Source organism: Citrus sinensis, chromosome 5 (genome assembly GCF_022201045.2).
Source record: "Citrus sinensis cultivar Valencia sweet orange chromosome 5, DVS_A1.0, whole genome shotgun sequence".
Lineage (NCBI taxonomy): Eukaryota > Viridiplantae > Streptophyta > Magnoliopsida > Sapindales > Rutaceae > Citrus > Citrus sinensis.
In genome coordinates this window covers 23,458,712-23,512,860 of record NC_068560.1, presented here as the reverse complement: position 1 = coordinate 23,512,860, position 54,149 = coordinate 23,458,712, and the positions used below count along the sequence as shown (strand labels likewise).

The window sequence follows — 54,149 nt, the reverse complement described above, 5'->3', positions numbered from 1 at the left end:
GCCACAACAAAAGCAAAAGTCTGGCAATCTCTCGTACACCACCGCCATCGGAATCTTCTTTTTTTCCTTCTGATTCAATAAATAAAATCTTCTTAAGAGGCTGCGTTATATTTATTGAAATTCTCAGCCGAGCAAATATCCCAATACATTCCCCATCTTCATCAGTTTCAACCTCCTCAACATCTCCAATTTTCTCTCCCAGCTTTTGGACTGCACCTTTATGCATACACATGATAGGCACATTATGGATTTGTACCCAAAAGGACGCATGCGTGAAGGTCTGATCGTTAACATCCCCAATACCTTTCGGTTCTGTCATCACTAATCAAAGCTCCAGCAAAATGCCAGGGACCGCCCATGAACACTCTTTTTCTTTTGCTCTTCAGAGTTGAACTTGAAGATGAATACATTGTTGCCAGCACATTCCACTTTAAATTCTTTAATAGATCTCCACACTTGTTGCATCGCAGCTCTTAGCTCTTCGATATTGACTCCTTTATTAAGCACAATTTTACCCACCAAGCAGTTTGCAGCAAGCTTCAATCCTTTCTCTTCTGTACTTTCTACAAAAGTGATCTTATCATTCTCTTCTTCTTGTAAGGTTGTGGCACTGCACTTCCGTATGAGCTCCTTTGTATCCATGACTTTTAACGACATAAATACGCTAGCAGTAATGACTCTCGTACCAACTCACAAGCATTCACTCCCTCTGAAATTCCTACCCACGTTTAATATCTCACCAACTCACGACTGTAACATATGTTTCAAAGGAATAAACAAAACACCCAACAAGTGAGTGACATATGGAGTCATGACGACTCATTTAACTTCCATTCATAGTACTTCTTTCAGAGCGAAAGAGAGTACTGTAGAAGGAAGACCATTCACAGCAACTAGCAATACAGTTTAATTAAAATCCTTTATTTTGTACTTGTAAAAAAAAAAATTAAAATTCCATAGGAAAAGTGTTAGAGTGCAATTTATGCACTAATTTTGCATTGTTTACATCCCTTAATATCGATGTTTTGCACTTAATAATAATGATTTACTTGTGTTTTACTTTTGTAGGTGCAATTCTATTGATTTGTGATAAAATTGAGCTATAAGATGATGTTTAAAGATGATTGTTCTCTTGGAGAAATTTAGAGCGTCAGAAGAACTTTATTGATAAGGCGTGGGCGCGTGCTGTCAACTGCGGACCTGTAGTTTTTAGTTTAACGTGTTTTGTATTTTTGGTTATTTTTGTAGTTACGAATTTAATATTTCAGATATTAGTATTTTATTTTAAATAGAACTCTAAAAGATAAGAGAGAGAGAGTATTTAAGGGAGGAATCTATTGTGAAAAAATGAGAATTGGAGAAAAAGAAAGAAACCCTAGATCTAAACTTTTCTCTTCTCTCTATGAAGAACTAAACCTATTTTTCTGGTTGAAGGTTAATGAAGCTTTGATTCATCACTACTGTGAGATCTTTCTTATGCTTTAATTGTTTTATTACTTTTTGGGTATTTGTTTATTCTCTGAATTATTTTCATGATTATGTTTGTTAATTAGGTAATTGGCCACTATTTAATTATCAACTTAATCTATTGTCAATTAAAGGATTCATCGTATGAAGATTTTAATGTTTGTGACAAATAACATAGCAGAGGGTTGTGTTGTGAGAATCAACAATCTAATTTAAATGAATTATCGTATGTGTTGATTAGGATTTGGGTCTCTCTGGTTTTTTCAGGTTGTCAATTGATTAAATCCTATGATCGTATTTAGGGTTGTCTATTGATTAGGGAAATAATCAACGGTCGTACCTTGGTTATCGACTATTTAAGGAGAGATTGGCTATTAGAGGGTCTCAGTAGCTATAACCGGTCTATTCATAAGTAATAATAATCTATATTTGAATCAATGATCAGTAGTCGAATCAAGCTGAGTTAATTCCTTCAACCAGAGCTTTCTCTAATTTGAATTACAACTTTAATTTGCATTCTTGTTATTTTAATTTGATTTTTATTATTGTCAACAATTCCCCCATTTTACGTTTTACGTTTCAAAAGGATTTAAATAATTACCGATCTCTATGGACACGACCCTGCTCAATCACTATACACAATTTATTTAGAGTAGGTATTTATTTTTGCTGGCTTCGACAACCATCAAATTTTGGCGCTGCTGCCAGGGATTGGTGTCGTTTATTTAATCCTTTTTACGTTTTACTTGGTGTATGGTTCGTTCTTCTCGTACAGGTACACTTTCGTTTGATCCTGAAATTGAGAAGACAGCTCGCCAGCTAAGACAGCAGACGAAGCGAGCTAAGCAACGATCCTCGTCGCCTTTGCTTTCTGAAATAGATACAGTACTTAATTTAGTTGAATCATCTAGTGATTCAGAAGAACAAGTGATGGATAGACCTGCACCTGTAGAAAGAACTCTTAGAGAGTTAGCAGAACCAGACTTGAATCAGCAACCACTCTGCATTCAATATGTAGATTTGGAGGTAAATTTTGAATTAAAGTATGGTCTTATTCATTTATTACCCAAGTTTCATGGTTTTGCAGGTGAAGATCCTCATAAACATCTTAAGGAGTTTCATGTTGTGTGTTCAAGTATGAGGCCACAAGGCGTGACTGAAGAGCAGATTAAGCTGTGTGCTTTTCCGTTCTCTTTAGATGGGTTAGCTAAAGATTGGTTGTACTACTTGCCTCCTGGATCGATTACAACGTGGAATGGTTTGAAGAAGCAGTTCCTCGAAAAGTATTTTCCTGCTTCAAGAGCTGCTAACATCAGAAAAGATATTTGTGGGATCAGACAACTTCCTGGGGAGACTTTGTATGAGTATTGGGAGCGATTCAAACAATTGTGTGCCAACTGTCCTCAGCATTAGATTTCTGATCAACTTCTTATTCAATATTTTTACGAAGGACTGTCATTGATGGATAGAAGTATGATAGATGCTGCTAGTGGAGGCGTGTTGGTGAACAAGACCCCTACTCAAGCAAGGGAGTTGATATCAAATATGGCTGCCAACGCACAACAATTTGACAGCAGGCAAGATCTCACTTCAAGGAAGGTGAATGAGGTAAATATTTCTTCTGTTGAACAACGTTTAGATAAACTTACTTCTCTTATGGAAAAGTTTGTTGTAGGTAATGTGCAACAAGTGAAGACTTGTGACATTTGTTACAATATGGGTCATTCAACTGATATGTGTCCTACACTCTAAGAAGAACCCGTTGAACAAGCCAATGCAGTTGGAGGATTTCCAGGTATGCCTCAGAGGAGGTATGATCCTTATGCACAAACATACAATCCAGGATAGAAGGATCATCCCAACTTCAGCTATGGAGTTAGGCCGTTAGGATTCCCACAACAGTATCCACCAAGACAACCAGCACCTCCACAATCAAACTCCAAGTCAGGTATATCTCTTGAAGAAATTGTTAAATCACTTACGACTAACGCTCAACAATTTCAGCATGCAACTACAACAAGCATTCAGAACTTGGAGAGCCAAGTGAGTCAATTGGCAACTACAATGAGCCGTCTAGAGTCTCAAGTATCAGGGAGATTGCCTTCACAATCTGAGGTAAATCCAAAGCAAAACGCTAGTGCCGTCATCCTTAGAAGTGGGAAGGAGTTGCAAGAGCCTAGTAAGAAAGTGACAGAGCATATAGAAGATGAGCTTGAAAAGAATGAATTGATGCCTAAATCTCAGGATGCGCAACCCACCAGAGCGAAACCCTTGCCTATTGTGATACCTCCTCCTTTTCCAAGCCGGTTTGCAAAATCCAAGAAGGAGGAACAAGAGAAAGACATCCTTGAGACATTTCGCAAGGTTAAGGTAAATATTCCCTTATTAGATGCTATAAAACAAATACCTCGATATGCTAAATTTCTTAAGGAACTGTGCACCTCCAAGAGAAAATTTAGAGGAGATGAAAGAGTTCATATGGGGGAGAATGTTTCAGCAGTTCTCCAAAAGAAACTACCTCCTAAATGCAAAGATCCAGGTATGTTTACTATCCCTTGCAAAATTGGTAGTGTTAGAGTTGAGAAGGCTATGTTAGATCTAGGAGCTTCTATTAATGTCATGCCTCGTTCTATTTATTCGTCTTTGAATGTTGGTGCATTAAAAGAAACTGGCGTGATAATTCAACTGGCTGATAGGTCTAATGCACATCTTGATGGGGTATTGGAGGATGTCTTAGTACAAGTTAATGAGTTGGTTTTTCCTGCTGATTTTTATGTACTTGATATGGAAGAGGATAACTCCTCTAATTTTGTCCCAATTTTTCTAGGAAGACCTTTTCTTAAGACTGCTAGAACTAAAATGGATGTACATAAAGGGACTCTTACTATGGAGTTTGATGGAGAGGTTATAGAGTTCAATATGTATGATGCCATGAAATATCCCAGTGAGGAACATTCGGTATTTTCTATGGATGTTATTAACCCTATAGTGCAGGAAGTTTTTTATTTGGATGTTGAAGATTCATTGGTAGCTGTTTTAAATAACAATTTGGGCCTCAAAGGATTGCAAAAGGATGAAAATGAGTTTGTTTTAAATTCTGTATTGCAAGAGACAATTTATGAATTAAATTCTTTGAGAACTTTAACTCATCATATGTCTAATAATGAATTACCTTCATCTCATGTAAAACTTCTTCCATCTATTTTGCAGGCACCGAAAATAGAGCTTAAACCATTGCCGAGTCATCTAAAGTACATGTTTCTAGGAGATGATGAGACACTTCCGGTGATCATCTCTTCAAAGCTTAGTACTTTAGAGGAAGAGAAACTTATTATAGTGCTGAAGGATAACAAAAAGGCTATTGGGTGGACAATTGCAGATATTAAAGGGATAAGTCCGTCCACGTGCATGCATAGAATACTGCTGGAGGAAGATGCCAAACCTTCAATTCAAGCTCAACGCCGTTTGAATCCACTCATGATGGAAGTAGTGAAGAAAGAAATTCTAAAACTTCTTAATGTAGGTATAATCTATCCAATTTCGGATAGCAAATAGGTAAGTCCGGTACAAGTGGTACCAAAGAAAACTGGTATAACAATTGTTGAGAATTCTTATGGTGAGTTAGTACCCACCCGAGTTCAGAATGGGTGGAGGGTTTGTATTAATTTTAGAAAGCTTAATTCCCTCACTAGAAAGGATCATTTTCCTATTCCTTTTATTGATCAGATGCTTGAAAGATTGGCAGGAAAATCTCACTTTTGTTGTCTTGATGGCTATTCAGGTTTTCATCAGATACCAGTTGCGCTTGAGGATCAGGAGAAAACTACCTTCACATGTCCTTTTGGAACCTTTGCGTACCAACGTATGCCATTTGGTCTTTGTAACGCTCCCGCCACTTTTCAGAGGTGCATGGTCAGTATTTTTTCAGACTATGTAGAAAACACTATAGAGGTGTTTATGGACGATTTTACGGTCTATGCTAATTCTTTCGATGATTGTCTCTATAATCTGAAGAAAGTGCTTGAAAGATGCATCGAAACAAACCTTGTCTTGAATTATGAAAAATGTCATTTTATGGTAGATCAAGGCATTATTTTGGGTCATGTAGTCTCTGCTAGAGGAATTGAGGTAGATAAAGCTAAAATAAATGTTATTAAATCATTACCTTATCCCACATATGTGTGGGAAGTTCGTTCTTTCCTTGGTCATGCAGGTTTCTATAGACGATTTATCAAGGATTTTTCGAAGATAGCTCAGCCTTTATGCAAGCTTCTTCAGAAAGATGTGACGTTTGATTTTAATGAAGCATGCAAGGTAGCATTTGATAAACTTAAGGAGTTATTGACTTCAGCTCCAATTATACAGCCACCAGACTGGAGCCTCCATTTTGAGATAATGTGCAACGCCAATAATTATGCTGTTGGTGCTGTTCTCGAACAAAGGGTTGGAAGAGCTGCTCATGTGATATATTACGCATCAAGAACACTTGATAGTGCTCAGTGCAATTACTCAACAACGGAAAAAGAACTTTTAGCTATTGTTTTTGCTTTAGAAAAATTATGTTCATATTTATTGGGTACTAAAGTGATTGTTTTTTCTGACCATGCAGCTCTCATATATTTGCTCGCCAATAAGGAAGTGAAACCGAGACTTATCTGCTGGATCCTACTGCTTCAAGAATTCAACTTGGAGATCCGTGACAAGAAAGGAACAGAAAACTTAGTTGCAGACCACCTTAGTAGATTGACCACGAGTGAAGAAGCAGCACCTTTGAAGGATGATTTTCCAGATGAGCATCTCTTTGTAACTCAAGGTATGGTTCCTTGGTACGCTGACATTGTCAATTACTTAGTTACAAGAACACTACCTAGTGATCTGACGAGGGCTCAAAAAGATAAAATTAAGAGCGATGCTAAATACTATGTTTGGGATGACCCTTACATGTGGAAACATTGCTATGACCAAGTCATCAGAAAGTGCGTATCTGAGTTTGAAATTCCTTCTATTCTTCAGTTTTGTCAGTCATATGCATGTGGTGGTCATTTTGGTCCCAAAAGGACAGCATCCAAGGTGTTAGAATGTGGTTTATTTTGGCCTACTTTATTTCGTGATTCATACATGTTTTGTAAGTCGTGTGAGAATTGTCAAAAGACTGGTAATTTAAGTCATAGAAATCAAATGCCACTTACCCCTATTCTTGTATGTGAAATATTCGATGTGTGGGGCATTGATTTTATGGGACCTTTTCCCTCATCTTTTGGCAATGCTTACATTCTTTTAGCAGTGGATTACGTTTCTAAGTGGGTAGAGGCTAAGGCCACTCGGACTGACAATGCTAAAGTTGTTGTAGATTTTGTCAAGTCTAATATTTTTGCCAGATTTGGTGTACCGAGAGCGATGATAAGTGATAGAGGCACTCATTTCTGTAATCGAGTGGTGGAAGCTTTGTTCAAAAGATATCATGTTATCCACCGAGTGTCTACCGCCTATCATCCACAGACAAGTGGACAAGCTGAGATATCAAATAGAGAAATCAAGTCTATTCTTGAAAAGACAGTTAGTCCAAATCGAAAGGATTGGAGTTTGCGATTAGATGATGCATTATGGGCGTATCGCACCGCTTACAAAACTCCCCTAGGTATGTCTCCTTATCCTTTAGTATTTGGTAAACCTTGTCATTTACCTGTAGAACTTGAGCACAGAGCATACTGGGCGGTTAAGCAATGCAATATGCGGATGGATGAAGCGAGAAAGCAGAGGAAGTTGCAGTTGCAAGAGTTGGAGGAGATTAGAAATGAATCCTATGAGAGTTCGCGATTTTACAAGGAAAAGACGAAGACATTTCATGACAGAATGATTTTGATAAAGGAGTTCTCTGTTGGTCAAAAAGTTCTTCTTTTTCATTCTAAACTTAAATTTTTTCCTGGTAAATTACGTTCTCGTTGGGTAGGACCTTTTATTGTTACTAATGTTTTTCCTCATGGTGCAGTTGAGATTCGCAGTCCAACCTCTGATAAAGTCTTTAAAGTTAATGGTCATCGTTTAAAACCTTTTTATGAAGGTTTTTCGGTGAATATTGTGGAGGAAATGGCTCCCGAGAGTCCTATTTATGGAGATTGATGCATAAATGTGTCTAGCCAAAGACATAAAACAAAGGCGCTTTTTGGGAGGCAACCCAAATGATTTATTTATTTTGGTTTTTGTTATGCCTTCTTTTAGTTTTGATTAAAAAAAAAATAATGTGTTTGCTTATTTTGGCCAGAAGAAAATTTTCGATAAGGCGTGCCCACGTCTTAACTAATAACTATTTCTGTGATTTTTAAAGTAAAATGGTTTTAAGGCGTGCACACGTGCTTATTAAAAAAGTACTTCTGAAATTTTTAGTGTCTCAAAGTGATTCATCACTAAAAAAAAAATTAAAAAAAATTAAAAAAAGAATTTTTATTTTATTTTATCTATTTATTTATTTAAAAAAACCAAAAAAAGATTTTCTTTTCTTCTTTCTTTTATATATTTATTTATTTATTAAAAAAATTTCAAAAATCACTGTTCAAAAAAATCCCTAATTCACAAAATCCCTAATTCTTTCCCGCATCAACCAGCAGCCGCAGCCGCGCAGCGTAACACAGCCAGCGCGAACCAGCCCCACCCGCAATGCAGCCCCAACGCATAGCAGACGAGCACGCCCCGCAACGCAGATCCTCAGCTCCAGCCCGCGCGCGCAGCGCAAATCAATCCAGCCATCACCATCGCGCAGCGCATCAGTCCCGCGCGCGCAACGAAGCCGAGTAGCAGCAGACGAGCACGCCCCGCAACGCAGCACCAGCCAGCGCGAACTAGCCCCACCCGTAACGCAACCCAGCAGCGCGCAATGTAGCACCAACCAGCGCGCGCAACGCAGACAGCATCCCGCACGCAACCAGTAGTGCACAACCAGCCCCAACCCGCGCAGCAAGCTCCAGTCGAGCAGCAACGCAACGCAACCAGCCTACGCCTTGTATTCCAGCCGGGTAAATCGAAATCCGTGAGTGCAATTATTGTAACAATGCCGAAGAGGAAAGCATCTACTTCCAAGTCATCTAAAAAGACACTCGTCGCAAAGAAATCTAAGATTGCCGCTCCCACTACGGTTCCATGGAACACAATTTCAGATTCACGCCAAGCCGTGAGACAAAGATCGAAACATGGAAAAGGCATGAGTGTTTTGCCACTTGCGGAATCCAATCTCGGAGGGTGCCTCGCATTCGCAACTCAACAAGAGAAAGAGAGGTACAAAGATATTTCCACGCGCAAAATACTTCCAGCTAAGTATATTCATTACCCGACTCTTGAAAAATTGAATGTTAAGGATAATTTTGATTCTTTGATAGATAAGATTGGGTTGCGTAAGTTTGTTGATGTTGATTGTTTGGGTTATGTTGAGTTGATTAGGGAGTTTTATGCTACTTTTCAATTTAATATGCCGAATGATTTTACTTTGCATATCCCGGATGTCATAAAGTTTAGGCTAATGGGACGAAATTTTTCACACTCTATCACAGATTTTAACCTAACTTTAGGATTCATTGATGATGATTATTCTTCTAGTTATGCATATTTAGGAACAACTTGTGACTTTAGCGAAAATTTTGAGCCTTATGGTCTTTGGCATAATTTATCTGTTGATCACAATGCCTATGACCCGAGTAAATCAAAGAGTTCTTTCTTACGTGATCCTATTTTGAAATGTGTGCATCGATTCTTAGCATATAATTTTTTAGGCAAGAAAGATCACTCATGAGTTTTCTCTAAAACTGAATTTTATTTTATCTGGTGCATGTTAAATGATGTGAGGCCTAATTTAGGTTTTTGGTTAGTGGATCAATTTCAAAGTGTGCTTAAACGGTATAGGACTTTATTTCTTGGTCCATACATTACTATGTTAGCTATAAACCTATGTGTGCTTGATCCTGACAATAATGATTTGCATCCTGCTTGCAAAAAGGAATTTTTGGATATGTCTGTGTTTGAAAGAACAGGTGTGGTCGAATTCAAGGAGGGGAGATTTCAGTTTACTGAACCAGGACCCACTCAACCTCCGAAGAAGCTTTATGCTATGAGTGGTGCTACCTCTGATGACGAGTTTGACGACGACACTGCTGCCCCGCCAACTATTCCTTCTACATCCGCACCACCTTTGAGCATTCAGTTAGAGAAAATGGAGCACAAGCTGAACAAGATGGAGCAGAATTTGGCCGCATACTTCGAGAGTGTGGGATTTATCCCACTATTTCCGCCAAGCCCATAAACATTATGTGGATCAAAGCTCACAATTCAGGGAAGTTTTTGCCTTTAATCTTTTATCCTTACGCTTTAATTTTTATGTGAGTTTTGATTATCTTACATTGGGGACAATGTAAGTTCTTGGTGTGGGGGAGAGATTTTTGCATTATTGATGTCTGGAAGAATTATTTTCACTCTACTCATCCTTAAATGATTTTGGAGTTAGTATGTTTCATATATTATTAATTTCCTTTTCCTTTCTCTCTTACTACTCTTTTCCCATCTATCTCAAATTATTTACATCTATTTTTTTTTCTATCATACTCTTTCATCACTCACATTTTATCTTTCATTTTTTTACTACATACATCTTTCTCGCTTATTATCTTTTTTTTTTTACCTTTCCTTTTATATCTCACTCATACCTTCTTCTCATTCTACACCACTATTGATGGTTGATTCATTTGAAGAGTGTACATGATTTGATGGCAAATTTACCAACTTTGTGAGGATTTGAGCCTATGAGCAACCACTTTGCTCTAATTATTTTTGTTATGTGAATATCAATCCTAGTTTGTTTATTCTAGAACTTGCTTTGTTATGCATGTTGAAGCCACATTACGGGATTTTATGCATTAAAATGATAAGGGCAAACCATTTACCATTTTTCTATTCTCGCATTTTCCTTTTTCTCTACCCGAAGACCTTTATTTGCTACCTTTGTTTGAGCCTTAACCATTACCCATCTAATTCTCTCCGTCTACTTAACCATTTTTCTTCTTTCTGAGCCTCAATTTAAGGAGATTTTTGGACTCATTGTGTGAATATATTTTGTTGCTTTTTCTACCTTATATTAAAGTTTCTCAATTAGATCAACAAGCATTATGCTTGAATTAAATTGTGCAAGGTTCGTTTCTTTTGTTTAATTCGAAAAAAAAAACAAAAAAAAAAAAGAAAAATCGAAAAAAAAAAGTTTACATTCTTGGTGACTTGAGTAGAAATAAGCATTTTGATATCATAAGTTCATTCAATGAGTTCATTCTTCTCATTTTGATCTCTTTTTCTTTCATAGACCTTTCTTTTTCATTTAACCTATTTAACCACATTACAACCCTTTTAAGACCCTTAGATTTTTGCATTTTATTCATGTTTTGTGGATTGAGATGTGATATATGAGCAAGCTTATGGTAATAGCATTCTTTGATTTGATTTGAGTGAATAAATGACACCCTAAACACTTTGAGTGCATGAAGTGAAGTCAATGAGAGGGCTATTAAATCTTGTTGCACTTGAATTTTGAATGGATCTTCTTGGTTGTTGAATGTTCTTATTCTATCTTATGAGATTCTATGCTTTAAAATCCTTGTCTCTCGAATGTTGATCGACTTAATTTCTTGAGGTATACTTGCTTAAAATTGTTTTTGGATGAGTTGAGATGAGAATTGAGTGGAGATTTGAGATTAGTCTTGAGTTATATGCTTTAGGACAAGCATCATCTTGGTGTGGGGGAATTTGTTAGAGTGTAATTTATGCACTAGTTTTGCATTGTTTACTTCCCTTAATATCGATGTTTTGCACTTAATAATAATGATTTACTTGTGTTTTACTTTTGTAGGTGCAATTCTATTGATTTGTGATAAAATTGAGCTATAAGATTATGTTTAAAGATGATTGTTCTCTTGGAGAAATTTAGAGCGTCAGAAGAACTTTATTGATAAGGCGTGGGCGCGTGCTGTCAACTGCGGACCTGCAGTTTTTAGTTTAACGTGTTTTGTATTTTTGGTTATTTTTGTAATTACGAATTTAATATTTCAGATATTAGTATTTTATTTTAAATAGAACTCTAAAAGAGAAGAGAGAGAGAGTATTTAAGGGAGGAATCTATTGTGAAAAAATGAGAATTGGAGAAAAAGAAAGAAACCCTAGATCTAAACTTTTCTCTTCTCTCTATGAAGAACTAAACCTATTTTTCTGGTTAAAGGTTAATGAAGCTTTGATTCATCACTACTGTGAGATCTTTCTTATGCTTTAATTGTTTTATTGCTTTTTGGGTATTTGTTTATTCTCTGAATTATTTTCATGATTATGTTTGTTAATTAGGTAATTGGCCACTATTTAATTATCAACTTAATCTATTGTCAATTAAAGGATTCATCGTATGAAGATTTAATGTTTGTGACAAATAACATAGCAGAGAGTTGTGTTGTGAGAATCAACAATCTAATTTAAATGAATTATCGTATGTGTTTATTAGGATTTGGGTCTCTCTGGTTTTTTCAGACTGTCAATTGATTAAATCCTATGATCGTATCTAGGGTTGTCTATTGATTAGGGAAATAACCAACGGTCGTACCTTGGTTATCGACTATTTAAGGAGAGATTGGCTATTAGAGGGTCTCAGTAGCTATAACCAGTCTATTCATAAGTAATAATAATCTATATTTGAATCAATGATCAGTAGTCGAATCAAGCTGAGTTAATTCCTTCAACCAGAGCTTTCTCTAATTTGAATTACAACTTTAATTTGCATTCTTGTTATTTTAATTATTATTGTCAACAATTCCCCCATTTTACGTTTTACGTTTCAAAAGGATTTAAATAATTACCGATCTCTGTGGACACGACCCTGCTCAATCACTATACACAATTTATTTAGAGTAGGTATTTATTTTTGCTGGCTGCGACAACCATCAAAAAGAGAATTTTATTTGATGATTATTGCTCACCTGTTCGAGTAATCTTTATTTTGTATAAGGATGTCATGATGTCTTGTAGCATTTGAAGAAGCTCATTTCAAAGTTTCAAGTTAATAGCGTCGTGTTAATGTCCATTAGAAATTTATTATTTGTCAATTTTTTTGACTTAATATTTGTTCAATCTTAAAACACAGTGACACAAGTCATCATGTGTGTAGTCAACCTCCGGCATTTGGCTTGTTTTAGAGTCTTAAGAATGTCCCTCCTTCTGTAAATATTTACGTTTTTAATTGATCAACAAAAATACATATAAAATACAAAAACCAAGAAGATAAAAAGAAAAACGTTGAGATTTAGTAATGATTTGTGCTCACTCTTTAGAAAGCTGTGATTGGTACTATATATTATTGTAAATACATGTATGCCTGTAAAAATATTAATAAAATATGACATGATTAACAGTACACTAGTATAATATATCTTTTCCTGTTATAAATGTTAATTGTATATTACTATAATATGTCATTTTCTGTCATTTTTTATTATTAGCCAATTATATAAATCCATTACTTAAAAAAAAAGAAAGTAATAAGTATATATCAATAGGAGGCTTGCACTTTGCATATAATTCAAGCTTCCTATGTCGAGAAATGGTTTTAAACAAGTCTGGTGGGGTTTCTTTATTTGGACACTATCTACATGTCATGAGCTAAGAAGAAAGTAGCTCCACATGCACCATTGTGAGGGGATAAGAAGACGATTCCGTATCAAAGAGAGCTCCTGTGTCGACCTCTCATTTTGACAGAATATGTAATATTCATAAGCTGAGGCTGCAGGTTTTGGATTGGAGATGGACGTTCATATACAAGGTCTAGAAAAAGAGATGCAATTATGGTGCTGATTGGAGACTATGTGAGTTGGCATTTGATCATGTCTATTCTTTCCATTTGTGCAATGCAAAAGTTTTATATAAATTGATTCAACACATGGTGCATGCAGAAACGATACATATATAAAATTCATGAAACCTGGAATTGAGAGGGAGAGCAAGCAGCAGAAGGAGACCGTATGGAGACCCAACAAGATCCCTGTAAGCTACCGAGAAATGGAAGGCGAGTGATTCTATTCCCCCTGCCTTTCCAAGGCCACATAAACCCAATGCTTCAGCTTGGAAGCATCCTTTATAGTGAAGGCTTTTCAATCACCATAATTCACACAACCCTCAACTCTCCAAACTCATGTAACTACCCTCATTTTGAATTCTGTTCATTTTCTGATGATGGCTTCTCGGAAACTTATCAACCCTCCAAAGTCGCAGATGACATCCCAGCTCTTCTTTTATCTCTCAATGCCAAGTGCATCGTGCCATTTCGAGATTGCTTGGCTAATAAGTTGATGTCAAACGCTCAGGAGAGTAAAGATTCTTTCGCCTGCTTAATTACAGATGCGGCCTGGTTTATTGCACTTTCTGTTGCTAATGACTTCAAGCTTCCGACAATCGTTTTACTGACTGACAGCATCGCTGCCTCTCTTTCTTATGCTGCCTTTCCAATTCTACGGGAAAAGGGTTACCTTCCTATACAAGGTGTGTGATTAATACAATTATTATTGTTTTGAGAAAATAATTAAAACCCAAGACAATGAATATTCTTTTGAGTACAAAGTACTCCCTGAAGTATCACCGGGCCTTGTAATCAAGTGAAAGAAGTTGAGGGTAGAAGTTGCGGTAAACAACTAAACATATCATTAAGTGGGAATAAAATTGTGGGCTATACCATAATAAAATTTATTTAAGTTAATTCATTAAATCTATGATCGTAAAAAATACAACTCAGATTGTAAACATATTTTATTAAAAAAGTATAAGTTTATTCTTTTTATTTCATTTCAATAAATCCCAAATTAATGCCATTGTAATTTTCATTTGTGTTCCCCTCAGATTTCCAATTAGAAGCACCTGTGATAGAGTTTCCACCACTGAGAGTCAAAGACATTCCACTTTTAAAAACACAAGATTCAAACAATGCTGATAAAGTATTATCACTTAGGGATAGTCAGATAATGGCCTCTTCAGGAATCATATGGAACTCCTTTGAAGATCTTGAACAAGTTGAACTTACCGCCGTACACCAACAGTACTATTTATCCATTCCAGTGTTCCCAATCGGCCCATTTCACAAGTGCTTCCCAGCTTCTTCGAGTAGCTTGCTATCACAAGATCAAAGCTCCATTTCCTGGTTAGACAAACAAGCACCTAGATCGGTAATTTATGTAAGCTTTGGTAGCGTTGCTGCTATTAACGAGATTGAATTTTTGGAGATAGCTTGGGGGCTAGCCAATAGCAGGGTGCCCTTTCTTTGGGTGGTTCCGACCAGGATTAGCCCGCGGAGCAGAATGGCTTGAACCATTACCAAAAGGGATCCTGGAAATGGTAGATGGGAGGGGATACATAGTGAAGTGGGCTCCTCAACAGCAGGTGCTAGCTCATCCTGCTGTTGGGTGCTTTTGGACACACAGTGGTTGGAACTCGACATTGGAGAGTATATGTGAAGGAATCCCTATGATTTGCCAGCCTTATTTTGGTGACCAAATGGTGAATTCAAGATATGTCAGTCATGCTTGGAGAGTTGGGTTGCAGTTAGAGGGGAAACTGGAGAGAAAAGAGATTGAAAGAGCAATCCTAAGAGTAATGGTGAAAGCCGACAGCCAGGAAATGAGAGAGAGGGCTACGTACTTGAATGAGAAAGTGGATATTTGTCTACAGCAAGGGGGTTCTTCATATCAATCTCTAGGAAGATTGACTGATCATATAATGTCCTTGTAGCCAGCTAGTTTCCGGATTCCTTTCTTCAACGTTTTGTAATAACTACAACGCGTCATGTACTCAACCGTGTGCGTTGATGTACTTGCAGTTTAGTATAATTATTTTCTTCTGCTTGGTAATTTTTCTTCAACCATTCTTTATCAAGTTTAATTTAATCATTAAGGACTAAAAAATATTCATAAAATATTTAGCTTTTATTGATAACATCAAGATTAGGGGTGGAATACTAAAATGATGTATAAAAATAATACCAATATGATTGTAGGGGGATTTGGACCTATATTAATACATAAGAAAAATTTCTCTTAATTTCTCTAAATAATAGAGGAATAATTCTTATTTTGCCCATAAAATAATTTAATATCGATAATTAGCGGGCTATTTATAAATTAGGAATATCAACTATCTTTGCTTTAGCCAGGGATCTTTAATGCAAATATGTTCGGACATTATTAGATAATGATTATGATGGACTACGAAGAAAAATGCTGTGGTTGTCGTACTTGGTAAATTATCTTCATGATTTTTACACGGGGGTTTTCTTGTAAAATAATAACACAATAACATATAATACTTACGGTTTCAAATCCTTATCCTATTAGCATACGGAAGTTTTAATCGCACGTGTAATTAATGCTAAATCCTTATATATATGAGACGCATGATAAATAGACAGAAGAAAGAAATTATTCAAAGAGGTCGTCAATCACAGGCTCACAGCCCTTGGTTTGATTTTGCAATATATGGCTATTACTAGAGGCCAGGCGAAGAAGAGGAAGATCTGGATTGAAAAGAATTCATCATCATCATCATCAAGTTCATCATGCTCATGGTCGAATCTACCAGATGATATAGTATGCATGATAATGAATCGTCTCCCCTACGCAGATCAATTATATTTCCGGGCAGCATGCAAGAGTTGGCGAGAGGCAAAGATTCATCAAGCAGGGCCACTTAAATATAAATAGCCGATGAATTGCCATGGATGATGGCCATCGACGATTCACAAAGTTCATGCCATCTCGTAGACCCTTTTCACAAACGTAAATACACCATTCACAACGAAACCACCATGCAACTTTTTGGTGAAGGGACAAGTGTTCTTGCTTCAAGACATGGTTGGTTACTTGTCGCCAAAGAAAAATATCCTCATCCATATGATTCGCTCTTCTTATACTCTCCTTTCACTAGTAAAACCATTCAACTTCCGGATTTGCCAGGGGAAATCACTCAACTTCCTTGTCGAACAAGGGACATGCGTCACTCTCTAGCAATAACATTTACTGCGTCTCCAGATTCAAAAGATTGCGAGGTCGTCGTGGTGAGATTATTAAATACGACTTGCAAACAAGTGCTCATCAGGATGTATAGACCTGGAGACGCAACATGGAATACACCCGTGCGGTTTGATATCAGTGATCATTTATACCCTGACAAAAAAATCCCATCAGATTTTAACTTCGATACCGCATATGTGAATGGAGTTGTTTACTGTTTATTTGGTGTTTCTTCCGTGGGGGCTTTCATTGTTGCAACAAAACAGTGGAAGGTGTTTCCATATCCTCCCATACATGAAACCCACTGCCGGCTTAGTTTTGCTCACATTTCGGAATGGCATGGGAACTATTTGTTACTATCACACTATGTACATGATCTTCCAGAGGGGTTTGTCTTCTACAGGCTTCAATTTGATCCATCGAAATCAAGATTAATGGAGGAGGATGGGGAGAAGGACTACTGGGTTGAAGTTAAGAGTTTAAATAATCGATCATTATTCTTGGGTGATAATGATACATCGATACTGTTTCCTGTGGGAGAGGCCACTGGATTAGCCAATACAGTGCATCATTGGAAATGCTACGACAATGGCTTGTTCTACCATGCCAATGCCATTCGTTATGATGATCCTACTCCATGCCCACAGATTTCGCAAATTTATGATTGGGATGTCTTGGAGCACCGAGTATTATGGATTCAACCTCCTGATCAGCCGAATTTTTAATTCCTTTCTTTAGTTCTTTATTCATTATTGTCGAATGATTCGCAAACTTGATCCACCCATATAGGATGAATCCGCAGAAGAGAAGGATTACGAAATGTCGCCGAAAAGAAACGTAAAGCACAATTGCATTGAAATTACTTGATCTGTTGTTCAATTCATTGGATGAAATTTCCACTAGAAGGGAGGCAATAGCCAATAGGCTACTCATTAACTCTCCAAAGCTAAATTTTAAACAATGTCTTGAACTATAATTTCAATCAATGACTGACCTTCCTCATATTCAATTCAAAATTGTTCGAGTACCCACACAAAATATTCTGCGAAATTTACCATTAATACTCGTATCAGAAACCATTAGTGTCCATTATAAATACCAGCATTATGTAGAAGGGTAAGACATGGTACAAAAGGTAGTTAAAATTTGAGAAGAAATCATTGCACCACCAGTGAATTTTAATAAAAGACAATGAACACATGAATGCATCAATATGATTAAACATGGCATTTCAATTGCGAACTTGAATTTCTACCTGATTAAAAAAATTAAAAATAATCTAACTCTTTTATTTGTAATGTACTACAATCATAATATTATATTTTAATATTTTAAAAATAATCTCCATAGCCAAAACTCGCTAGTGAAAGAAACAAATAACAAGCTACTTATTATTATAATTATTCTTGAGGTAAAGGAAATTTAAGTTTTGAACTTAAATTACAAACATATTATTTTGATTTATTATATATATATATATATATATATAGGTTCTTCTTGTACAAGGTCTAAGTTCAGTCATATATATATTGTGTATTTTTATTTAGAAATTAGATAGGCACAAAATTTGTAAGATTTTGTCACTCATGTAAATTTCACTTACCAATATCCATAAAAATGAATGAAAAATAAATAAATAGTTCTTCAAGTAATTTCTTTTACTTATGAAATATTGGAGAAAACCAATACAAACATTAGTAAATTAGTTTGTTGTGATTGATCATTGATGCAACGATAAAAATTAAATTTAGAACAAATTATTTAAAAAGAGATGTTTTTCACGTGTGTCAGTAATTAAAATTGGGTTTGCATTGGAGTTAATTGAATCGCATAGAGAAGAAATATGAATTCCAAGCTATTGATTGCTACATGCCAATTAACAAGTTCATTCAAACTGAAAACGAGGACGATCGGGAGGAGATACCACTGTGCTTCAAACAAAGCATACACTATAAATTTATTGACAAAAATGATTGAAACTTCAATGTTATTAATCAATAAAGTAGTATAAATGAGAATGAGTGATTTAAATGTAAAAAGCAAATGCGATTGATGAATTATAAATTCAAATATTTTAAAAAACAAATGTGAAATCAATAGTAATGAGTCGAAATACTTTGAAGAATGAATGTGAGATCAATGAGTAATAATTTCAAATATTTCATATCTAAATATCTCTCATGTATAATTTACAATCGATTGCACAAAGTTAGAAATTAGAAAATTTTTAATTTACCATGTCTTTGTATGAATGTAGTTGTTGTAATTCTCCATGACCTAACAGTATGATACATATCCCACTTGGCAGGTGAATCGTAATGGGATTCTCCAAAGTTCGCAACTCGAAAGTTCAAATAGAAGTCATGTGAGTTACTTAATAAAGCATGAAGAATTAACTAATGACCACATAAAACAAATGAGTTCGAATTATTAGCGAAGAACCTGAAATTAATGTACCACGCACCTTTATAAAAATAATACACGTGGCGTAGCCATTAGGACACTAAATCTATCTCAAACCTTCTACCTATAAATAGTGACCTCACTTCTCTATTTTAGACAAAAATATAAATTTTCACTTATAATTATATATAGGGTCTCGTTAAGTTACATTCACTATAATCTACGGTCTAGTAAAAATCTTCCGCGAACTCACATGTACCTATTTACTTTAGGTATTTTTTGTTGAATTGTAAGTTACCTTATACACAAAGTTTTAACTAGAAATGGATCAAAATTTAATAAAAATTATCAAAAGCAGAAAATGAGGTATAATTTGGATATATAGATCTTGAAAGATATTTGCATCACGATTAGCTCCTTTTCGGGTAATTGATGAATTGTTGCACCAACACCCACTTTACATCATTGTGGTCTACGGAGTATTGAGATGTGAAGTAGTTGAGTAAAAGGGTTGGGTCTATTTAAGAAACTGGCTAAAAGAGAAGTTGGAAATCTTGCTACTAAAATATTGATTTGGTGCATGTAAGAGAACGCAGAAGATCTCCAATTTTTCATATCAATTTGTTACCACCAATTTTGTAATTTTTTTTCCCTCTTATTCTTCTATGGATTACATTATCCTTAATTTCCTAGGATCCAGGTTATGGGATCACAATCAAAATGCTCGTTATCGACAAATTCCATGGTCGATTTATCTTTTTTCAACCACCAATTTGTTCCATCTATTTTACCTATTTACCCTTTGAAATTGCTATTTCTGTAATTTAAATTGCTTCTAACAATTTTAATTTTTCATCTAACATAGCTATTATTACGATATATGCACGAAATTCTTGTTAATGAGAACAGCAATATATTGCTTTTAATGCTTTTATCTTTTATTAACCGACACTATTAGCAATACTCATGTACTACATGTAATCATTTGGGACGTGGGATTACGTGTATTTATATCCAATTATAATTGTGGATAAGGATAATTAATGGTCTGTTACACTATCATGATATATTAAGGTTGCATTTATTTTTTTATCAGAAATCTGAATATGTTTGAATTTAACGGAAATCTTAATAGGTCTTAATGAAAATGTCTGAATCATATGTTTATTTTTTTCTTTTTCAACATCTGAAGAGAAAAACTTAAAAACGAGTAGTTTAACATAAATATCCTTTTAAGTGGTGTATATATTTGCTCTTCACAATTTATAATTTTCACAAGTTGATTAGTTTGGTAACATTAAAAAAAATACTATCATCGTTGATCTTAATTTAATAAAAATGTAATTATAACATCAAATTTTATTATAAAGTCAACATTGTTATTTTATTTTTGATTCATCACAATTGACATAATTTGATTTGTTCAATATTTCAGTTTAATTAATGTTATCATGTGAATAAAAATTTAAAGCAATTAAAAAAATAATTTCAAGAATAATACAAAAATGTAAAATTTATACATAATATTGGAAATACATGAATTGTTAAGGGTATTTTTGAGATTTGAAATTAAAATTTTCTATTTGGACTCCAGACTTAGATAAAAGTGAATTTTTTCTACTTTTTATATTCAAATAAAATTGTCTGATAATAAATGATAAGTTAAAAAAAACAACTTAAAATAAACAAATGTCTAAAAAAAAGTTAATTTCAGACTTCAGACTAAAAAACAAACAGCACCTAAGTTATTGGGATTTGATAACTCCAAATGTCAAACTTGTAATGAAATATGAATTATAAAAAATGCATGACTAGAAAATGCATGACTAGAAACAATTAACTATTAGAATAATATAATCCCTGCAATTCTCTCTTTCTTTTTTTTTTATGTGAACGAAATAATTAAAGGATGAATATAAAATCGATGAGTTATAACTTCAAATGTATTTGGTGTATCTCATGTATAATTTACAAGTAATTGTACAAAGTTGGGAAATAAAAAAAATAAATTTACCACTTTTTGTATGAATTTAGATAAATATAATACAATTAACAGGGGGTCTTAATCAACAATAGGGGGTCTTAATCAACAAGCACGTAGATCAGCTAGTATGAAGCTGTTTTATTTTAATCAAGATTCTCGGTTCGAAACTTGAGAATGCAGCTGCATTAAATATTTGTTGGGAAAACTTTACTGCCTTAGTGATCCTATCCGGCTCATATCTGGATTAATTGGGTATTAAATATTTATTGAGAGAACTTTACCGTCCTAATGATCCTACTCATCTCGAATTTAAATTAATTAGAGCTTAATGTAATTTTGAGATACTAAATGATTTACTATTAAAAAAAAAAAACGGGGCCCTAATTTTCACTTGCAGGAAGGACCAACTGCAATCGTCCGCTCATTGGGAAGACCGGTGCTTACTTTATTAAGCAATTACTACATCCAATATTACTTGATTTTTTTTTTAATTTAATTTTTGAAAGAAGCAAAAACTTTGGCCATGCTGTCATTCATGCAAAAAGCAGTGCGAAAAAGATTAATAAGTAGGGTAATTTTTATTTAAAAACCTCCCCTGTGATTTGGATTTGTTGCAAGTAGATGGCGAAAATTTATTTATTTGTAAAAAACTTCATACCATCAGTTAATTTTAACATTGACCGTTAGTTGACTGTACAAAGACAATATTACCCTTAACAACAGTTTGTAGACGGAAATAACTAAAAAAAAATTAAAATTGTTGGCGCGAAAAGCACAAACCCTATTTTTTGACAATTTTATCTTTGTCAATTCTAAAGATTTACAATATCATAGGTAAAGATTATAACTATTTCATTTTCAAGTTTTTAATTTTATCTTTTTTGTAGGAACTTTAAGAAAATATCAATAATTTAAAGATGATTTTTCAAAATTTTAATTTTATCTTTCTTGTAGGAACTTTAAGAAAATATCAATAATTTAAAGAGGGTAAAATAACCAATAATTTTTTTTTTTTTAGTTATTTCCGTCTACAAACTGTTGTTAAGGGTAATATTATCTTTGCACAGTCAACTAACGGTCAATGTTAAAGTTAACTAACGGTATGGGATTTTTTACAAATAAATAAATTCTCACCATCTACTTGCAACAAACCCAAACCTCAGGGGAGGTTTTTAAAAATTACCCTTAATAAGTGGAACCAACATGAAAGAAGGACTTGTCACTCGTGAAGTGCAATGGACGAACCCGCTCTGACACATTCATTTATGTGAGCATACTCATCAATTTAATTGAGACTTGCATTTCAACAAACTTTTGGAGATAGATACTATTCTGATTCTTTAAAAGAAATTTAAAGAAGCAAATAATAGATATAAGTGGGTGTAAATTTGTTAAAATAATCTAATTGAAATGGAGTTTCTTTAGGTAAAATTTACCCACTAACCCACCTGATTCCACTGTTTTATTCCTCATTTTTATATTGAAAAGTTTAATTGTAATTTACAATAAATATAACTTAGGAAAATCTTTGAAATAGAGCTCATTACAAGTTTGATTGCTAAGTGTTCATACAATGATTTTATTTAAAGTTTTAGTATATGTTTAATCTATTGGCCTCTCATGCACTTGGTAATACCTGGACAAATAAAACCAGATGAAAATACTTGATAATTGGCAAGTTTATATATATATATATGTGTGTGTGTGTGTGTGTGTGTGTGTGTGTGTGTGTGTGCGCGCAAATCAAATCAGAAATAAAGCGTGATCCCAGTCTCATAATTAAAAAAAAAAAAAAAGGTGTGAACCCAGTAAAAGGGGCTTCTGCCCTCCGTGTAGCAAATTGTAAAGTAGATCAATCGCAAAATCATTTGATTTTAAAGCCCAAAAATAATTGGGCTACACTTGGCCTTTCATGAAATGTAATGGAGTCCAAATAGCATACGGAAATCAACTTCCAACTAGAAAAAATAGTTAAAATTAAAGCCTCAGATTGAAAAGAAACTATTTTTTTTTTTAATTTGTTTCAAAAGAATGATTCTAATTTATAGTATTAATTTCCTTAATTCTGGCATCATGGGACTTAAGTTATTACTGGGGCTCATATTATCAAAGCATTGATTGGCTCTGGATGGTTGTAATTGGCATGTGCCATAGGTAAAAGCTTGGCGGAGGTGCTAGACCGAGCTCAGTAAATTAGCTGTAAAATTATTAAAAATTTAATTAATTAAACAATTTAACTCTATCTTTAAAGCTTTTTAAAGTTTCTAAGCATATAGTAAATTGTTCCTCTTATTATTGATTTCTCTATCTATCTTATAATTATCACGGCTGTTAAAGATTCAAATTATTTCCACAAGCAATCCTTCGTGATCATCTTTGCCTGCATATCCAGATTGTTTTCAGCCAAATATCAAAACCTTTCATAAGCTCTGCCTCTCAATTCTCGAGGCTGCAGTAATGTCTGATGTATGTTTAATATCGGCCTCGGCCTCTCCATAGCCAAAAGTCGCAAGTAAAAGAAACAAATAACAAGCTAGCTCTACTTATTATTGGGGTAAAGGAAACTTAAGTTTTGAATTTAATTATAAACATTTTATTTAGATTTATTAGATTTTATATTATTTTTAGTATTACCAAAATTAGCATAGTTTTTTTTTTTTTTTGGCACAACGTCAAGTTTAGCCATATATATCTTATGTATTTTCATTTTGTTAGACACAAAATATGCAAGATTTTATGACTCGTGTAAAACTTCACTTACCAATACCCCAAAACATAGAATGAACGAAAAAATAAACAAATAGTTCCATCAAAAAATTCTTTTAATTTCTTTTATTCATGGAATATTGGAGAAAACCAATACAAGTACCTGCAAACTTGATTGTTGAGATTAGTTATCATTGCAACGATACAACTTAAATTTAAAAGAAACCAGCTGAAATGAAATCTTTCTCCGACGTGCTAGTAAATGAAATTGAACTTAATATTAAATATATTTATGATTAGTAATCTTTATTTCGTTTAAGGATGTCATGATATGTCTTGTAGCATTTGAAGAAGTTGTTTTCAAAGTTTTAAGTTAATGGCAATTAGAAATTTGTTTTTGCTTTTTTTTTTTTAACTTAAAATTTGTTCAATTTTAAAATACATTAACACAAGTATATCATGTGTATGATCAACCTGCGGCCTTTGGCTTGTTTTAAAATCTTATAGATGTCACTCCTTTTGTAGGTCTTTCTTCCCTGCATGACTTGTCATAAGAGGCTTATGTCGCATTTATTAAACTGAAATCGGGATGAGTAGGAATGGGAATGATTGGGAATAAAGAATGAGAATTAGAATAAGTTAATTTACTTGAATTGTAGAAATCGGAATGGGACTAAATTGGATTGCCATTAATGTGTTTACTTTGTCTTAAAATTAGAATAGAATAAATTAGATTATTATAAATTACTACAAAGTCCTTAATAATAATGACAATAATATCAATCAAAAGAATAAAATTAATAAATTTTAATAATAATAATAATAATAATAATAATAATAATAATGACATTATTGAAAATACTAATAGTAAATAATAATAATAACAATTAAATTAATAAAATTAATAAAATTAATAAAGTTTAATAATAATAATAATAACAATAATTAATTAATTAGTAATAATATATTATTATTGTTGATTAATTAATTAATTATTATTAAATAATGGAGGACCTATTTGTAAATAATACAAAAACTTTGGATATTTTCATAATTCTGTGGGAACCAAAGTGTAAAAATGACAAAAGTTGGTTGAGGGCAATTTGGAAATTATAAAAATTTAATGGGGTAAAATGGAAAATTAAGGAATGAGAGATTGATTCAGGGAGGGCTTAAGAATCAATCTTCCGTTCTCCATTTCCAATTTTGAATGGGGCTCACGATTTTGATTTCGATTCTCGTCTTTATTTTATGAAATAAATGTTGTCAATAATTCTGATTCTGTAATTTGTGAAATAAACATTGTCTTAATGGTAGCAACATATTTCCCTGCGTCACTTTTATTTTTTTTATTATTATTTTTTTGAATCCAACCTGTATTTATACAAAAGCTAGAGTAGCCAACAGGTAATCTAAAACTAAAATTGAAGATATTTTTAGGTAAAGTTTACTTTTCGGATTGGATTAGAAATCTTGAGTAGAAGAAGTCCTATGATTGGAAGTGTGGAGTGGGAGTAGGAGTAGATTTTTTACTTACACTAAAATGAGAGTAAGGATTAGGAAATTGTTTCAAATTACAGTTTTATCTATAATTAAAGAATTTTAGTTTTTAATTACAAAGTAAATAAAAATATGTTTATAAAATGAACTATTTATTTCATTATTAATTTTAATTATATAGCTTAAAAATAATATTCTTAATTATGTAAATCATAATTTTTTATTAATTTTACTTTTAATTATGTAAATTAAAAATTATTGATAAGAGCAACACATGAAACATTATTATTAATAATATAGCACAAAATTAATATTTTTTTAGAATAAATTATTTATTATTATTAATTATTAACATTAAATATTTTATAATAATAGTAATGTTAAATAAATAAGTAAACATTAAAGTGAGAGGAATCTAAACTCTCTACTTCCATTCTAACAAATAAACATAATTAGAGTAGTTGACAATTAAGACGTTGGTCTCAAGATGAGATTAAGAAAACTAGTAATTAATAAAAATTATCAATTTATTGAAGTTTTATTGCACTGCACATCTAGAACTAGACTTCTTTAAGAATATAAAGGGCGTCGATGGCAATTACTCATTTACTTTAATCTTTTGTACGCATGCGGTCCATCTGTCCCACTACACTAATGCACCGTGACGTACTCCAGAAAACAAAGTACATATAAAAAACAAAGACTAATAAAAAAAAATGCCGAGATTTGGATTTAGTAACGATTTTGTGCCTACTCTAGAGAAAATTGTGATGAGTTGTATTTGAATAAGAAGATAAATATAAATAAATTTTAAGTATACATTATTACATGCCAGCAAATATATAATTAAAAGGACAAGATTAACAGCACACTGGTATAATATATCTTTTTCCTGCTATAAATCTGAAATCTATATTACTATAATATGTCATTTTCTGTTATTTTTTTATTATTAGCCAATTATATAAATCCATGATTTAGACCAACAAAAAAAATAAAAAATAAAAGGGATAATAAGTATCAATAGGAGGCTTGCACTTTGCATATAATTCAAGCTTTCTACGTCGAGAAATGGTTTTAAACAAATTTGGTGGGGTTTCTTCATTTGGACAGTATCTACATGACTACATGTCATGTCATGAGCTAGGAAGAAACGACCTCCACATTCACTTTTGTGAGAGGATTAGAAGACAAAAAGAAGACGATTCCGTGTCAAAGAGAGCTCCTGTGTCGACCTCTCGTCTTGATAGAAAAAGTAATATTCATAAGCTAAGGCTGCAGGTTTTGGATTGGAGATGGACGTTCATATACAAGGTCTAGAAAAAGAGATGCAGTTATCGCGCTGATTACAGATTATGTGAGTTGGAATTTGATCATGTCTATTCTTTCCTTTTGTGCCACACAATAGTTTTATATAAATTGATTCAACACACGGTGCATGCAGAAATGGTGTATACATAAAATGCATGAGACCTGGAATTAAAAGGGAGAGCAAGCAGCAGAAGAAGACCGTATGGAGACCCAACAAGAACCCTGTAAGCTACCGAGAAATCGAAGGCGAGTGATTCTATTCCCTCTGCCTTTCCAAGGCCACATAAACCCAATGCTTCAGCTTGGAAGCATCCTCTATAGTGAAGGCTTTTCAATCACCATAATTCACACAACCCTCAACTCTCCGAACTCATGTAACTACCCTCATTTTGAATTCTGTTCATTTTCTGATGATGGCTTCTCGGAAACTTATCAACCCTCCAAAGTCGCAGATGATATCCCAGCTCTTCTTTTATCTCTCAATGCCAAGTGCGTCGTGCCATTTCGAGATTGCTTGGCTAATAAGTTGATGTCAAACTCTCAGGAGAGTAAAGATTCTTTCGCCTGCTTAATTACAGATGCGGCCTGGTTTATTGCACATTCTGTTGCTAATGACTTCAGGCTTCCGACAATCGTTTTACTGACTGACAGCATCGCTGCCTCTCTTTCTTATGCTGCCTTCCCAATTCTACGGGAAAAGGGTTACCTTCCTATACAAGGTTTGTGATTAATACAGTTATTATTGTTTAAGTTGAGGGTAGAAGATAGGGTAAACATATCATTAATTGGGAATAAAATTATGGCTATACCATAATAAAATTTATTTAAGTTGATTCATTAAATCTATGATCGTAAAAAATACAACTCAGGTTGTAAACTTATTTTATTAAAAAAAGTATAAGTTCATTCTTTTTATTTCATTTTAATAAATACCAAATGCTATTGTGATTTTCATTTGTGTTTCCCTCAGATTTCCAATTGGAAGCACCTGTGATAGAGTTTCCACCACTGAGAGTCAAAGATATTCCACTTTTAAAAACACAAGATTCAAACAATGCTGATAAATTTTTATCAATTAGGGATAATCAGATAATGGCCTCTTCAGGAATCATATGGAACTCCTTTGAAGATCTTGAACAAGTTGAACTTACCACAGTACACCAACAGTACTATTTATCCATTCCAGTGTTCCCAATCGGCCCATTTCACAAGTACTTCCCAGCTTATTCGAGTAGCTTGCTATCACAAGATCAAAGCTCCATTTCCTGGTTAGACAGACAAGCACCTAGATCTGTGATTTATGTAAGCTTTGGTAGCATTGCTGCTATTAACGAGATTGAATTTTTGGAGATAGCTTGGGGCCTAGCCAATAGCAGGGTGCCCTTTCTTTGGGTGGTTCGACCAGGATTAGGCCGCGGAGCAGAATGGCTTGAACCATTACCAAAAGGGTTCCTGGAAATGGTAGATGGGAGGGGATACATAGTGAAATGGGCTCCTCAACAGCAGGTGCTAGCTCATCCTGCCGTCGGGTGCTTTTGGACACACAGTGGTTGGAACTCGACAATGGAGAGTATATGTGAAGGAATCCCTATGATTTGCCAGCCTTATTTTGCCGACCAAATGGTGAATTCAAGATATGTTAGTCATGTTTGGAGAGTTGGGTTGCACTTAGAGGGGAAACTGGAGAGAGAAGGGATTGAAAGAGCAATCCGAAGAGTAATGGTGGAAGCCGACGGCCAGGGAATGAGAGAGAGGGCTATGTACTTGAAGGAGAAAGTGGATATTTGTCTACAGCGAGGGGGTTCTTCATATCAATCTCTAGGAAGATTGACTGATCATATACTGTCCTTGTAGCTAGCTAGTTTCCGGATTCCTTTCTTCAGCGTTTTGTAATAAATACAACGCGTCATGTACTCAACCGTGTGCGTTGATGTACTCGCAGTTTAGTATAATTATTTTCTTCTGCTTGGTAATTTCTCTTCAACCATTCTTTATTAAGTTTAATTTAATCATTAAGGACTTAAAAATATTCTTAAAATATTTAGATTTTATTGATAACCTCAAGACTAGGGGTGGAATAGTAAAATAATATATAAAAATAATAACAATATGATTGCAGGGGATTTGAACCTATTTTAAAACATAAGGAAAATTTCTCTTAATTTCTCTAAATAATAGAGGGATAATTCTTATTTTTCTCATAAAATAATTGAATATCGATAATTATGGGGCTTTTTATAGATTAGGAATATTAACTATCTTTGCTTTAGTCAGGGATCTTTAATGCAAATATGTTCGGACATTATTAGATAATGATTATGATGGACTACGAAGAAAAATGCTGTGGTTGTCGTACTTGGTAAATTATCTTCATGATTTTTACACGGAGGTTTTCTTGTAAAATAATAACACAATAACATATAATACTTACGGTTTCAAATCCTTATCCTATTAGCATACGGAAGTTTTAATCGCACGATAAATAGACAGAAGAAAGAAATTATTCAAAGTGGTCGTCAATCACAGGCTCACAGCCCTTGGTTTGATTTTGCAATATATGGCTATTACTAGAGGCCAGGCGAAGAAGAGGAAGATCTGGATTGAAAATAATTCATCATCATCATCATCAAGTTCATCATGTTCATGGTCGAATCTACCAGATGATATAGTATGCATGATAATGAATCGTCTCCCCTACGCAGGTCAATTATATTTCCGGGCAGCATGCAAGAGTTGGCGAGAGGCAAAGATTCATCAAGCAGGGCCACTTAAATATAAATATGCCGATGAATTGCCATGGATGATGGCCATCGACGATTCACAAAGTTCATGCCATCTCTTAGACCCTTTTCACAAACGTAAATACACCATTCACGACGAAACCACCACGCAACTTTTTGGTGAAGGGACAAGTGTTCTTGCTTCAAGACATGGTTGGTTACTTGTCGCCAAAGAAAAATATCCTCATCCATATGATTCGCTCTTCTTATACTCTCCTTTCACTGGTAAAACCATTCAACTTCCGGATTTGCCAGGGGAAATCACTCAACTTCCTTGTCGAACAAGGGACATGCGTCACTCTCTTGCAATAACATTTACTGCGTCTCCAGATTCAAAAGATTGCGAGGTCGTCGTGGTGAGATTATTAAATACGACTTGCAAACAAGTGCTCATCAGGATGTGTGGACCTGGAGACACAACATGGAATACACCCCTGCGGTTTGATATCAGTGATCATTTATACCCTGACAAAAAAATCCCATCAGATTTTAACTTCGATACCGCATATGTGAATGGAGCTGTTTACTGTTTATTTGGTGTTTCTTCCGTGGGGGCTTTCATTGTTGCAACAAAACAGTGGAAGGTGTTTCCATATCCTCCCATACATGAAACCCACTGCCGGCTTAGTTTTGCTCACATTTCGGAATGGGATGGGAACTATTTGTTACTATCACACTATGTACATGATCTTCCAGAGGGGTTTGTCTTTTACAGGCTTGAATTTGATCCATCGAAATCAAGATTAATGGAGGAGGATGGGGTGAAGGACTACTGGGTTGAAGTTAAGAGTTTAAATAATCGATCATTATTCTTGGGTGATAATGATACATCGTTACTGTTTCCTGTGGGAGAGGCCACTGGATTAGCCAATACAGTGCATCATTGGAAATGCTACGACAATGGCTTGTTCTACCATGCCAATGCCATTCGTTATGATGATCCTACTCCATGCCCACAGATTTCGCAAATTTATGATTGGGATGTCTTGGAGCACCGAGTATTATGGATTCAACCTCCTGATCAGCCGAATTTTTAATTCCTTTCTTTAGTTCTTTATTCATTATTGTCGAATGATTTGCAAATTTGATCCACCCATATAGGATGAATCCGCAGAAGAGAAGGATTACGAAATGTCGCCGAAAAGAAACGTAAAGCACAATTGCATTCAAATTACTTGATCTGTTCTTCAATTCATTTAATGAAACTTCCACTAGAAGGGAGGCAATAGCCAATAGGCTACTCATTATCTCTCCAAAAGCTAGATTTTAAACAATGTCTTGAACTATAACTTCAATCAATGACTGAGCTTTCCTCATATTCAATTCAAAATTGTTCGAGTACCCACACAAAATATTCTTCGAAATTTACCATTAATACTCGTATCAAAAACCATTAGTGTCCATTATAAATACCAGCATTATGTAGAAGGGTAAGACATGGTACAAAAGGTAGTTAAAATTTGAGAAGAAATCATTGCACCACCAGTGAATTTTAATAAAAGAAAAGGAACACAAGAATGCATACAATATGATTAAACATGGCATTTCAATTGCGAAGTTGAATTTCTACCTGATTAAAAAAATAAAAAACAATCTAACCCTTTTATTTGTAATGTATTACAATCATAATATTATTGATATTTACAATTAAAATTTTTTTAGAATCAATCAATATTATTTTCATTGTGGCACAACTCAAATTATTATTCTTTCATTTAGAAGGAAACTGCTTCTTATTAAGGGATGAATTACATTTTTAACTAAATAAATTTGATTGGCATTTTTTTATATAAAAGAAAAGCCTTTTTTTTTAAAAAAAAAAACGAAAATACGACCAAGGACTAAGTTGAATTCATATATTTACATTACAATCTAGAGATTTAGCTGAAAAATCAAAACTAACAGTACCCCAATCCAAGTTAGGGATTTCAGTCCACCACTAGTCAAATCATTCTTTTTTGCAAATACCAATTAAATATTCTTGCTCTTTATTAATATCCGAAACCGACCGACCCGACCCGACCCATTTGTTTTAGCAATCAGCCCAGAGCTCGCCAAACGAATTCCCCATCCTATACCCCAGAAAATCCTAAACCCTCGCTCATTCCCCGTACGTCGTCTTCCTCGATTCACCCAAAAAAAAAAAAAAGGTCTAAATCAAATTCATAAATCCTAATTGAATGGACACCTGATACCCTCCCCTTGCATACACTAAATTTTACACAGATTGGCGAATGGCTTGGAGACAGATTCTGAAAAGGGTAATAAAAGAATTTGAATTTTCAAGCTTAATTGATGTTTCCTTTTTACAAAGTTGATTCTTTTGCGTGTTTTGCTCTTAAATTTTGATTCATATTTTATCTTTCTACGACAGTGTTTGTAAATAAAATTGAATTTCATTTTGTAGAGTGCTAATGCTAGAGTTGTAGCTTCAAAATCATTAAAGTATGCGCCGAGCTCTATCACTACTTCAGCAGGTAAGCTTGCATAGTTAACGATAATATGCATGGATTGGTTCAACTATTTTACTGTGAATCATATGTTTTGACCCCAACTAACCGACCCCATTACCGCGATTTAAATGGTACTTTTATGATGGCATCATATTTAAGGTATATGATACAATAATGCTTGTTTAAATGTTATAGGGCATACAACAATTATATGATGAAAATTTCATGATTCGATTTTTCAAAGATTCTCACTTCTCAAATTTTGTGATACAGAGTCTTCCTGCTCGTGTTTGCAAGGGTTGCGTTATCATGATGTATCAATGAAAGTTTCTCTAATACGGTAAGCACCATCTTTCTTGCTTGTTCGTGTCTTGTCATGTCTGCTTCTTTACTACTCCATGGAAGGATAAGCTTATCCACAACTTCTTCATTGTCATTTCCCACGAAGTCCATGTCTTGGTCTGGTATATTTTTGTGCATAAACAACATTTGTTGATTTTTGTTTCTTTGATGAAGCTAAGAAAACTTGAGCCTGTCTATCCTTGGAACAGAAATATAATACAAAATTTATCCCCCTTCTGGCATTATTGCTTTTGAAATGATTTGAATACTTAATATCATTGACTTGTAAGTCATAGCATCCAATGCTGAAAAATTAGTAATGCATGGCATTACAGTTGCAACTAATAAAATTATGAGGTGTAAATCTAATTTGTTTTTATGATTTAACATTCATGCTGCATTTGATGTAGATACAACCCTAATGAATCTATAGGGCCATCTATGATAATTGTAGATTTGCTAAAGGCTTCATTTATTGGATTTATTGTTTAGGACTATTTAGTTTATCACCCCTTTTCTTCCACTTCATTTGAAATGTGATGCCCTAAAATGTTAGCAGTTCAATAATAATAGCAAATGCTACAAATGTAGTTTGATCCTTGTCATTGCAAGCATGCATGAAAAATGTCCACAGGTAGTGGGAATGGACTCTTGAAGATTTATTGTTCTTTTGCTTGTGATCTTCCACTAATGCATCTTTAACTGCCATTTAACAATCATGTTTATAAAATGTCAGAGGGATTTTTTTTTTTCCCTGGGGAGAGAAGACTCTTTTATGTAAATTTCTGACAATGGGACTTTGGTCAAGCATTTTTTTTTGGTCATGGTATAGGAAATCAGAGTAGCATTATTTTATTGCCTTTGCATAACTGAAGAATGTGTAGTAGTGTGTTGTCTCTAGTCTGGTTGAAATAATCACTTCCCGGTCTTACTTAGGTGCTTTCATGCAAGCCCTGAACTTTTGGCCAGAAGAAGAGATGAGGACTCATTTGGTCTCAAGACAGCCAGGAGAGAGAGCAACAAAGGGAAGTTTAGAAAAAGGGAAATTGGGAAACCTCCTGTTGAAGCTGCATATGTACCTCCTAAACCCAAAAAAACTGTTAAATCCTCGCAAGATAAAACAGTCGATATATTTGAAGGCATGGCGGTTGTTGAGCTTGCAAAGCAATCAGGTGCATCAATAACCACCCTGCAGGATATTCTTGTAAATGTCGGGGAAAAGGTTGACTCAGAGTTTGAACCTCTAAGCATCGATGTGGCGGAGCTGGTTGTCATGGTATTTCCTCTTCCTGGATGCAAATTATTGTATAATTTTTACATACAACTTTAAACACCACATTGATTATTGTACTGAAATTTTTACCTAATTCTTCATTCCCCTCAAGAAAATAAAAGAAAGAAATCTGCACTTGTGTTTTGCATCATATATTGCCAGCAGGACCCTGTCAATGTATATGCTTTATTTTATTTTATTTTATTTTTTTGGGTAGTCATTATCTATATTTTATCATATGCACCTGGCAGATTTTCAAGAGTAAAATTAAGTTGAATGGAGAATTCTTAGTGTGAGTGGTTTTGCAGGAACTTGGTTTCAATGTAAGGAGGATACATTCCAGTGAAGGTACAGAAATTCTACCACGGCCTCCGGTTGTAACGGTCATGGGTCATGTTGACCATGGGAAAACATCACTTTTAGATGCTTTACGCCAAACATCACTGGTGGCCAAGGAAGCTGGAGGCATAACTCAACATATGGGTGCTTTTGTTGTTGGCATGTCAACTGGGGCATCAATCACATTCCTTGACACCCCTGGTCATGCTGCATTTAGTGCGATGCGAAAAAGGGGTGCAGCAGTCACTGATATAGTTGTACTTGTTGTAGCTGCTGATGATGGGGTGATGCCCCAAACTCTCGAGGCCATTGCCCATGCAAATGCAGCTAATGTACCAATTGTGGTTGCAATTAATAAATGTGATAAACCAGCCGCAGACCCAGAGAGGGTAAAGAATCAGCTTGGTGCAGAGGGCTTGGAGCTGGAGGACTGGGGTGGGAAGGTTCAGGTAGTTGAAGTCTCAGCTGTAAAGAAAACTGGATTGGATGATTTGGAGGTGGCTTTGCTTCTTCAGGCTGAAATGATGAATCTAAAGGCACGTGTTGATGGGCCTGCTCAAGCTTATGTGGTAGAGGCAAGGCTTGACAAGGGACGAGGTCCATTAACTACTGCAATTGTGAAGGCAGGGACTTTGGTTTGTGGGCAGCATGTGGTTGTGGGACATGAGTGGGGAAGAATAAGAGCTATCAGGGATATGGTGGGAAAGTCAACAGATAAGGCAAGACCTGCGATGCCAGTTGAGATTGAAGGGCTGAAGGGACTTCCAATGGCTGGTGATGATATTATTGTTGTGGATTCCGAGGAGCGAGCAAGAATGCTTAGTTCAGGGAGGAAAAAGAAATTTGAGAAAGATAGGGTAAGGAAGATCAACGAGGAAAGGACGGAAAATTTGGAACCATCGGAAGATGTGCCCAAGAGGGCTGAAATGCCAGTAATTGTAAAAGCAGATGTGCAGGGCACTGTCCAAGCGGTGACAGATGCATTGAAAACTTTAAATAGTCCCCAGGTATGAGAGTTCTTTATGGATTTTCACCTGAGTTTGATGATGTTTTCACTCTTCAGTTGCTGTCAAAGTCCTGCCTGTAAATTTGTGCTTTGATTGATGATCACTGTTTGGTTTCTCAAAATGTTCAAGGGTAGTCGGTCATTCATATCTTCCCCCCCCCCCCCCCCCCTCAAAAAAAAAATCTGGTTCTTTAGAACAGTACAATACTTGGAAAACCTCTGTGAAGTAGAACTACTGCCTCTACTCACTAATTTTATTTATTATTTATTTTCTTTTAAATTCAGCCTGCTCACTGATCTTATCTTTTTTGGTATGCCCTTTAACTTTGGTCCAGCTTTTCGTGAATGTTGTCCATGTTGGTGTTGGGTCTGTTACCCAGTCTGATGTGGACTTAGCGCAAGCCTGTGGGGCATGTATAGTTGGATTCAATGTGAAGAGTCCGCCTACTTCTGTCAGTCAGGCAGCAACCCAAGCTGGTATAAAGGTACTTGATATCTGGTACTCTTTACTTTTGACTCTGCCTCAGTTCTTATATGAGGAAGATAAATTAGATGCTTGAACTTTTTTTGGCACTATTTTTATATTTTTTTAATTCTGCATGTAGATATTGATGCACAGTATAATATATCACCTTTTGGATGACTTTGGCAATTTGGTAGTAGACAAGGCTCCTGGGACTTTTGAGACCCAGGTCGCTGGTGAGGCTGAAGTGCTGAATATCTTTGAGCTTAAAGGAAGGAGCAAGGCCAAGGGTGATGATGTGAAGATTGCAGGCTGCCGGGTTATTGATGGTTGTTTCACAAGGTCATCAACCATGAGACTTCTGAGAAGTGGGGAAGTTGTGTTTGAAGGATCTTGCATATCCCTTAAGCGGGAGAAGCAGGATGTGGATACAGTAGCGAAGGGGAATGAGTGTGGACTTGTGATACGTGATTGGCATGATTTCCAGGTTGGAGACATCATCCAATGTTTGGAGCAAGTGCTAGTAAAACCCAAGTTTATTTCATCAGAAAGTGGCACTGTTCGTATTGAGTGCTGAGAAATATCTGTTAGTAATATCTTCAAGGATTTATTTAAGTACTCCTGTTATTTGATTGTTTGCCCGTGCATTTTTGTTTAGCCTATGAAAATTTTGTCTGTTCTTGGTCAGCTTCTAGACTTGCACCTGTCCGAAATGCCCATTATGCCACCATGGGGGTTGGTAACAATGGCCCCAACTCCTGCCAATCTAGCATTACAGTTAACAGAAGTCAAATTGGATTTTCACAAATGTCAATTTTGGGATATAATAGGAACATTTGTTATAGGGCTAGTTTATACTTCTTTGTACAACTGAGGAATATCTTGATTGTTTTACTGCAAAATAATTGTAAAGGTACCTATGTATTACCTTGGAGCTACTTTGAATTAGGACTGTCTTCACGGATTTTTTTTGGCTTCAGAAACTGAAGAGGATGGTTAATTGCAGTGTTTTTTTTAGTTTGTTGGTGTCGTACACTGTGAAATTTAGAATGTTTTGTGTATTATTTTTTATTTTACATTTAGTAATGTATATTGGTTTATGAGGAACTCTCTGTGGAGTAATTTGCACTTACCAGCTTTTTCTGAAGCAGCAACAAACTTTAGAAGCTTTCTAGTATGAAATGTACATTTGGTTGTAGCTGTTATCTCTTCTGCAAATGTAATGAACATATGGCAGCACAGAATCTAATCCCAACAATGACCTTCTGTTTAATATTGTTTTGTTTATTTATTTATCTTTTGATGAGAGATTCAAAATCTTCCAAAAGAGCATAATCCCCAAATAATTCTAATATTTAATGCATCACTATTAGGATAGCAAATCACAAAGCCAAATCTGAGAATTTGGTACGATGGGAAAGAAGATAGTTTTAAAAAGACTAAAAAGAGGTGCGGTTTCCACTCATAACAGGAATTGCTTGTACTGTGATGCAGTTGCAGACGGGTGTGTTTGTTTTTAGTGTTTTGAGTAAAAACCGGTGACAATGGGCAGCAGCTGTGACCGTGAGCATGTCCAAAAGGTTGACTTTTATTAACACTATCAATCACTACTATTATGCTGATTTTTTGAATTGATGTTCCTTAAATCATTCTGACTTTGCTAGGGCCATTATGGCAGACAAAGACTAAGCTAATTAAAGTTCGCGTCTCTCATTCACAAATAAATCATTCTCACACAACACAGGCATGGAATTTGGTGCTTAGTGTTATAAGAGGATAGTGTTGGGTCACACTTTGAAGCTGCTAAGGTAAATAGATTGCCTTCTTTGACATCCCCCCATGTGACTTACATCAGTTGCTTTCTTAATTTGCAAGTATTTATATCCATCCTCTAGCTACCTCTTCTTCGACCTCCTCAACTTCCAACAATTCAATTCAATTCAAACCTTTTAATATCGCCTCTCTTTTTGTGTGTGTTGTGTTACGCAGCTAGACATCATGAAGCACAGCCTTCAAATTCATTTCAGTACTTTTCTCCTCATCCTTCTCATTTTCAGCAAATCAAAAACTTCTGCTAGTTTCTTAGCAACCAAACAAGGTAACCTCATTTACTTCCTCTTCAATCTTCATGTTTCAGTTGTTTGATTGTCTTCGGATTTTCTTTTTTCCTTTGAAATACTACGTGAATATAAATCAAATCCCTGAAAAACCCTAATCATACAAATAACGTTTGAACTTATAAGAAATTTTATCAGTTGAACTAACTAACAGATGCTTTTTTTTTTCCCTCTTTTTTTTCCAGGACAAGAGGAAAAAAAGTTCAAGGAACTTAGTGGTGAAGTTTCTCTTCAAGAGATGGAGGAAATTGAATCAATGAATGTATACTTCCATTACTTGATCTTTAAGCAAATATGAACTCTCTCCATGTACACACACGCACACATATTCTTACTGCTTTTGAGAAAACAGATCATTAATTCATTTGCTATTTTGGGGAATTTATAAACAGCAGATAATGGGAATGGAGACATGTGAGAATGGAGATGAAGAATGCATGAAGAGAAGAATCATTTCAGAGGCTCACTTGGACTACATCTACACCCAACATCATAAGCCTTGAGGCTAATTGATTTCAAGGCTTCAACCATATATCACTCAACTTACTCTTTATTAGTTTCTGAATAAATATTGAGTCTCAGGTTCCCTTTTCTCTTGTGATATAATCATGTAAGTTATATGTTGTGTCTACTCTTTCTTTGATCTGATGGTGTCTATGCATATATAGCCAAGTCCTTTTGTAGCAACAATAAGACTACAGCTGAAGAAGAGAAGGTTTAAACTAAAAGCTGATATGATAGATGCTTCCCTCTCAAGAAATAAGTTGGTGAATTTTGGGTTTAGGAAATAAATGCACTTAGATTAATAATTAAATAGACAGTTGGAGGTTATGCTCAGTGAATTTTGCGACAGATTTCAACAGCAATTACTTTTGACTTATTGGGAGTTTTTCAATGCATGATATGATATCACCCATTTTCAGCTAAATCACTTACATGCCCATTTCGCCAATAATTCCTTTAACTCATCAGGTACTGCCTTCTCCAATTTTGTACTCCCTAAAAAGTTAAAATTAGATTTTTTTTACCCCCAAATCTCCACTCATCGTCAGTAAAATGTTCTCTAAAATTTGATGTCTTTTGAATTCATCCTAAGAAATTTTAGAATGTATCGAATGTATCACGTCAATCATTTAATAAATAAACAATGTTATATCATATGTTCAATTATTTTGAAAAATAAATATATAAATGATAATTATATTAAATTTAACTATACTTGTCACATATGAAATAATTAATTATATTACTTATGATGCATTACAAACTTTGTTGTCCTTATTGCGAAATTGATTTGAAGCAATAGAAGGAAATTCTTACTAGAGTTGTTGTCTTGAATGATCAATGACAAATAAAAATTTATAATGATAATGCGTAAGAAAAGGAATCTAAACTTCGTTTGACAATGCATAAAATTAAATTATTTTTCAAAATATACCTATTGATTTTGTTCAATAAGTTAAACAATAAAAGAATATACAAATTAAATTTAAATAAATTCTGCATACAACAGATGAAATATAGATAATAATTAAATATATTTTAAAGGAAAAACACACACAATAAGAATATTTTGACTAATTTTTAAGAACGTACAGAGATTAACTTGATAATAAATTTGCTGTAAAACTAAAAGAGCATTTATTCCAAATTAACCTATTAGTGGAGCATGATCAAACAAAATGGACCAAAAAGACAAAAAGCCCAACTTCAAATCAATAACTTTTGGATCTTCTCTATCAAAGGCCTCAGCTGTTTAGTTTTGGGCTGAGATAATGTGACCCAACTTATAATTTTTTTTTAAATTTTTTAAGCAAAAATAAAACTTCTTTTGACCCTTACTTATTATTCAACCGAGACTTTGTAAAGTCAACTTACCCTAGGGTTTAAAAACAAAGAGTGGAAGTAAACAAGTAAACACTTTTCTAATTACCACAAGTGTAAAAATTAAAAATAAATAAATAAATAAAAGGGATAAAATAAAAAGAATAAGCCAAAACAGATACCACTTTGATCATGTTGACTTTTCAGAATCCAACAAGCACACTGCACACAACAACAAAAAAAAAAACCCACCCGTTCTGAGCCGTCTGATTGAAAACAAAGACTGGGCCCCACGTGATGATGCACGTGTACCACCTTAAGTCCTTAACTTCTGCTGGCTACTTACAATATATCTGTGATGATCTTGGAAAGACCATCACATGTGACGTTGATGTGTGGTTGGCGTTGAATCAAGGAATCTCTGCAAGCCAAAAATAAATAATAATAAAACGAGGGACCCCATGCGGAGCCTCGATCTCTGATGTAAAAAGACAAACGAACGGCCCAGTTTTGATATCTCTCGATCATGTGGGTGGGTCCCAAATTTCGCAAGAGATTAAAATGCGTTGTGTCATGTACCCGTGTGTGTTGTCAATGTATCGTGTGGTAGAAAACAAAATGTGTCGTACAGATGAATTTATTGTAATTTTGCTGTTTCCACTCTTTTAATTTAACTTGAAATTTTGACTTCTTGTTTGGTCATATTTTGCTTGCAAGTCTTAAATCTTAATCAGCAGAAGCCATTAGCTAAGAGAATATAATAAAATTTTGAGACATTTGATGAGATTAATTCACAGCGTTACTTCGTTCTAATAAAGTTTGAGATTGGAAAAACAATTTGTATAAATAAATTTAATTTAATTTTCAATAAAGTTATGTAGCTTTTTTTTTGGTGAGAAATCTGAATAAGTGTGCATTTAGCTAAAGTTTTAATGATTCTCAGTATTTATTTATTTTTTATAATATCTAAATGTAAGTGTTAAGTTGTTTGTTTTCTAAAAAGAAAATTTTTGAAATATAATATTTTGACATATCTACCCTTTTAAATATTATGAATATCACATTTATTTATTAAACGCTCGACAAGTTATAAATACATTATTTTATTAGTAAAAAAAATTAATAATGTGTACTTTAAAAAGCATAAAAATAAAAATTATATCTAACACATGTATTTTTAACATTAATATATATATATATATATACATATATTTCTTATAATGTTATTTTTAGTAATTATAAGCACAAAGAGATGGATATGTTATAAAACTCACCTATCTAAAGTCCTGCTATATTTAAAATTCTCATTCATGTTAAAAAAAAAAATAATGGTTGAATATGCTGCACACGCCAAACGATGACATGGGAAGTTGATAAATAAAAGAAAATAATCAAATGAATTTATAGAATAGGAAATAAATGTATTTAATGGGGTAATTACTTAAGAGAGAATATAAGAGTATATTTTGCCATCCAAATAAAAATAAAAATTATTTAACTTTTTCAATTTGACTTCAATATTTTATAATAAGATAGGTTATAGAAAACACACAAACTAAAAATTTTAAATGTCTAAAAATAATTAATATTCAGACTTCAAATAATAAAAACCAACAGTTGCAGAATTACTTTATTTCTTTCAGGATTTTGTCTTTTTTTTTTTTAATTTGAATATGTGTAAAGAAGAGCATTTGATATTCATTTATATCAATCCAAATAAGATTGGAAGACCTAGGTTAAGACATTTGTCTATATGTTTATAATCTTCTTCAAGGGGCTATCATAAGCTCATGCGCGTGTGTGTGTGTATATTTTCAGTCATATACAATCACTTCTGATCATTTCGTCATCTTCAAAACGGTGATAATAGTAAGTGCTTTCTGGATATAAAATTCCTGCATCTCCTTCTTAGTTATTCAGAAACATAATAAGGCTAAGTTCTAAGATCTGAAAATAAAATTGGAGTGGCAATAGCCTTTGCCAGTTCTAAATGTGCCTTGATTCTTATTTCAACAATGCTCCTTGATTCTATTTCAAAGTTCAGACATTGCTTTGGTGTTACAATTTACTGAATCAATTAAAAACCCATTTCAATTCCTTTGGATTAAAAAAAAAATTCCAAAATTTTCTTCGAAATTGTTTATTTTATTTGGTAAGAATCATTGAAATATTATGTTTCTGAAGAATGTATTTTCTCACATGTAGCAAATTACAACATGTCTTGAAATAGAAAATTTTAAACAAAAATGGCTGCAATTCTGAAATTATTACTTAATTTTCTTGTACTGTCGGTGCTCACTACATCACAAGTTCAATCAACATATATCCTTCAAGCCAAATATATTATTTATAACAATAAAAAAATTAAAAAAAGATCAATAAAATGTACTGTCTAATATGTTAATTCAGTAAACTGCTGGACTATCTATATTATTAGATAGCAAAATGCACTCACAAAAAAATTTGCAAATTTAAAATTCAAAATTCGAAATCTAAAGCTGGAGATACTTGAACCAAATTTTTCTCACCCTGAGCAACAGGCATTGTTGAATGAGTACTAGAATTACCACCTTGAGAAGAGCTGTGATGGTTTTCCGGTAAAGCGGCCGGGCGGTTCTCCGTCCCATCAGAGGGTGCTACAAGTGTGCCTTGATTGTACAAAGTGCTCAATTGATGAAAATAAGGACATGTCCTAGAGTCAATTGACCTCTTCTTGTTGGCATCCTTTGTTTTTCTGAAGTACTTGTTTATGTTCTCCCATTTCTCTTTGCACCTCTTCGCACTTCTCTTGTAACCCAACTCTGACATCCCTTGTGAGATTCTCTCCCATAGAGGAACCCTTGATGCTGCTCCTTCCTTGTCCTCACCATTGTTGTAGAGATTGCACCTCAAGTTTATCAATGCAAACACTTCATCTCTTGGCCATCTTTTGCCTATGTCATCTTTGCCATCGGATGTTATAAGCTTTTGAGAGTCACTATTTTGTATTGGAGTTGAAGTGGGTGCTAATGGCTTGTTTTGGGTAGCGGCGGAACTAGGGTTTTGCGGACTTATGGCTATTGTTGATGAAGTTTGCTTTTTTGGAACGCTGGTTGGAGCAAGATTTGATCTAGGGTTTTGAGTTTGATTTGGGTTTTGAGCAAGAATTAAGGAACTAGATGTAGTGAGAGGATTAGGAATTGAATAGTTTGGTACCTTATGCTTATTAACTCCACTTTCTTCACTTGTTGATGATGATGACGAGGAGGAGGATGATGAGAATCTTGTTAAGAACTTGATTATAGTTGCTTGTCTGTTACTAGTAATTGCTTGTTCACTAGCCCTAATTTCAAGCTCCTTGTTAAACCTATCAATCTGTTGCTTCTTCCAAGCTTCTTCTCTTGCAACCTTCTCTTCGTCTCTCTTCACCAAATCTTCAATCAGCTTGTTATGCATCTCTTCTTGTTGAGCCATCAGCTTCTTCACAATGTCTTCACAAAACCCCTTAAACCTCTCAAAGTTCTTCTCTCTAAATTTCCTCTTCTTCTTCCCTTTTGATAATTTCTCTTTATCCTGGTGATGATAACATGATGATTTGTTTGCAACCGTTTGATCATTTCTTGGATGTTCAGCTTCTTGTTCCATGATCTTGTCTCCTTCTTCTACTTCTTCTTCTTCTTCTCTTGGTTGTTGTTGATCCAACTTTTCGTTTGCTTCATCAGCAACATTATGACCATGAGGAGAATTTTGTCCACGATGATAAAGCTCTTGTTCCTCATCATCAAATTCACTAAACAATGTCCTATAGTTCTTGTTGTAATTAATGTTACTGAAGTTTCTGCTCTCCTCTTCAAATTTTTCCTTGCACTTTTCAGCACTCCTCTTGTACCCAAGCTCTTCGAGCCTCCTTCGCATACAACACACACGACATAAATGAATAAAACCAAAACCACCCATATGAGCATCGGCATTTATTAATACCCTCTATTATACAACTTTCAATTATGAAATAAAATATGCAGGACTGCTTTCTTTAAATAAACACACACTCTCTCTCCTATCTCATATTAGTATTATTATTTATTTTTTTGCTGAAGATCCCAATTCAAAAAGAAAGCACTGTCACTAAACAATCAATAATTCAAGTCACAAAATTTCATGATGATTTGAAGAGACACTGCAACTGTGCAACACGAATATACATAAACAATTCATCATATGTAAACCCTAACATATTGAAAAAGAATCGCATACATACATACATACATATATATACGTGTTTGTACCTTGAAACGTGTTCCCAAGTGAGTTCTGGGAACCAATTCTCCAAGCTAGATCTGATCCTCAACAGTGCAATTAGTTCGTCAAGTGACCAAGCTGGATCTTTTTGAATCAATCCCTCTCTTTGAACAACCTCCAAATTCATACCAACCAAGCTGCTGCTGCTGCTTCTGTTCTCTTCTTTCTCTTCATTAATCTTCTGCTGCTGCAACGAGTGCAATAACTGATGGGGTTGCTGCACTTGTTGTGAAGTAGTAGTACTATTAAAAGGATCAAAACTAGCAGGGAAAGGTGAGCTGCCATGATGATGATGGTGGTGGTGATGATGAAGATGAAGAGACGACGAAGAAGATGAAGTAGAGAAAGAAAGAGGAAAGGGCACTACTGATGCCCTCGAAGCTGCTGCTATGAATTGGTGCAATTGGTCTGCAGGCACTTCATCAAACATGGTGTTAATTTTGTGTACTAATTTTATTAATTTTCCTCTCTTCTTTTCTTTCGCTTTTCTTTTCTTTCTTACCCCTCTTTGCTCAATGAAAGTCACTGTGTGTGAATTTGCAAATTAATGTTCTATGTTCTCTCTCTATCAATCTCTGTCTATCTATCTATACGTCTCTTCATTTATCAAGAACTTTGTCTTATCGTAAAGACACCGCGAAGTGTGAACTCTCTATGTCACTGTTTGAATCGAAGCTACATGGGTGTTGTTTTGTATAATTGGAGCATGCATCTCACTTGCCAAGATCGAGAGTGGGGGTTAATTGGATGTCTGAAAATGATACTTGTAAATGATTCTTTTTTTCCCATTTTTTTATTTTTGATATTTTGGGTATCAAATTCATGGGTCCTTAGAATCCTATGCAGCAGCTGCTGAGGCTGGTGATGGTGTAAATTAACGGCAATGGGGATGGCAGGACACGTGAAGACATGCAGAGAATGGGACCAATTTTATTTAAGGAAGAGGGAGAGGAATTTTCACATGCTTCTGCGGGGCTAACAGTGAGGCATTGTACAGCCTCCTGATCATCAATTTCTGGGGGACCCAGTGGGGCCGGCCTTTACCATTTGAGGATAATAATGTGACATCACATCGCTTGAAATTATTAGTGGGCATTTTAAGCGTCTACACAATTTTGCAGCAAAGTGGTCTAGCAAAGGGAATATTGCCAAAAAGCTAGCGATCAAGCTCTGGGTATTTCATATTAAGGGGAAAAAGAAAAAAAAAATTAAACAATGATGATGATGATGGTTGAATTTATTATAAACACACTTTAATTATTTAGTTATTTATTTTGTGTAACTTCAGAGTTTTAAAAGCTTACTTCAATTCTTTGGGGCGTTCATCTATCTGAATCCAATAATTTAATTTGTAAGAAAAAAAAAATAACATTGTGTATGTTTTTGCTACACATAAATTTACGCTAAATTATGACCAATCTTTGCTTTCAAAAATATGAAACAGTGACCATAACTTTTTAATCGTAATTTTAAATTAAAGATAGTTTAATATCACCGACATATTTGTACATAACTTGTATATCAAAGTAGAAGAATCTTATTATCAATAAAGTATTGACTCCACTGGTAATGGAGTCCCCTTAAGTGGTTTGACTTGGTTTGCTTCCCAGTTCGAGTCGCAGGGAAGTCGCCTTTGTTGAGAGAATCTGTGCCTCTTGGTTCGAGCGAGAACTTCTAATCTGGGTTGTGGTACGGGCTTCAAGGTGTCTCCCACAGTTGGAGCCCTCCCCAGGATACCTCGTGGTAAAAAAAAAATATAAGAATCTTATTCGCAGGGAAGTCACCTTTGTGTTTTTGTTGGGAGAATCTGTGCTTCTCGGTTCGAGCGGAAATTTCTACACAGTTAGAGGCCCTCCTCAGGATACCTCGTGGTAAAAAAAAAAGTATAAGAATCTTATTAAGAATATCATCGTTTTAAAAGACAGTTTAATATTACTGATAATATTTGTACATATTGTGTAGATCGAACTATAAAAACTTTATCGGTACCAATCCAGTGTTAAGATTCAATACCCCACACCACTAATTTAAGGCCGGACATGGGAGCTTGTAAGTACTATTTGAATTTCCTCTTTTTATAAGTCGATTTTTAAGGATTTGGTTATTACATAGTGTATGCCTAATGATTGATGCACCAGCTCCCAACAAGCCGACCTTTAAAAACAAGATTATACTATTTTATTTTACATATTCATTTTTTAAAATTTGCAAATTAGTTTTGAGATGAATGTCCTTCCAAATGTCAAAATAATCTTTATTAATTAAAGCATCTCAAGTTATGAAGATTTTTGTGTCCTCTTCAAACACCCCCCCCCCCAAAAAATCATTACTACAAAAATATTATTTTAAATTGATTTGTAGCTGTCGATAGAAAATGATCTAATTTACAATGGTCAAGAGTTAATTAATAAGGATTAATTCATTTATAATTTTATCTCAACCAAATAACATTCGTTTTAACTAGTTCTGTTTTAATGGGAATCTCATTTTTCTTAGGAGAATATGAATGTTTTGTTCAATTTTCATAGAAAAACTCAGATTGATATCACGATTCAAGCAACTTAGCTATAGGAAGGAGAGCAGAAAAAATGTAATTAATTAGCATTCCGAGTTGCTACCAAATTTCACACGAATAAAATGTGATCTTGATATATTTTTTTCAAACATTAATCAGTCACAAACATTTTTAGAATTGAAAACATAATATCAACTATAATTTTTTACAAAATTTAACCCCATCCTTCATATCAAACAATTGTGTTACTCGAAAAATAAAGACAGAATTTCACAGATTACACCCATTTGAATTTCAGAAAATATAAAATTGGGTGCGGTGCAAGTCGTAAAACAATTGATTGTTGGCCCATCTCCTCTTCTTGCCAATCTCAAGTTAATTTCCTTAGCCTTAGATTTTGCGAGGTATTGGCGGTGAACTCGGGAGACTCGGAACCATTGCATCTAGATATTGTTTAAATTCGGGCGTTGTGGCATTCTTTTCCATTGCTTCAAAGAACTGCGGCAATGGGCTCTGTGCTATCGACTTTATTTCTGGTGACGCCGGCGGCTCTGCCAGTTTTGGACCCCCTTTCGCTTTGGATTCTATTGCATCAAAGACAAAAAGAAGAAAAACAATAAGTTGTTGTTATACATTCAATTTCATTCTTCAAAAAAAATTCTTTTTTTCTTGCTAGGCACCCGCATTCGATTTCAGGAAGAGCATGGGTTAAAAATTTAAAATTGTACCAAAAAAAAAAAAAAAAATTCAACCATAAAATTCAAGTACAAAATCTAAACTAATAATTAGAGAAGACGACGGCAACACCTTCCAATTTGACAAAATGATCATGGAGACTGCTTTGTTTTAAAAACAGTCATAAATGATCTCTTTCGGATAATTGTACCCTTCAACTATAGTGACCTAAGTGTATAATCTAAATAAAATTATCTAAAAAGAAATTTGCATGACCATTTTTGCAATTCTCGCAACCATTTCACTCAATCAGGAGGGTGTAATTATTCTTTTCCCTGAAAAATGAAGGAAAAAAAGGGAATTGCAGATAAATTTTGAGAAAATGAACTTACTTCTGGCGCCAATTTCAAGGCAGTCATTGCCAAGTGAAGGCATGCATCTCATGTTACACCAAATCCAGCAGGTAAGAGCATCTTTTTTCAAATCATTTTTACAATAATGGCGACAATCATTGTATATCTTATTTCCTTCGGCAATATGGATCTCGTTGCTCAAAACCGAAAGTACTGCAAAAATTAACCAAATTGAAGCACTTTCGATTCGAGCCATTTCTTTCTTTCTTTACCTTTTTTCTTTTCCCTCCCGTTTTCCACTATCTCTTGCTACTCTCAATTTATTATTTGTTGCTCGTAAATGGCATTTGGGAGAGCCATTTATGCATGTTTAGAAATGGGTAATTTTAGATGCCGGAAAGTCGAATTTATGGTTTAGTTGTGATTACAGGTTGTATAGTTTTTTTTTCTTTATTTTTATTTTTGTTGTTGTTATAATAAGTGCTTAATTCTTTTGTTGGCGTTGATTCATAAATAGGGATTAGTAAAATTCGCCAACAACCAACATTCGTCACAAATAGTTTAGTTAATAGTTTCATTTTATGAGGCGGTATCAAGGGCAATGAGCAGGGATTGAGATCCTCTCTTAATCTGAGCATTTATGATTTTTTACAGATCTTGTACAGCATGTATTTTAGTAATATTAGTGTATGATTACGATTTATCTACTTTTTCTTTTTAATTTATTAACCACCAATCATATTAATAGCACTTACTCAGATAAAGATAGGATCCTGATCCGATGAGCAGATGATCTCGAAATAGTTGTACAAAAACTTGAGACGTAGAGTTGATTCACTAACTTACAAAATAAAATGCATAAATACTTAATAGTATGGAATAGTGATAATAATTTCCTTTTTTGAAACAGAACGTTACGAAGATCAAAATATTGAGACCTATTAGAGCGATAAATTGGATTGACCGATAAAATTTTAGTGAAGAATAGAGAGCAACACTTGTACATATTAAGTAAATACCTTCATTTACAGTGCACATATGATTCGAGTTCCATGCTCTATTCAAAATTCTCTTGGCTCTTTTAATTTAATCTCCACCAATATAGTTAGGTTCTCCAACTAATGTCAAAATATATATATTTGCTGTAAATATTGTCCTCTAATTTGACAAATCTAGATTCATAGACTCTAGATTTAAAACTTAAAGACTTATTCACGAAAAAAACACAACGAACCAATATTATTACCATCATAGAGTAAGATTTCGATGGGCACACACCAACCATCCTCACTCCCAAAGGAGGAGAAAACTGAAATAGAACAACTATCCTCAACTCATGAGGCGGGGGAGGCTGAAAAAAAAAACAAAAAAGAAAATGAAATTTCACTCGTAAAGATTTGGTAAGGAAGAAATGAAGAACTTACAGAGCAAAGTCGTAGGAGAGTTATAAAAATTTAAAAACCTTGATTTCAATGTAATTTTATAACCACGATGTAGTTTGTAAAATTCAACTACAATAAAATAAAAATTAAATCTAACTATGCCACCAAAAGTAAAAAGTGCAAATAGAATGAGAGTCCAATAAATTAACTTTTACGTATCGAGGTTTCATAATGATCAAATGATTTGTCTTTAATTTTGTAGTTAATTATTAATTCTCAAATGAAAATGATACTTCAAACATTAATCTAAAAGCAGAATCCAAACGCGATTTCTACCTCTTGATCAAAATAAAATCATAACGATGCAACAGATAATCTCGTATTATAAGGATTGATTTTATTCCATGTCCTTAAAAATGTAAAGGGTGGGTTCATTGACAATTCTTTTGGGTTCAATCAGAATGTCCCAGTCAAGTGATGGGCTCCACATAAAAGTTTTAGGAGCCATTCTTGCGGTCTAGCCCAGAAAACTTCAACCCATTGGGTTGCTCTGTTGTTGAGAATGTGTTTGGAGGCAAACCACTATATACGCCCATTGTCACAGTTTAAAGGGTGTTTTTGGCTTGTTTGAGAAGCTGATGCCCAAACAGCCCCTAAAGATTTTTAAGTTCTTAACCAGGATTTTTCTAACTCATAAACCTTGAATGAGTCAACTCGATGCTTCTTCCAAAGCCATCCTTCTCTTTCTTTATTTTTAATTCTCTCTCCTTAAACCCTAAACTAAACAAAACCCAGCCCCTGTTTTCTCTCTAAAACCCTAAAAAGTAAAACTTTCATTCATCAAGAATCTCGCCAATGGCTGACTCGTCATCAAATCAAACACCTAACAAAGAACACAATTACCGCCAATACCATCCTTACCAGCAATTCGACGTTCCGATCCAAAACCTCTACAATCTCCCCACATCCCCTGAATTCCTCTTTCACGAAGAATCCCTCAATTCTCGCCGATCATGGGGCGAGAATCTTCAATACTACACGGGTTCCGGTTACTTATCCGGCGCCGTCCTGGGCGCAATCAAGGGATCCGTCGAGGGCTTGCGCCAGGCGGAGCCGTCGGATTCCCTCAAGCTGAGAGTTAACCGGGTTCTCAACTCCGGCGGCCAAGTGGGTCGGCGATTTGGGAACTCGTTGGGTGTTTTGGGGTTGATTTTCGCTGGGATGGAAAGTGGGCTGATTTATTTGAGGGATTCTGATGATTTGTTGAACACTGTGGCGGCTGGTTTGGGTACTGGGGCGATTTATAGGGCCGCCGGTGGGTTGAGGTCAGCGGCAGTTGCTGGGGCTATCGGTGGTATCACGGCTGCGGCGGCTGTGGCTGGGAAGCAGGCTGTGAAGAGATATGTGCCTATTTGAGTGAAAATTGGGTTTTTTCTAGTGGGGGTTTTAGGGTTTTAGCTGTTCTTATGGTTTCTATTTGATGAAATTTGTCGACTAGGCCTTTGTTCTGTTGTGTTCATATTTTATGTTTCTAATGGAAACCTTTATTTGTCATTGAGTTATTTTGGTTTTCGTTTGATGGATTGCTGAATTATTAATCTCTGGAGGTAGGGACTATTTTATCTTAAGGAGTTGATTGTAATTCCGGCTCTTTACTTGAACTTGCTCTGTTCAGAGATTTTTCACGCGATCAACTGTTTTTCACTCTTGGATGTTTTTACATATGTAGTGTGATTTTTCCTTTTTGGTCATAGACTCATAATCTTCGTTTTCTTGTTTGTGAATTAATGTGAATTCGGGAATCAAGTTTGTGATGGAGTATGTCTAAAGGCTTCATGCTTTTACTTTTGGTGTGAGTAGCATGCTAACATGGTAATGGAGGTCTAAACATTGTACTCTTTGTTTTAGACCCTATATTGATTAAGGGAGTGACCTGTTTCTCATATTGAGAATGGATGGGGGAGGTTGGGAATCAATGGTAAATTTAGAGGATTTCAGGGTCGTACGGGATAGAACCAGTGGCAGAGTGTGATACTTCAAAAAGTGTACTAACGATGTTGGTGGAGTATTTGAATTTCAAAAGACTTCATGGTTTTCATAATGCAAACCTAATAATAACGGAGGGCTGACGATTATATTCTTCATTCTAGACGCTATGCTGGTTAAGACAGTGATCTGCTTCTTAAGGATGTTTTCTTTTGTAGGCAACTTGAAGACTATAGGAGTTGAGACTGCAAAGATACATAATAATATTTTTTTTTTTTTTGGATAGTCATCCTTGAATATATGATAAGAAGAATTTGGATGTTTAGTTGTTTTCAGTAATTGTTGCCCTGGAATGTGATGACCTGTCGTTGTGGGTTAATTGATTAGAGGGGCCTTCATTTCTTTTACTGCTATTTCAACTGAAAATGAAAATGAAAATGAGTTGATTGTGCTGGATTCTTGTTTACGCATGTTGTTTTGTCCTCCCTAGGGATGACAATGGGGAGGGGAGGGGAGGGGACCAATCTCCCCATACCCATCCCCGATATTTTGCATATGTCCCTGTCCCTGTCAGAATTACTTGAAAGAATCTCCATCTCCTCCCCGAATAATAACAGGGATCCCCGAGGGCCCCTGGATAACTAATAGTCTAATACATTATTTTTATTTTCGATTTTAAATTAATCATATTAAAATAAAAAATTCAGATAAAAATAAAGTTCAAAATATATCTTACATTAATATTGATCCATTACAAAGTCACATTCAAAATATAAATTATTAAAATAATTATAAAACAATGAAAATAATATAAGTAAAGTAACTTATAAGTGCAAATATTAATAACTGTATAATATAATCATAATGTAAAATAAACTCATACTATTATTGTAAGCTCGTAACCAACTTTGACAGCACATTAAGGCCTCCAATGTGCTTGGATGAAGTTTGTTACGGTGTGGGCTCACAACTCTACCACCGGTGCTAAAAGTTGATTCAGAAGCAACTGTTGTAATTGGAATTGCCAAAATATCTCTAGCAATTCGAGCTAATGTAGGATACCTATTAGCATTTAATAATATAAATATTTTGATATTTATTATTTTTAACAATATTTATAATTTTGTTATTTATTTATTAGTAATTTTAAAAATAAAAATAAAATTAAAAATTAAAATGGAAAAATGGGTAGGGGATGGGGATTCCACCTCATCCCTGTCCCCTCCCCAAATAAAAAATTGGGTAAAAAATTTTTCCCGTCTCCTCCCCGAATAAAAAATTAGGTATAAAATTATCCTCGTATCCTCCTCGAATGAAAAAAATCCCCGAAAGTATCCGTCCCCAAGAGAATTTTTGCCAGCCCCAGTCCTCCCTGGGTAGGGGAAACGCTCGTTATGATCACTATTAATATCAGCCCAAAGGCCCATATGGACATTATCAACCAGACTGCAGAAAGAAGCCGATGGGCTTCTACATTAAGCTTTGCAGACTGCAGAATTTAAAATGAGAAAGCATTCCAGACTTCCTTTCCCTAATGTCATGTCACATAAATATGGAAAGTTTCCAAGAAAACAGAGGTGTGATTTAAAAACATCACAAGAGTCAAGGATCATTTGGCCTTGCATAACTTGCCATATTGGTGATCACAACTATACATTGCATATATATCTTTTCTAAAATTTTATCAAGACCATTTGGGACATGTCCAGGCTATTTTCTTGCTATCTTTCCTTGTATAACTTCTATCCAAACCTACAAACAAATTGCCATATATTTCTTAGGATATGATTGTGGATATGAAAATGAATAATGAATTAGACATACCATAAATATCTGGATCTTTCATATATGCCTCTACTGAAATTTGAAACTACAAAACGCCAACTCCTCGGCACTTTGTAATGAATTAAACATACCATATATTTCTAGATGTTTCATATGTACCAATATTGAAACCATAAAATACCAACTCCTTGGCACTTTTGTCTCCTCCATACTACACAAATTTGAGAGAATGGAAAAGATTTCTCAACTGAAATTGGCTTGCTTGGTTGTTCTTTTGTTAATTGCTTCTTCTGGTATGTATATGTTACAGTACTTATCTCGTGTCCTACTTGTAGAAAATTTTAAGTCTATGTTTTTATTCCAAATGCTTCTTGCAAATTAACAATTCCAAATTAACTGATTATGAAATCAAACAATATTGATTTTAGGTTTACCCAGAGGATCAACCGAAGAAGTTGTTGTTGCTTGCAAAGATGATAAAATATGTGATGAAGTGTGTGGATCAATTCCCGGTAGTGGCAAGTGCATCGATGGAAAATGTGAATGTCTAAGTGGAAAGTTTGCAGACCAAAAATTCTCTCAAGACCACCTCTCCGAAACATGATAATGATGCATGTATCATTTTGGTGAACATATGTTGAATATCGACAAGTCTGAATAAGGAATGTTAAAACTAAATTTGCATTTATTATTATTTTTTTCTTGAGTTGATTATAGCATTTTACTTTTTGATGTTGCGATAAATGCCTTTTCAAAATTCAAAATAATCATTATATGTAAAGCAATCTAATTGGGTATATAACTTGCATCAATTGATTGAGTTCAGAAATTGTTTTATGTAGATTCATGGTAGAACCAGCTTTTTGGTTCAAGAGAGCTAGAATGAAGAAATAAAGAACCTAGTTGATTTGCCCAAGTTCAAATACTGTCATGATTCCTATGGTTCTATCTTTAATCGAAGATATATTGAATATTTGATAGAGCATTGATACAAGAATACAGCTTCCAACATCTTCTAATTTAAACAACATTACCTTATCCTTTCTGCATTTATTGAAAAATTACTAACATGACCATCACCAAAATAATAAGAAATTATTGAGATTTCCGTAATTGTTTAACAAGTAATTATGCAAATCCTTTACCAAATACATTGTTAATTAATCAATAATCAAATTCTCCCTTAAAAACCATGCAAATTATCAAATTGATGATTAAAATCATCCATGAACTTCTAAATGTTCTAATTTAATTGTTGATTGTATTTTATTTTAATTTAGGGATGGTAAAGGGATGGGGTGGGGTGCCCTATCCCATTAAAAATTTCGCCTTCATTTTCCACCCCATCCCTCAATAAATTTAGCGAAGTGGGAATAGGGAATCCCTATGTGGCGAATGATTTCTTCATCCCCGCCATATTTCCCATTTACTTATTTTATAGTAGATATTGATAAATGGTTTTAGTAAATCATAAATTAAAGACTTAAATAAAATCATTACTATATTATAAAGTATTTAAATTATTTTAAAAAAATCTCTAAAAGCTTGAAACAATATTTTAAAATAATATCAAAACAAAAAAAATATGTGAAGAGAGCAGCACATTGAGAGAAAAGAAAACATAATAATGTTTTAAGGATAAATAAGAATTATAATATAAGGTTTGCTTTTACTTATAACCTTTTTATAATAGGTAAAAGTAAAAAAAATTATTAACCAACATTGAAGTTGATAAAACAAAAATTTTATTGAACAAAAATTAAAAAATATTTATATATATAGGGATTGGGGTGGGTTGGCAGAGGCGGATGTAGTGTAGGACTAGTGGGGGCTCAAGCCCCCACTGAAAAAAAAAAACTCTTCTTTATTTAAAAGAAAAATTAATAAATTTTTAAATAATCTCAGTTAAATTATCAAATAGTTCCGTTCTTTTAGTTTCTACAGCCACAATAGAGAGAACATGTAACGCCCAATTTTATTTATTTATTTATTTATCCTCTTTTGCCCTTATTAAATTGAATAGGATAGTTATTATTGAGTGTTTGTGTGTAAGTAAAATTTATCGGATTGTTTTAAATAAGTTACGTAAGTTATTAGTTTTTTAAAAATATTTATTAATTACCAAGTATTTAAGAGAAAACCATCTTT

General features: G+C 34.3%; 6 protein-coding genes, 1 long non-coding RNA gene and 1 other non-coding gene across 13 annotated transcripts; 6 read left to right on the top strand and 2 right to left on the bottom strand.

Annotated features, from left to right (window-relative positions):
* Positions 1–2,775: 2,775 nt before the first annotated feature.
* LOC127902833 (small nucleolar RNA R71) lies at positions 2,776–2,882 on the bottom strand. The gene has a single exon (XR_008055471.1). It is a non-coding gene; the product is annotated as a small nucleolar RNA R71 (small nucleolar RNA).
* A 10,292-nt stretch (positions 2,883–13,174) lies between these two features.
* LOC102613433 (UDP-glycosyltransferase 76B1-like) lies at positions 13,175–28,403 on the top strand. Of its 3 annotated transcripts, XM_006471852.4 has the most exons (3): positions 26,302–26,476; positions 26,564–27,149; positions 27,401–28,403. In XM_006471852.4, the coding sequence occupies exons 2-3, from the start codon at positions 26,633–26,635 to the stop codon at positions 28,282–28,284; spliced, it is 1,401 nt and encodes a 466-aa protein (XP_006471915.2). In that variant the 5' UTR covers positions 26,302–26,476; positions 26,564–26,632; the 3' UTR covers positions 28,285–28,403. The 3 variants fall into 3 exon arrangements, with proteins under 3 accessions (XP_052296398.1, XP_052296399.1, XP_006471915.2); XM_052440438.1 differs by lacking the exons at positions 26,302–26,476; positions 26,564–27,149 and adding an exon at positions 13,175–14,010; XM_052440439.1 differs by having other exon boundaries at positions 26,301–27,149; positions 27,536–28,403.
* Positions 28,404–28,951: 548 nt separating this feature from the next.
* On the top strand, positions 28,952–30,247 carry LOC102618026 (F-box/kelch-repeat protein At1g57790-like). Its single transcript, XM_006471868.2, has one exon. It carries the CDS (start codon positions 28,988–28,990, stop codon positions 30,245–30,247), a length of 1,260 nt encoding a protein of 419 aa, XP_006471931.2. The 5' UTR covers positions 28,952–28,987.
* A 1,019-nt stretch (positions 30,248–31,266) lies between these two features.
* On the top strand, positions 31,267–36,193 carry LOC102612949 (uncharacterized). 3 transcript variants are annotated; one of them, XM_006471851.4, is made up of 7 exons: positions 31,267–31,471; positions 31,618–31,687; positions 31,937–32,003; positions 32,942–33,281; positions 33,587–34,624; positions 34,959–35,108; positions 35,287–35,537. In XM_006471851.4, exons 1-7 carry the CDS (start codon positions 31,445–31,447, stop codon positions 35,338–35,340), a joined length of 1,746 nt encoding a protein of 581 aa, XP_006471914.2. In that variant the 5' UTR covers positions 31,267–31,444; the 3' UTR covers positions 35,341–35,537. The 3 variants fall into 3 exon arrangements, with proteins under 3 accessions (XP_006471914.2, XP_006471913.2, XP_024952278.2); XM_006471850.4 differs by having other exon boundaries at positions 31,270–31,471; positions 35,229–36,193; XM_025096510.2 differs by lacking the exon at positions 31,618–31,687 and having other exon boundaries at positions 31,270–31,471; positions 35,229–36,193.
* Positions 36,194–36,743: 550 nt separating this feature from the next.
* On the top strand, positions 36,744–38,361 carry LOC102612437 (putative phytosulfokines 6). 2 transcript variants are annotated; one of them, XR_003064514.2, is made up of 4 exons: positions 36,744–36,894; positions 37,076–37,184; positions 37,389–37,465; positions 37,596–38,361. XR_003064514.2 is itself a non-coding variant. In XM_006471848.4 (3 exons), the coding sequence occupies exons 1-3, from the start codon at positions 37,085–37,087 to the stop codon at positions 37,704–37,706; spliced, it is 288 nt and encodes a 95-aa protein (XP_006471911.1). In that variant the 5' UTR covers positions 36,920–37,084; the 3' UTR covers positions 37,707–38,361. The 2 variants fall into 2 exon arrangements, 1 of the variants encoding a protein (XP_006471911.1); XM_006471848.4 differs by lacking the exon at positions 36,744–36,894 and having other exon boundaries at positions 36,920–37,184.
* A 2,991-nt stretch (positions 38,362–41,352) lies between these two features.
* LOC102612135 (trihelix transcription factor GTL2) lies at positions 41,353–43,896 on the bottom strand. Its single transcript, XM_006471847.4, has 2 exons — positions 43,293–43,896; positions 41,353–42,913 (listed from the first exon to the last, which is right to left on the bottom strand). The coding sequence occupies exons 1-2, from the start codon at positions 43,733–43,735 to the stop codon at positions 41,506–41,508; spliced, it is 1,851 nt and encodes a 616-aa protein (XP_006471910.2). The 5' UTR covers positions 43,736–43,896; the 3' UTR covers positions 41,353–41,505.
* Positions 43,897–48,905: 5,009 nt separating this feature from the next.
* LOC102611845 (mitochondrial import inner membrane translocase subunit TIM23-3) lies at positions 48,906–49,792 on the top strand. Its single transcript, XM_006471846.4, has one exon. It carries the CDS (start codon positions 49,086–49,088, stop codon positions 49,644–49,646), a length of 561 nt encoding a protein of 186 aa, XP_006471909.2. The 5' UTR covers positions 48,906–49,085; the 3' UTR covers positions 49,647–49,792.
* Positions 49,793–52,173: 2,381 nt separating this feature from the next.
* Positions 52,174–52,710, top strand: LOC112497527 (uncharacterized). Its single transcript, XR_003064332.2, has 2 exons — positions 52,174–52,294; positions 52,430–52,710. It is a non-coding gene; the product is annotated as an uncharacterized LOC112497527 (long non-coding RNA).
* Positions 52,711–54,149: the final 1,439 nt, after the last annotated feature.

Bases quoted from the DNA above. Each gene is read 5' to 3' on its own strand.
- LOC102613433 (XM_052440438.1), top strand. From the start codon at position 13,494: ATGGAGACCCAACAAGATCCCTGTAAGCTACCGAGAAATGGAAGGCGA. The intron at 14,011-27,400 runs GTGTGTGATTAA...TGTTTCCCTCAG, and splicing joins GGGTTACCTTCCTATACAAG to ATTTCCAATTGGAAGCACCT.
- LOC102618026 (XM_006471868.2), top strand. From the start codon at position 28,988: ATGGCTATTACTAGAGGCCAGGCGAAGAAGAGGAAGATCTGGATTGAA.
- LOC102612949 (XM_006471850.4), top strand. From the start codon at position 31,445: ATGGCTTGGAGACAGATTCTGAAAAGG. The intron at 33,282-33,586 runs GTATTTCCTCTT...GTGGTTTTGCAG, and splicing joins TGGCGGAGCTGGTTGTCATG to GAACTTGGTTTCAATGTAAG. The intron at 34,625-34,958 runs GTATGAGAGTTC...ACTTTGGTCCAG, and splicing joins AAACTTTAAATAGTCCCCAG to CTTTTCGTGAATGTTGTCCA.
- LOC102612437 (XM_006471848.4), top strand. From the start codon at position 37,085: ATGAAGCACAGCCTTCAAATTCATTTCAGTACTTTTCTCCTCATCCTT. The intron at 37,185-37,388 runs GTAACCTCATTT...TTTTTTTTCCAG, and splicing joins TTTCTTAGCAACCAAACAAG to GACAAGAGGAAAAAAAGTTC. The intron at 37,466-37,595 runs GTATACTTCCAT...ATTTATAAACAG, and splicing joins AGGAAATTGAATCAATGAAT to CAGATAATGGGAATGGAGAC.
- LOC102612135 (XM_006471847.4), bottom strand. From the start codon at position 43,735: ATGTTTGATGAAGTGCCTGCAGACCAATTGCACCAATTCATAGCAGCA. The intron at 42,914-43,292 runs GTACAAACACGT...TTGTATGCGAAG, and splicing joins ACTTGGGAACACGTTTCAAG to GAGGCTCGAAGAGCTTGGGT.
- LOC102611845 (XM_006471846.4), top strand. From the start codon at position 49,086: ATGGCTGACTCGTCATCAAATCAAACACCTAACAAAGAACACAATTAC.